Raw genomic sequence first — 72,089 nt, forward strand, 5'->3', positions numbered from 1 at the left:
GTAAAGAAACACTGATAATTTTAGAAGTTTGCGATGTGATGTCGTATATAAAAAAAATCTGTAGTATATTTAGTATCAGTATTGCACCCGTGCGAAGCCGGGGTGGGTAGCTAGTTGATTATAATATTCGACTACGATAATTACATAAACATAACCAAATTACGGAAGGTGCCTCAAATATCCAAATAACCTATAAATAAAAGATTCGACCGAGTATCGCTAACGTGCTCCTCAGAATTGCTCCGTTCCCTTCCGTTCCGTTACTTTGTCATGGATCCTGTGCTCAGAACCTTACCGAACTTTCACCAAATTACCCTTGAAGTATATATTTTATAATAAAAAATAATTATCAAAATTAGTTAACGTGATTTTCAGTTATTCACCTATTTGTCGCGCATATACATAACGCAAATTTAAGACTTATGTCGTTTTCACATGGATACCATCATCGGAAAAAAAAATAAAAAAAATGGGACCCAACGGGAAGCACTACCTTTCAAATAAAAAAAAAATTATCAAAATCGGTCCACCCAGTGAAAAGTTATGAGGTAACAAACATAAAAAAAAAAATACAGACGAATTGATAACCTCCTCCTTTTGGAAGTCGGTTGAAAAAAACAAAGTCGCTTTCTCTGTCCCTATATCTTTAAATCTACGCAACGGATTTCGATGCGGTTTTTTTTAAAAGATAGTGTGATTCAAGGGGAAGGTTTGTGTATATAATACATGAACAATATAGTAAAGAAACACTGATAATTTTAGAAGTTTGCGACGTGATGTCGTATATAAACAAATTCTGTAGTATATTTAGTATCAGTATTGCACCCGTGCGAAGCCGGGGTGGGTAGCTAGTTGATTATAATATTCGACTATGATAATTACATAAACATAACCACATTACGGAAGGTGACTCAAATATCCAAATAACCTATAAATAAAAGATTCGACCGAGTATCGCTAACGTGCTCCTCAGAATTGTTCCGTTCCCTTCCGTTCCGTTACTTTGTCATGGATCATGTGCTCAGAACCTTACCAAGCTTTCACCAAATTACCCTTGAAGTATATATTTTATAATAAAAAAAGAATTATCAAAATTGGTTAACGTGATTTTCAGTTATTCACCTATTTGTCGCGCATATGCATAATGCAAATTTAAGACTTATGTCGTTTTCACATGGATACCATCATCGGAAAAAAAAATAAAAAAAATGGGACCCCACGGGAAGCACTACCTTTCAAACAAAAAAAAAAATTTATCAAAATCGGTCCACCCAGTGAAAAGTTATGAGGTAACAAACATAAAAAAAAAAAAAAAAAATACAGACGAATTGATAACCTCCTCCTTTTGGAAGTCGGTTGAAAATATTTCATGTACATAATTGACTTTCCTACAGATTTATTATAAGTATAGATATCTTTCATATTACTTACTCTGGTGGGATAAAACTTTGTTGTACCAGGTCACAGGTCTTCATCAGTTGATTATTTGAGCTACATTTACATTTTAGTGTTGTGATACATATATTAACATTCAACTATAATATTATTATTATAGAGTATGCTTATAACTTAAGCTATTTCAAAGAAAAGAACAATACAAAATAGATATATTATATATTACTTCTTATACTAAAACAAAAATAATAGAAAAATTTCAACCAAATAATAAAAATAATATAAATAAGAACCAAATTATATGTATAAATTAAATATCCTGACAATGTCTCTCTAAATAGTCATTTATGTACATTTTATTTATAATAAGCCAAGTTCTTATTTTGTTTTAAAAATGGGGACGAGGTTAGCTTTTAATATTTTCTGGCAAATTATTATAAGGCAATGTTACCATGTAATAAACTTTTCTTTTACATATTATTACACTTCGGAATTTCCAATTTATTTAGACATCGTGTGGATCTCTTAATATCAGCACATATAAAGTATGGCGGATATTGCGTCATAAAAATACATCCCTTATTACATATATGGTGGGATATTTATTTTAAAAAGCTTTATAACATGTTAATGCGTCAACGTCACAAACGGCCCGCATGAATTTATTTTGGACACGAGCCGAATGTATTCGCATTAACGACAGATACGGTATCAGTTACATCAACAGCCTGTTAATTTCCCACTGCTAGGCTAATGCCTCCCCTACCTTTGAGGAGAAGGTTTTGGAACATATTCGACCACGCTGTTCCAATGCGGGTGGAATACACGTGTGGCAGATATGACACATACAGGTTTCCTGATGTTTTCCTTAACCCTCGAGCTCGAGATGAATTATAAACACAAATTAAGTACATGAATATTCACTGGTGCTTGATATAGTGTCAGTTAGTAGTTAATTAATTTTTTATTATTATTTGGTCACGTTATCAACGCAGATTCAAAGCCTTAATAATTGGACTGTAAATGATTGATTCCAGTAAAACCCGTATAAAAGATTAATTACCGAGTTTCATCTTCGTAAAATCTATCCTCGGCATCGATGGAAGGATTAAATTAAATTTAATATGGAGTAGCTATATATCGGGTGTCAGTTCCTTCCCAAAACTTTAGTATATAGCTATTTTTTTTAAAGTGTAAAGATCAAATGAAATTGTAATGTATAATGAAGGCAGCATGTTTATCGAATAAACCAATTCATCCTCATCATCATCATGTCAGCCGGAAGAGTACTAGACAAACCCATAAAAGCAAGCCCAAGGATGGATGGATTTTATGGTGGCCTATCTTGCGCTTAGCGTATCCTTACTTCCTGCAACTATTACAAGATCGTCGGTCTACCTTTCAAGGAGCCAGATATCCATACTGCGTCTTCTACTTCGTGGCTTGCGACCATCAGTTCCGCAAGCGATGTGCCCCAACGGCTAATTTATTTCGTAACTTCATATTCAACAAATAAATAATTAAAGCGGCAACTCTGAATTTAGTTGGTATTTTGAATGAAGACTATGATTTTCTCTCTCTAAAGATTGAGTTAGACTGGTGAAAAATATGTCAGTATTTTTTACAATTTAAATCCACTATTTCAACTCGCCCGAATCCATTTTTATATCAAAGAACTTTTGAAAATACAAAAAAAAAAACTATGCGAGTTCCCTATTGAAAGTGACACTATGGAAAAACTGTACTATTCGAAATAAACCGACTAAGCGCTTGACGTAATATGACTGGGATTTGTTTTAGGTTTTTAAAAAGAATAATACAAATATTTGTATATTCGTTCTATATATTTACGATATATTTATATCGATTAAACAATTAACAACTTTGTACTCGTAGTGGCATGTAAATTAATGGCCGTATTTCTCGAGGAATTCACTGAGGCTTGTGTCGAATTTGCCGTCAGGGTTGTATAATTTGTTCAGCTTCACCCACTCATCGGCCAATTTTCCCTTAATAGCGATGACCACCTTGGCTACGAGTGTCTTTTGATTCTCAGAGCACTTGCTGCAGTTGTCTTGCACAGACTGAGGGATCCAGTCTGAAAATTGAATAAAATAATAAAACAATGTTTTGATTTATTTAAAAATTGACATTTATGTACAAAGTTAGTGTAAAATTTGCTGAGATGATGCAAGAGGCTCGTAAAAAAAGCTGTGAACGTTGTATACAAAAACATTCTCTAGAATAGTATCAGCGTTGCATCTGTGCGAAGCCAGGTCAGACCACTAGTAAAAATTAACTTCATAAACTACAAATAACAACATAGACATAAACAATAAAATTAAACTGATAACTTCAACTATCATGTATCTATTATGACTACTATAATAATAATATATAAACCACGAGGTCTTAGATCCTGGTAGCTGAGGGTTAAATCTTGACACTAAAAATAATTGGTAGCATTTACGTTATCATGCGTTGAGAAACACGAAAGATATTTTTATTATTCTACATATTCGAATTCTATATTGAATAAAAATGTTCACATACTTTTGAAGTCGTTTCCTTCAGGGGTACACTTTCCATTTCCAAGGAAACATTCCGTGTAAGCCTTCAGCAGACGATCGTTATCAGTCAGCTGAGTTACATCGAAGTTCTCGTAGCGGCTGAAGTCTTCGTCGGGTCGAGCGGCGACCGCCGCCACGAACGCGATTACGAGGATGAGTTTCATCTTGAGTTCTGTGGTAAGAGATGATTATGAAGTATCTTGTTTTAATAAATTATAATAATGTCATCCTGATTGGTTTCTAGCAACTACACTGGACTATATTAGATTTCATCAGCTCAGGCTGTGGCGTGAAGGGAGGACCATGATATGAATAAATGATAATGAAATATCTTGTTTTAAAAAATATATAATTTCATTCTTACTGATTTCAGCTAAAATGGCCACCGTGCCAAGGAATACTAGCCAACTAATCTATACTTATAATAAATCTGTAGGGAAGTCAATTCTGTACATGAAATATTTTTACAAAATAACTATCAGGGGCTGATCAGGGGTCGATACTGATGGCAAAAATGCAATCAGTAAAATTTTTGTCTGTCTGTCTGTCCATATAACCGTTATAGAAACAAAAACTACTCGACGGATTTTAACGAAACTTGGTATAATTATTTTTCATACTCCTGAGCTGGTTATAGTATACTTTTCATCATGCTAAAGTCCATAGGAGCAGAGCACTGAAGGGAAATGTCTGAAAAACGGGATAGTTACCCCATATTTTGAGCTTCCGTCGCGTGTTTAGCCTTAATGGTTAAAACTACACAGAAATCATGTATTACGGAAATGTTCTCCTTAAAATTATACAAAAAATATCCCATGACAGCCTATGTCTATCTATTATGGTTGACTCACACGTGTCACTCCCAATAGCCAATTCTGATTATATTTGTCTATTCCTACGTTTATAATAATCACCCCAAATTACAAAAGTTAACAGTATTAACTATTCCATAAAAAATCATGAAATCGGTATAGAAACACCAAAGTTATACATAAAATACGCTAATAATAAAGCTATCGCACGTGAGTACTAAATCTATACTATTATATAAATCTCTAGAATCTGTCTGTACACTTATTTTTGTCGTTATTCGTCATGTGTTCTTTGACTGACTTAATTTTTACCATTTTTGAAATTTTTGTGTGTCTGTATCATTATAAAAATTGGCATACAGGAAAAACATGTACTTCCGCAAATCATTGGCTATCTATAGATACAAAGGTATATATAGAAAGCCATAAGGATGTGTTTGCATGTGTGTCATCGATAAACTCAGAAACTATTTGATCGATCATTATGAAAATAGGTATGTTTATCTATTTTTGTATGGAGAAAGTAATTATTTCATCCGTATCATTATAAATAACCAACAGATGGCCCTTACGTGTATCACGATACATTTATATTCCGATCAACCGATAATTAAAAAATATGAAATAAAAAATGAAAATCTATTCAAAAAGCATAACAACTAACTTAATTTCCGTCATATGCCAATAAACATAAAATAATCACAACAATAATAATTGTCATTTTAAAATGAGATAATTATTATAAATTACATATATGGGAAGAAGTGATTAGCTGTTTTGATTATAAGAAAGTAAACAATAATCATAATTGGTAAGTATACTCATAACTCCAATAACAATGAATCTTTAGTATAAAATGTAAACATAAGACACATAACCAAAAAAAAAAATAACTTATTTATATAAATAGAAACCACCATGCCATTGAAGAAACATAAGATCGGAATATCAAAAATATATGCGTAGCGTCATCCAAAAGAGCTACGGAAACAACATACCAACATGAAATACGTTTAGAAACAAATAGAATCCGAATTTCTACTTTAAGAGCTGCCAAAACAGTTAGTCAACGAAATGATCAAGTTCCAGATCTTCTAACGAGCATCTTTAACAAGAGATACTGATAAACCTGACAAGCTCAATTACTGGATGATGAATGTTTAAAAAAGACTAAGTCAAGAACTATAACCAATCTCAATATCAGCCTTCAATTACTACATATATGTATAGGTTATGATAACAAGATGAATCCCGATGTGATCATTGGTTCAATGAATATAGTATGCCCATATTGTCACACTAAATAAACTGCTGGTATATGCTACTCCACTGGTAAAATGTATTTACCACAACTGGTTGAACCACTAGAACCTCTTCTTACCTACGTTACGGGAACTATTAAGGAGTCTAAATATTTCCTTCAATATATTAGAAATTACAATTCATGCTTTTAAATGACATCTTTTGGAGTAACAAATATTGTACAATACAATAATTTCGCGTCTACGTTTAAAGTGTATCATATGATTGGTTCACTTCTTCCAGTATCTAAATAAAATCCCCAATTTCTGGACATTTATTTCACGGACAACGTAGAAAAAGATTGATCTTTGATGCATGTTCAGTACCACAACTAATCGAGAAATCATCGCTAAATTTAGGATTATGCCTAAAACTGCTCTAGATAGCGAAACAACAAATGATTCAAAGTAATTATCAATGCAGATAAAACGCAGATCATAAAAGGCGTATTAAAGCTTCCATAGCTCCTGAAGTCACAGCTGTAATTGTCGGTACAGAAATTACAAAACGAGGTATTGTTATCACTAAGCGACACAAAAACAATCAAGGTGTCGTTGAAAAATATCAATCGTATGACAATTATTACGATTATCCAATTAGATTATGCGAGCAGAAGATGGATATCATCTCGGACTGTATCAAAATAATCTCACGACTGGCTCTGTGACATCGAAGAGTTTGATTTTTATACGTATCGTATAATTAGAGATAATCAATCTAACCATATTCTGAAGTATCGTCAACTGTTTTAACAATTCATTGTTGACATGTACGCTATGGTCGAGAACGAAGGATTAAGCTACATTCGATGCAACCAATCAAAACATCGAGCCAAGTACATTTATTTACGAGATACATACAGATGACAAGGTTGTAAAAGTTATATCATCGATATTTGATAGAACCGGATAATAGAGGACGTTTTTGGTGTAATACAAACTTTTCTAGACTATAGAAATTTAATTAAAATTTTCATCGTACCAACTCTACATCGAGATTACACCAACAAAAACATTCTCATAAATCATATCTGTTTCCGGATTCAAAAAAAAGAAGATATGATCTTGATAAATAAGTTTATGGGTGTTATGACCAATCTGCAGCCTATCGAGAACATCATTGATGAATATTAAATGAAATAATTTTAAGTATTTGATTAGATCTCGCATATTTCTTGATAATTTGTACATTGTATCGGTAATTAATTACAAAATTAAAAATTAAAAAAATATTTTTCTACGACTAATGCCCAGCGAAGCGGGCGGGTATAGCTAGTGTGGTAATATTATAGTGACCAGTGTGATCGCAAGTTCAGTTGCACACTTTTTCGCTGAGTTTCATAATTCGCTGTACGTGCTTTCAGAGGTACGGAAATGGACATAGTTCTGGACTATGGGCTGCTACCGACATTTAGTTTTCGTTTGAAATATCCGCCAATTTTTTTTTGACCGTTACTCGGGCTTGAACCAAGGTCCACGAGATCTGCAGCCGTACCATATCATTTACCTATCTTACCGTGAAACGAAGTACCTACTTAGCACGTTCGAACGAGCTTCTTTATGTAAAATTAGAAAATAATAATTAGTTATTAATGTCTTCTTCACGAGACAGTCTCGTGAAAAATACATTCGTAAGTGTCGAAATATCTATTTACTTTAGTAATAATAATAACCATGTTAATTTAAAATCTTATATAGAAAATAATAGTTTTTATAAATAATACTATAATGCAAACAATGCCTTTTTATATTTTTAGAAAATATCCAATACGACCAGAATTGTCTTGAATGTATTTCAAGAGAAATTCTCAATAATGTTCTGTAAAAATATTCGTTAAGACTCCTGGTACATCTATCATGCTGTACTGTTTTTATATATTCAAAAATATATCCGATACAATAACGAGCCACTTATTAAACAGTGATGAAATAATTTCAAAAACTTCCACGCAATAATTCGATGCATAAAATATTAATTCATTCGAACGGCCTGCGAATGCATTCGGTAAAAACAAAAAAAAAAAACATTTATTTTTGTAATCCGAATCAGAGGTAACACATGACGATTGAAAAGTATTCGATTAATGATATTTTCGAATAAAATATTTTAATTCGATCAAAATTAGCGCATAAGTGGATAAAACATTTTGAAAACATCATATAAACGTTTACGTAATATTTATTAGAATTAAAATTACACAACTAGGCTTACCTTTATCGATAGAAGTGTGTTTCAATATACTATTCTGGTCGTCATACGACCTCTTTATATATTTATACTCGGATAAAGATCCTTGAACAATTACTATTATTTATTTTAATACTCGAATTATGAATTATGTGGTTTTTTTTGGTAGTTTTATGTTATTGTAAAGTGTTAGAGTAATTAATTATTTATTACAATAACATGACTAACGAACGAGAACGAAATTAATTTTTAGATATTATATAGATTTATTTAATTTTCTTATACTCTCTTATTATTCTTGGGATAAGGTATCCGTTTCTATATTAAAATTCCGCAGACATTTTTAACTTTGCCGTTTCGTAAATTCATATCGTTTATAAAAAATACATTGGTAAAAAAGGCAAATTATTCGACACAAGGTTTTATAGATGATAATAAAGCGTGGGATTAATACTTGTTGATTTGCAGGCAGGAAATCCGTACATATATAATTGCATTTAACTAATATAATTGTATTTTTTAAATGTTGAAAAAGAGTAAATACTAAGTTTTATTGCCAGTTCTTCTTGGTAGAATCTACTTTCCGAACCGGTGGTAGCTTCACTTAATTGTTAAATGACGCTTCAAAAGTTCTTGTAAAGGCCCACTTGAATAAAGTTTATTTTAATTTTGATTTATATGTTTAGTTCTGATTACTTGTTCTTGTTGACTATAATAGGCAAGTATAGTAATACTCCCTTTAAAAAGACTTTACTAAAATGAAATAAGTGACTGTATTAAATATTCCTTAAACTATTGAAGTTTCGGCTGGAATTGTCGATGTCTTACCAACGTACGTTCCCAACGATTAACAGGAATCGTAAATGCATGTTTTATTAGGGATTCTTGGAAATCAAAGGCACATTTGAGATCTAGTATCTCTTCGTTGTATCAATTTAACTATGGATCAATTAAACTAACTCTTCTTGGCTGTAACATAAAATAAGATGTTTGATTAAACAAGTCAAATAAAATTAAAATAAGAATTTTTGTGCACATGTTATGTTTTTTTAGTTAGTTTTGACACATTAAAAACTATTTAATAACGTCTTAAAAACATAATCGATGAGTTATTTACACCTACATGCTCTTTAATGGCATAGGTTGTAAACGGACTCACCTGCTGGAAATTGACTGCTACGGCCCATCGACATCTGCAACACCGAGGACTTACAGCTGCATTGTCAGCTTTTAAGAAATATGTAGGCGTTTTTCTTCAAGATTCCCAAGTCGTATTAATTCTATAAAGCTACCAAAGGTTCCAGAGTGGCATTATCTTAAAATGATTGATTGATTGCTGGACTTTTGAATGGTGCAAACTCAAACTCAACTCAAACTCAAATATCTTTATTCAAAATAGAAGCATTACACTTTCTTATTGATGGTCAATTGAAACACTACCACCGGTTCGGAAAGAAAATACCCTGACCTGAGAAGAACCGGCGAAAGAAACTCAGCGGGTTTTTTTTTTTTTGTTTGTCTTATGTATTATATAAATAAACAATTTAATATGAGATGAAATAGCCAAGAGGCGATCGTATCATTCCCAAGGTGTGCTATCGATCATAAACTCATTAATTGTATAATAACCATTTGCACACAAGCGTTCCTTAATATTTTTTTTTTAAATTTGGCAACAGAGGCATTTTGAACGCTTTCTGGGATCCTGTTGTAAAACCGTATACATTGCCCCACAAAGGAGTTACTGACTCTACGCAGTCGAGTAACAGGAGTAACAAGTTTGTGTTTGTTCCTTGTACCAATGTTATGAGTATCACATTTTCTCATGAAATCATTAATATTTTTTCGTACATACATAACATTAGAGAATATATATTGAGAAGCAACAGTCAATGTCTTGATTTCTTTAAATTTATTCCTTAACGATTCTTTAGCTCCTAGGTTGTAGATTGCGCGAATAGCCCTCTTCTGTAGCACAAATATGGTATGGATAGCGGCTGCATTGCCCCACAGCACAATACCGTATGACATTATACTATGAAAGTAGCTGAAATATACTAAGCGAGCCGTATCAACATCGGTACATAATCTAATTTTTTTGACCGCGAATGCCGCAGAACTCAGTCTACTCGCCAATCTGTCAATATGGGGGCCCCATTGCAACTTGGCATCAACAGTAAGGCCAAGAAACTCAGCAGAATCAATTGGATCCATCGATTCCCCATTGATGAGTACATCGGCTTTTACATTTTGTACATTTGGCGTACTAAATTTCACAATTTTAGTTTTATTATTATTTAGTTTAAGATTATTTAGGCTAAACCAATGTACTATATCAGCTATAGCATTGTTTACGTCGTCGTACTGTACCTGTTTTCTATTAATTTTAAAAACTAAGGAGGTGTCATCAGCAAACAATACTATATCATGTTTGTTCCCAACAAGAAAGGGCAAGTCATTTATATATGTGAAAAACAGAAAAGGTCCAAGAATCGATCCCTGAGATCCCCCATACCAACTGAGACCCCAGGAGACCTTTTTCCTTTAACGTCAACCCTCTGAATTCTATTGTTAAGATAGGAAGTCAGAAGGTCGAGCGCACATTCTCTAATTCCATGGTGATAAAGTTTCCTGACCAGAGTCTCATGTTGAACACAATATGCAGACGAAACTTCGAATTTTGATGTCATATCCGCTGAACATTCTCCTTAAAAACGTGATTCAACATCTCTACGCAAACTAAAAAGAGCAAACAGGGCTTGATCATCGAAAATTCGAATCGATCAGCGGTTATTGGAAGAAGCTGGTACTGAGGAGCTGCCACCTAGAGGTGAATAAAAATTTACGTATTGTATAGTTTTAGGCGAAGGGCCGAAATGAAGCACCATCACAATTCACTGAGTACACCAAGTTTTCTGGATGCCAATTTTACTTTGCTAAATAAAGCTGGGACTTGCCACCGGTAGGCAAGGTACTAATGCAAACGCAAACCCCAGTTTCAAGAATTATTCATAGCTTTATATTTGAAGGAAAGTATTTAACATTAGCAAAATCGCTTAAACAAAAGAAGTTAGTGGTAGAGCCATCCCAAAAGTACTATACGTGTTAATTGGCTATTTTCAATAAGTTTTATTAAGTTTATTATTGATAACTTAATGAAAGTACTGACGTAAATATACAAATTGGACTGCATGTTACTACTCCTAATAAGCTCAAAAGGTATCGCACAAAGGTTTCACTACATGAATAGAGATTTATTAGCCAAATTTGAACATAAGTCTACGGATGCTGCGTCTGTTGACTTGTTCTATCATGACATATAAACACTATTCATAGAGTTCAGGTTTAATACCATTCGAAGTAGTTTTCGGTCATACTGATTCTATTAATATACTAGCTGCGCCCGCGAACTTGTACACATTGGAATTTAACAAAAAATATGTTATTGTAGCTTAATTTACTCCTTATTATATCAGTTATATGCCAGCGAAAGTTCTGTTAAAATCGGTCCCGCCGTTCCAGAGCCATTAGCCGTAACAAAATACATATGCAATAAGTAAAAAAGGACTATGTTAATATTACAAACAGACACTCCAATTTTATTACATGAATAGATTTGATGACGATTTTCAAGACTTATTTACAACAATAACTTGAAGATCATGTAAAACACACGAAATACTTTTACAGATATATTCCCCATAAGCTTTACGAAAGTAAAGTTTAAGAAAGGAAAAGAAGAGGTGGTGTGCAGGAAATAGATTTAATTTAATATAAATAATAAGGATAAGCCCCCTTATCAAAAGGCAAATGTTAGCGGTAGAGGTAGCGGGGAAGCTTTTCTTAACATCTCGTTTAAATATATAAAAAGACCTTTACAGGTTATGCATAATGTCACTGACGATGGTGTAGAATACCCAATCCCTTCGATTTCAAAAAAAATGAGGTAACCGGGGTGGGTTTTTTTTCCCGTCAAACAAGAATTATTCTCTCTAATTCCTGCTTCCCCTTTCCTTCACAGATCCACGCGTGCTGGCTCGCGATGTCATCGCCTAACTGTGACATCTATCCCTGCGCGCACAAAGGAATTTGGCAACTCTTTCCTTTGTCGCACCTTCCCGCACGCACTTTCCACTCCTCTTATAACCTGGGTGCCATCAAACGAGGCGTGAAGAGGCATCTTGCGTGCCGGCATGGCGAAGGTGACTAGTGCAGCTCATTCTTGCTGTGCGTACTAGTCTTCTTCGCGTTTGGATTCCATTTCCACTTACCATCAGGTGGAGTGGAGTCATATGCCTAACTGGATATTATAAAAAAAACAGGGTCATGTATATAAACAGGTTTACAGATTTATTCTGATTTGATATTATTTCTGATCTAAATAACATCAATTTATAAGGTATATAATAGAATTGTATTACATATTTATTTCTATAAAAATGTATAAAAATGTGCCCTGTAATAGAAAGTAATCTGATTAAAATAGAACGAGCATTGTCTGTTAAAACGCATGCAAAAGGAAACCAGATAACATTTATTATGGAAGTGCCTCTTACAGATACTAAAATATATCATTCTTATTATATATTTTGGATCAAGTTAACAATGTTTTATTTATAATTATTTCTGAATATCGCTATCCTATCCTTATGGTGAAATGTTCAAAATACATAGATGCGTCTCTGTGTCAAGAAATTCTATGCGTGTTCAAACATAATGGACTGAGAGCCAGTGATCGGTAGACGTACGGTACAGTAGCAAGCTCCATATTACTGCCAGGTATACTGCTTCGTCTACTGTTGGGGAAGGAGGTTCACTATTCCCATCGAGGGTTCCTTTAAGTGTGCCATGGAGTCGAAAGGCATAAAAATTGGCTTTTAAAACGTGATCGCACCAAATCTGCCGTTTTGATATTGTAAATATATAAAAATTTTGATCATTGAACTTTTCTATATATTATAGATAAATTCAATGACAGACACTCCGGTTCCTTAGTGTTTCAGCATAGAAACAGAATAAAAAATTTCTCCGGTCCGATCCGATCGGCGTCGAAGGAATCAAATTAGATGATATAAAATACGTTTCTGCTGCTTTCAAGATCTGTCAGTCAAGTAAAAAAGAAACTGTTATAAAGGCGAATAGTGTCAGTATTGGGTTTGACGGTTTTAAATTTGAGGGGGGATAATTCGCACAACGTTTGAATATAAAAGATAAGTTATTGAGTCATTTCAACTTATGTACGATCGTGACAATTTTAATTGTAATTGATTATTTTAATTTCTTTTAAACTTGGTATTTCTCGTGTAAACTTGTTTAGTCCCCTTATTATTTATTTATTTATATAAGAATTACTATCGATATGTTCACAATAGGAAATAAATTAAGACTACAGTAGGCTAAGTACAGTGTGAATTGTCATACACCCTTTTAGACATTTACAAATATAACATTAAATGACATTACATTAATAGTGAAAGAAGTACAATCATTATCAAACTAAACTCAACTTAAGTAGGAAATAATACAAATACAAATAAAAGGATATATAACAATAAAAATTAAAAAATAAATAAATCTTGAACACTCCTATACTTGGAACTCCAAGGCAGATAATTTGGTATATTAGTTGCGATGAATCGATTTTGCTATGGATTGAGTACATTTATTATTGTTACTTTGTTATAGGGCTTTATGCAAGCTCCTTTGGGTATATACCATCCACTGATCAGATATTCTTCCGACAAACAATAATATTTAGTACTGTCGTGTTTAGATGAGTGAGTCAATGTAACTCATAGGAGACATGACATAGGTGGTACATTATTTATGTAAGGAATAGTTAATATTTCTTACAGCGACAACGAAAGTGTCTAATTTTACTTATTAAGTAGTCTGCACTTGACAAAGCACGTTCAATATTTTAATCACATAAACGAGTAAATAAATATGTTCAAAACAAAATAAGGCAACATTAGGAAAGTGAGCCTTTGCAATGAAGGCATACGAGATGACATCTTAGTGATAATTATTCACAGAATTTAACAGAATATGATCACCAGACACGTACTAGCAAGTATTTCTGCTCGTGTGCGTTTCTACAATGAACGAACAAACTGATTACAAATAATTCACTTAAGCATCACTTTTTGTTTTGTTTTTTGTTGTAAGAAATTTAAAAGCATATTCACGGGCTTACAAAATTGGACTGTAAATAATTGATTCCAGTAAAATGTGTAAAAGAATAATTATTGAGGTTCGTATTCGCAGAATCTACAATCCACATCGGTGGATGTTGTAAATTCAACTCAATCTTGTAAATTCAATCTGTCTGTAAAAACGTACCTACTTCTGTATATTTTTAAATTTTTTTATAAAATAAATACAGTTTAACAGAAATACTTACATAATAAACAATTCTGTACAATAAAAGGAAAAAAATCAATTATCAGATGTCAAATGTAAATGACAGATCTGATGATGATAATGTTTGAACCAAAATATAAATCATAAAGCCAAAAGAAAAAGTTTTTTGTTGAAGAGCTCGCGTATCAAGGTTAACAGGTTTTTTTCGTAATTTTTATTGATCGGTATCTTAATAGGAACGGCGATCTAGGTTTACTCTTCATGGAACTTTCCTACAGTATAAGTCCTTTTTGTTTGCGATACAGACAAGTTTTAAAATTTAAAATATATTTTATCGAAGTAACTCGACTACTTGTGAGGATATCCTCAACTAAGTACTAAGGGGATTCAGTATTCCAACTATTATTAAGCGACTTCAAAAAAAGGAGTGTTCTCAATTTGACCGGTATATTTTTTTTACGTTTGTTCGCCGATTACTTCGCCATTTAGGAACCGACTTTGATGATTTTTTTTTAGTTAGAAAGAAGATACTCTTGGAATGGTACCATGATGAGGATATCGGTGTCTGATGATGGAATCCTGGAGAAAACGAGTGGAACTCTCAAATTTTATAGGCACATGTACCGCGTTTTACATATTTTCTGAAGTTATATTGGCATTTTCTTCTGGCAATCATAATGTTATACTGCCGAGCTGATGATGGAAGGTGTAAGTCCTTAATTACTAGTAGGTAGGAAATAGTTCTTTCAACATTAATATTTGAATTTATACTCCTCTTCGTAGCTTTTATGAAGAGAAGTACAGGGTAACTAAACATTTCTTTTGTTATGTTATTGTTTGGTATATCATGCTCCAGAAGTGGTCCCATATAAGTTTTATCGAAATATGTTCAGCGCTTTTTGAAAAAATCAACAAATAACCATTTGTTACATAAGGACTTTTAATTTCTCTTATTCGAGAAAATAACACTAAAAATAGAAAAATTAAATTATTTTTTCTAAAAAATAACACCGACTTCAAAGTGATCACCAAAAAGAAATAAAATAATTTGATTTAAACCCTTATTATTGAAGTCGGACGATTTTGGGTGAAAAACAAAATGTATAATATTTACATACGATCGCCCGATTTTTGGTGATCACTTTGAAGTCTGTGTTATTTTTGAAAACTGGTTTATACAACCAAATACTCATTTTGTTATAAAAGAAAACTAGCGGCCGCCTGCGGCTTCGCTTGCGTATTAGTATATAAAAGATAAAATATAAAAGATAGCGATATGGTATCGCGGACTTTTTTGTAGAAATAATTAAGACGAACCAGGTAGCGTTACATTGTTTTTAATTTTAAGCAACTGTTTAGCCAGCGCATGCAAATAATTCTGTTTTATGAGATATTTTTTTCCGACTTGCTAGACAAAAGTTGTGATAGCTCGGTTAATATAAATGTTGTAGAAACAATTTATAGTTTATAGCACTCAGGAATAATGTAGCTTTCTTTCAGTTAAAAAAAAAAATAGAATTGGATAATGAGTTCCAGAGATACCCCCTACATACAAACTTACAAATTTTACCTCTTAATAATATTAGTATTAAAAGAAAATAATTTATTGTCCTCATTGTCATGTCCGTTGAAAGACTAGCCGCATCCTACACCTGCCACGCCGTTACAAGATCGTCCGTCCACGTTGAGTCTTCCAGTTTGTGGTCACCACTCGAGAAACTTTTGCTCACAGCGACCGATATACCCCTCGAATATATGGTTTATTTGAGCGCTTGTGTGGTAATATGAGCTTTTGATCTAGATAGGTACTTTAAAGAAAATAAATAAGACATGTTTGTATATTCGTTATATTTATTTTACTGATGCATTATTACGCTTGTAAGTATCGTTTTAATGATAAGAACGTTGTGTTCTCATAGCAGTATGTACATCAATGGCCGTATTTCTCGAGGAATTCGTTGAGGCTTGTGTCGAATTTGCCGTCAGGGTTGTATAATTTGTTCAGCTTCACCCACTCATCGGCCAATTTTCCCTTAATAGCGATGACCACCTTGGCTACGAGTGTCTTTTGTTTCTCAGAGCACTTGCTGCAGTTGTCTTGAACGGATTCAGGGATCCATCCTAAATATTAAAAAAACAACGCATTAGAGGGTATACATTATGTTTTCACTTTTTTTTTAAATTGTCGTTTATGTATAAAGTAATTAAAAAAAAGATAACCCGATATGTCTAGTATTAAAGTTTTAAGGCTGAACATTCTGCTGGCTTAAACTTCTTGAATGTAAAAAAAGTTGGCAACATTTAAATGATCGTGCTTAGAAAAACACGCAAGTTATTTTGGTTATTCTACATATTGGAATTTTATATTTAATAAAAATGTTCACTTACTTTTGAAGTCGTTTCCTTCAGGGGTACACTTTCCATTTCCAAGGAAACATTCCGTGTAAGCCTTCAGCAGACGATCGTTATCAGTCAGCTGAGTTACATCGAAGTTCTCGTAGCGGCTGAAGTCTTCGTCGGGTCGAGCGGCGACCACCGCCACGAACGCGAGCACGAGGATGAGTTTCATCTTGAGTTCTGTGGTAAGAGATGATTATGAAGTATCTTGTTTTAATAAATTATAATAATTCCATCCTGTCTGATTTATAGCAATTACACTGGCCACATTTCATCATCCCGATTGGGGCTCGATGCGAAGCCCTCGAAGTTAAATAAATAATGACAGCATTATTCTATCACACACACTAACAGTACCTATTCATCGGGTGATGATGTTAATAAACAGCATTAACAATTTTCAATTTTATCGAAAAAAAAATTATTATTAATTATTAAAATATAGAATAGTGTCCACTTCAACTTACATTTTAATTTTTTTTTAAGTTAAAGCTGTCTGATGTATTTTTTTAAATAATAGATAATTCGATTTAAACAGGCTCGTTTATATAAAATTATGTAATAATAGTTCAATAATTATGTCGTGTTTTAGGGTCTGAATGCTATTTCAATTTATGCTAATGCTATTCTATGTTAATTTTAATATTTTATACAAAATACCCAATACAAGTCAAGCACCACTTCTTGAAGGTATTTCAGAATATTTTAAGAAAGTTTACAACAATTATTACCGTCACTTTCACACTCAAAAACTTTCACGTATGTATCAACGACAATTATTAATATATCTATAAATAAAATTTTAACAAAAAGAAAAACCGACTTCAAACAAAACACTATTTTAAAACAAATGAATATGCACGAAAAAGTAATAAAAATTATTGCGTATTCAACATATTTTTTAGAGTCTTCCTAAGTTAAATGAAATGAAAAATATTAGACTACTTAAAAGTCGATTAACGATTATATCATGTAGTTATAGTTATTGGTATATTTGGAGCCGGTGTCAGCCACGGTGCCCTTGCCCCAACAATCAAAAGAAAGAAGCGATACGAGCCCCTTGATTGATCCAGTATATTATTGTGTAAAAGGTAATTTGTAAAAAACATATTTGTTAAAGTATTCTCGTATTGTTTTTTTGATAGATATACTGTAGGGTTTTATTGGCTGACACCGACTCCAAATATAACAATAATTATAACTACATGATATAATCGTTAATCGACTTTTAAGTAGTCTAATATTTTTCATTTCATTTAACTTAGGAAGACTCTAAAAAATATGTTGAATACGCAATTATTTTTATTACTTTTTCGTGCATATTCATTTGTATTAAAATAGTGTTTTGTTTGAAGTCGGTTTTTCTTTTTGTTAAAATTTTATTTATTTTTTGATTTTAAGTGAAGCTGATGTTGACTAATTTTTTTTAATATGGATAGATTAAGCGTTCCGTTTATATGAGTCAGAAACTACTTCGAGGACAATTTCAAAGGAAACTTGCGAATAAAGCAAAAATAGACTTTCGAAAATGCGGATTTAATACGTCACGCGGCGTAAACTACAAGGATCCCTCGAAATAGCTGTAATCGAACTCAGCAAAAAAAACTTTGAAAAAGACCAACTATATTTCGTACATCATATGACATCACATCATATACACAAAATTTGATTAAAGATAGTAAGAAATTCTGCCCCATATCGCACCCTAACTGCGAGCCGTATAGGAGTTCCATCACTACATAGTATAAAACAAAGTCGCTTTCTCTGTTCCTATATCTTTAAATCTACGCAACGGATTTTGATGCGGTTTTTTTAATAGATAGTGTGATTCAAGGGGAAGGTTTGTGTATATAATACATGAACAATATAGTAAAGAAACACTGATAATTTTAGAAGTTTGCGATGTGATGTCGTAAATAAACAAATTCTGTAGTATATTTAGTATCAGTATTGCACCCGTGCGAAGCCGGGGTGGGTAGCTAGTTGATTTTAATATTCGACAATGATAATTACATTAACCTAACCACATTACGGAAGGTGACTCAAATATCCAAATAACCTATAAATAAAAAATTCGACTGAATATCGCTAACGTGCTCCTCAGAATTGTTCCGTTCCCTTCCGTTCCGCTACTTTGTCATGGATCCTTTCACCAAATTACCCTTGAAGTATATATTTTATAATAAAAAAAGAATTATCAAAATTGGTTAACGTGATTTTCAGTTATTCACCTATTTGTCGCGCATATACATAATGCAAATTTAAGACTTATGTCGTTTTCACATGGATACCATCGTCGGAAAAAAAAATAAAAAAAATGGGACCCCACGGGAAGCACTACCTTTCAAACAAAAAAAAAATTATCAAAATCGGTCCACCCAGTGAAAAGTTATGAGGTAACAAACATAAAAAAAAAAAAAAAAAAAAAAAAAAAATACAGACGAATTGATAACCTCCTCCTTTTGGAAGTCGGTTGAAAACAAAATATCCGATACAAGTAACGCGCCACTCATTAAACGGTGATGTTATTAATCCAAAAATGATTACGCAAGATTTTATTGCACTGCACACAATTTAAATTCTGTCGAATATATTCCGAATACATTTGGAAAAAAAACAATAATTTAATTCGAATCTGTACTATCAAGAGTACTAGTACAATTATGTTTGAATAATTTTTTTATCGATTTTTTTTAAGAATATTTATGTTCAACACAGATCGTTAAACATTTTAAAACACTATGTATATATCAATATTATACATTGTTTCTAAGAATTTTATTTATAAATATAAAAAAATATGTATTAGGCAACGAGCTTACCTTTATCGATTGAAGTTTGATTCAATATACTATTCTGTTCATAGATCGACTCCTTTATATACTTGTACTCGGATAAAGATCCTTGAACAATTAATAGTATATATTTTAAATTATGTGGGGTTTCTTTAATGGTTGTTTTATATTATTCGAATGTATTCGAAGTAATTGTTTTATTTATTCATTTTGTATTGTACTTTTTTATCTATCCGCCGACTTTTTTAAATATTCGAAGAAATCGAAGAATAATTGTATGTTTGTTATTAATTATAAAACAAAAAAAAAGTTTATATATATATCTAATCATAAATTTTAAATCTGGCCTCTTGGTATTGTCGGAATTATTGTCTTTGATTCTTACATTAAAAAACCTTAGTGTTACATATCCACTACAGTCGGATCTCAATACATAGAATTATATTTAATACTAGCTGTGCCCGTGACCTTATACGCGTTTAAATTTAACAAAAAAAAAATCATTATTGTAGCCTAAGTTACTCCCTATTATATCAGTTATCTGCCAGTGAAAGTCCCGGCAAAATCGGTCCAGCTGTTCCAAAGATTAGCCGGAATAAACATACAGACAGACAAACAAAAATTGTAAAATATGTTATTTTGGTACATATAGCGTGTATGCATTGAGTGAAAAGGGCTATTTCAATATTACAAAGAGATACTCCAATTTTATTATGTGTATAGATAACACTATTACATTGCACTACTAATATTCAATTTATTTTTACTTCCAATGTTGTGGAACAAAACAAAATTCACCGACATTCAAAACGAAATTTTTCCACGCATCATGATATCTTTGTACCGTACATTATTATTTTTGAACTCGACCAATGATTTCACGCCAATTTAATATAAAAGTTGTTTATTTGTATGCGATCTGCCTGTCATTGGATGATAAACATTTATTATTTTCACGAGTTGTTGCTTCCCGTTGCCTAAGAAACAGCTTGTAAATAATTGAAATAATGCAAGGGTTCATTAATTCTTCAATGTCCTATTAATCCAAATTCAATCTCATTTTTTTAAGCACATATATATATTGGTGCTTTGAACCCGCAATCATCGGTTAAGTTGCAAGTTCAAGTTTGCTTCACGCCAAATTTTATAAAATTCGGTACAATGGTTTGGTCGTAAAAGAGCGACAGATAGACAAACAGAGTTACTTTTACATTTATAATATTAATGTAGATTAAGTACCGATTAAATGTTACTTATTTTCATTGAATGTGTAAGTTATGTGAGTGTTAATTAATTGTATTTTAAATAAACGTTCAAATAATTATTTAGTGATTGTGAATTTATATGATGTCTAAGTAATGTAATAAAGCTTTTTTATCGTGATAATGAGCGATGGAATTATGACATTATTGATTGAAGTTTTTCTGATAAGAATTTTAGAAATAAAAATAAATAAACGACGATTAAAATACAGTTTGACAGATAACGTCAAACCAAACCAGAACCAAACAAAAAATCCTTAAAATGTCTCTCAGCTGGATTTAGGCTTCCCTCTTTTTGAGAGAAATTTTCGGAAGATGGTAGAACACGCAAATAAGTTAAAACACACGAGATAGATTTTTTTATTCAAAACACTGTTAAGCATAATGAACTATGAACATAAATAAATCACAAATTTTGCAGTAGTGTTTTTCGATTAAGAGTTTTTTGACCTCTGCAACAATTTTGTAACTTTTAAGAATTAATGATTGTATTTATCATATTCACTTGTTCTTATATTTATTATATTACGGAATTATACGCATATTAACTAAAAAAAATAGAAAATAAATTACGTATGTAGCACGCCAGTAGCACAGTGATATCTCACTGTCTAAAATGACTTATCAGTCATTTTAGGCATTTATAACAATAGAATTATACGTCACTAATAATAATAAAAGAAGTACAATTATAATAATACTACACTCATCTTTAAAATACAATTGAATTCTAATAGTACTTGTTCAGTGATTTCATTAAAAGTTTCTTAAAACTATTGAGGTTTTGTCTCGAAATATCGATGTCATAAGAATGTCATTGCAGACTCTTATGGAACGGTTTACATGAATTTTCCAGAATTTTTATAATATTTAGAGATCGTAAATTCTTTTTGAGAATATCTTGGAAAACTTAGATTCGATGTAGTAATTCCGTTGAATCAATTCTAGTCATCATCACCATCATTATCATCAGCCAGTTTTTGTCAACAGTTTTTGGACATAGGCCTATTCAAGTGCACGCCATTGTGGTCTTTCTCCGGCTACTCGCATCCAGCTCCTGCTTGCCGCCTTGCGTAAATCGTCTATTCTAGTATGGATTAATTAAACTAACTCTTGTTACTTGGTTATACGGGGTTCTGAAGCCTTTTTGGGTAGGGATTATTCACACACTTTTTTTGTACCAAAAAGCCATACTCAGTATTGTTGTGTTCTTGTTTTTAGAGTTTGTAACGCAGTGTAACTATAAACAAAAATGACTTTATATATTTCCATTGTTGTTGGTGTATTGGTGATGTGGGGTGGTGGTGATCACTTGCTATCGGGCCGTTCAATCCGTCTTCTAAATTTTAGCACAAAAAACATAGCTGATTAAAGTGATAATACTTTAAGATCTTGATTATAATCTGATGTTACATTGCGAGGCGAGTGTTGGAGGTTTTTTATAACTTACGTGGAGGTTCTTAACCTTGTACAATAAAATGCCAAAAAAATAAATAGACTTATCGTTATTGTTGTCAATTGTTGGTTTTAAAGCAATTCCAGTTCTCCCCCGGTTTCAAGGAATTTGTGCACAATTCGGCATATGCTCAGTATCACAAGATTCTGCGTGTTCATATAAAGAAAATGTGGAAGATTTAGAGATTTTAAAGACATGCATTTGTAAGAGTATAATGCCAGTTATTGTATGAATTATTGGGATCATATAACTTCCTGCAACTGCCACATATGTGAAAGCACTTCTCTTAGTTTTGTGTTTAGTAAGTTTTTTATTTATGATGCTTTGCAGTTGTTTTTGTTAGGTATGGAAAGATATATTAAAAAGTTGTTATGTTCGGTCTATTGTAGCGAACTGTTATATTTGTAAGTTATTATCATTATTATAGTATATTAATAATACAATTTATTTTATATCTTGTTCAATATTACATCATATTGGTTTAAGAAGTAATTGACGTATATTTAGACGTTTTCAAATTTCAAATTATGTAATGATTAAAACCTTTTAATTTATTTATATAATTAAAAGGTCCACTTTTATTATTTAATTAAAAGGCCTTACGTTGTTTCGGATTTTAAACGCCAATTTTCGTCTTCTAACTAAATTCTAATTATGTTTTTACATTAATTTGTTTCCAATACGTTGTGTTTGCTGTGAGAAACATTCGCATTACTCTGGTACCTGTTTTAATTTATTTCCATATATTATCTTAGTAATCTTTATATATATGTCGCAGCGTTAAAAAGTTTAATTACGATTTATTTCTTTTTTTATCGTTCATACTGGTGACGTCAGTAACGATGAATTATTTTATATAAATAAAGATGAATGTGAACTACTAGACTTATGTTATGTATATCATCATATCTGATAACGAGCTGACGCCTATCTTATGTACGTGTGTATGTTACTTAACTTCTTCTAAATGGTTGTAACAATTTTGATTATATTTTTATGTTTATTTGGTAGGTGTCGCACGGTAGTTGGCGCTGCGATCGATAAGTATATAATTTTTTTATTTCACAAGACCGAGACAGTCTGCTACTTCTTGTCTCTCTGGCTAAGCTAATTAAATAAATGAATACATCATAGTTTTCGTCCTTTTCTTTATTTTCCGTAAATATATCTGCATTAATTTCCATTGCAGTTTTTGCTTTTGTTCATGTTTAATTTTTTAAAATTATTTATAGCGCTTGTTACCGTTATCATTTTAAAAGCAACTTTACATAAGTAAATATAACATTCCGAAGTCAAGCTCTGTTCATATAACATCAGTGACGCTTTTGTAAATATAGTTTAAAGTTGAAGCCTGAAATGTTCCAAATTTAGTCATTTCCGAGAATATTAGGGCTGATTACACCATGCCACCCCTATTTGGATACACATGATTTTTGTAACATGAAACATGTAGAGTTGCCCACAGTGATAAGCGTCACCGCAGAGTTAAGATGAATTTTAAAAAAATAACTTTTTCTAAAAAATTAAACCGACTTCATATGTATCAACACAAAAAAAATATCTTCAAATTGGTTTATAATCGGCGGAGATATTGCGGCGTAGATATAAAAAAATTCATCACCAATTTTCCACCCTTGGGGGTGGTTTTTTTATTATTAAATTTAAATGGGACCACCCTTGCGGTATTAAGAAGATTTGTTCAAATCTGTTCATAATTAGTTTAATTTATTACTATTTACTGTGTTTTTTATTTACTTTATTATTAGTGATACGTTATTAATGTGATAAATTACTGCACTTGTTATTAAATAATTTATTGATGGGAAATTTTAAATTAACTTTCATTTTCATAAAAAAATGTTGTTAATTTGTAGGTATTTATGTATAATTACATTTTTTGTTTGAAATAAAGACATTTGCATTAATATATATATATATATATATATATATATATTTATCCCGCAAACAATTGGCCGTCCACTGAAGGCGAAAATGCATTTAAACTGGCGTCCACCTGCTTTTGGCGTCCGTATACCGGACGCCACTTTTTTAGCCGGTGGCATTGAGGTCCTATTCATCCTAGCTAGCCGTAGTACAAAAATCGACGGAAGTTAAAAATCGCTCTAAATAGTTGCAATAAAATATTGAAAAGTTCCCGAAGAAATCACCGCGCAGGTGAGGCGCTGCCGCAGCGCGTATATCGCACACTGTATATCGAGGGGAATTCCTGACTACGGATTCGCTTATTTGGCGTCCAAAATTGCGACGTTGCCATCTCGCTCATTACTTACGCGTTACATAATACCTATTCGGTGCTTGATTATTGTTTGTTTTACATCAGTCATTTAATGTTTATAAAATATATTAATAATGAATATATGAATTCCCGAGGATTTCGTGGAAGTTTTTTTTAAATATATTACAATAATTAATATTTATATTAATTATTCATAATAATAATAGTCTGTCTGTTATCTTTACACGCTTAAGCTGCTGAACCGATTTAGATGAAATTTAGTATGGGGACATTGTAGAGAAGAACATAGGATAATTTTGTCTAAAAAAAATATACCCTTTTTTTTTTTTTTTTTTTTTTTCTCGCTGGAAAAACGCATTACGCGCTTCCCCCACTTGATGGAAAGTGGGGGGGTGTGTGGGACTCCTCGGAGCCCTGGACGCCGAGTGCGCCCAAGTACGCCGGGTTTACCCACTAAAAAACCAGCGGTACCCTCTGCGTCTTTCGATGGACGCCACGGGATCGCTTACGCATGCTACCGTGACGCCCTGACGGTCGGCCCACCTATGCGGGCCTCTTACACCTAGGGGTGATTCCCGGGGTACTGGGACCCCCCTAGTCCCTGCGGCGCCTATTGAGGCGGTGGGAGAAGGTGCGCGTAGCGCCTTTTCCTCCTCCCCGGTCGTCTTCTGCGGAGCGAGTCAGCGGCGGCACTCTCTTCCCGCTCCCGCTCCGCGGCTTCCTTCTGCGACATGACATTTTCGCAGAAGGAGCGCATCTCCGACCAGCACATCTCGCTACCGAGCATGGCGTTGATGATGCTCGGCAGCGAAAGGTCTCCGCCCATAGTTGCCGCAAGGGTGTGCCTCTGGGGCCCCCACGCAGCACACTCGTACAGGGTGTGGTACGCCGTATCCACTGGCGCACCACACTCGTGGCAGGAGGGTGTCTCCTCCCGCCGCGCTATCCCGTGCAGGTACTTACCGAAGCATCCGTGTCCAGTAAGTACCTGCGTCATTCTGTACGACAGTGTGCCGTGTTTCCTCTCGACCCAGCGACTCAAGTGGGGACGGATCGCCTCCACTGTCGCTAGGCCTGCCGTGGGTGACCCCAGATCTTCCTGCCATCGGACGATCAGGGCTTGCTGGGCTAGAGCCCTGATCCGCCCGATCTCCGCCGACCCTGGACGTTCGCCGCGGTCCCTCGCCTCGGCCCGGAACCGGTACACTTCCGCGAGCACCTCAGCCTGGAGCTCCCAGGGCGGATCGCCCGCGAGAAGTGTCGCCGCAGTCCACGACACCGTACGGTACCCTCTGATGCCTCTCACCGCTATGACCCTCTGCGGCTTGCGCAGCAGGGCCCGATTTTTAGTGGTGAGGGCATCTATCCAGATCGGGGCACCATACAGCGCCATCGACCTCACTACGCCGGAATAGAGACGCCGGCATAGTGACCCCGGCCCCCCCACATTCGGAAGGAGGCGACCAAGAGCGGCGGCGGCGTTGATGAGCCTCGGGCCGAGATGGATAAAATGCTGCCCGAAGCTCCATCGACCGTCCAGGATCAGGCCCAGATACTTCATCTGGGCCTGCACCTTGATCACCGTCCCGTGGACGGTGATACTCGAACCTCGTGGGGGTCCTTTCCGTGGACCGTGGAAGAGGAGGGCCTCCGTTTTGGATATGGAGACCCTCAAGCCCAGCATTTCCATGCGGTCCACGGTGAGAGCCGTTCCGACTTCGGCGAGGCGAGCCGCCTCCCGGAAGTCCCGCCCAATCGCCGTGACGAGGGTGTCGTCAGCGTAACACAACACCCCCATCCCGGGAAGAACGGGAGCCCGCAGGAGCCAGTCGAAACCGACATTCCACAGAATTGGGCCGAGAACCGACCCCTGTGGAACGCCGCAGCTCACTCGATGCCGGATGAGCCTCCCATCGACCCCCGCCCAGAGGATCTCCCTGTCCTGGAGGTACGCCTCCAACAGCCTCCTGAGATAGGACGGCACCTCATGATATCGAAGTGCCTCCCGTATAGTCTCAAAGGGGAGACTGTTGAAGGCGTTAGCCACGTCGAGCGAAACCGCCAAGACGACTTGCCCCTGGGCCACCGCTTCCGTCGTCCGAGTCTTCAGGGCGTCCAAGGCGTCGACCGTCGACCGGCCTGCCCTGAACCCGTACTGAGCCGGCGAGAGACCCGGACCGACCTCCTCGAGGTGCTGAACGAGACGGGCTGCGAGGATCTTCTCGAAGAGTTTTCCAGTCTCGTTCAGCAGCACGATAGGCCTGTATGCCGAAGGGGAATCTAACGGCCGACCTTCCTTCGGCAACAGGACCAATTTCCCTTCTTTCCAAGGCTTCGGAAACTGCCCACTGCACAGACACTCGTCGAACAGCTCCCGAAGCCTTGCACCTAGGTATTCCAGGGCGTCGCATAGAACACGCCCAGGAACCCCGTCCGGACCCGGCGCCGTCTTCTTGGCCTTCAAGCGACCGAGGGCCATCTCCATTTCCCGCTCCGTGATCAATGGTAAAGCCACTGCGTCTTCGGTCACGGAGCTGGGGGCCATCTGTGGAGGGACATGCTCGCCTGGGTGGGGAAAGAGTTCCCCGACCAGGCGCAGAAGGAGTTCCGGCGGCAGCGTCTCGGTGAGAGGGGCGCCTTGGGTGCGGAACTTCCCGCGCACACCGCGGTACGGACGCCCCCACGGGTCTCGATTGAGACCCGCCAGAAGCTCCTCCCTGGCCTCCTCTTTAGCCTTCCTTATCGCCAGCTGCAGATCTTTTTTCAACTGGCGATAAATGTCTAGCAACTGTCCCTCCAGATCCGTGTCGAGGCCGTTGCGCCTTCGACAGCGGACATAGGCCCTCCGCGCCCGGCAGCATGTCGCCCGAAGGTCGGCGATTTCGGGCGACCACCAATAGACCTGCCGGCGCTTTACTCTGCGCCGGGTCCGAGGCATGGCCGCATCACAGATCTTCTTGAGTGAACTGCGCATGCGGCCCGCCAGCTCCTCTGCGTTTGCGCCCTCCCTCCTCCCTGCGGAACCCCACCGCTGCACGATGGCGGCCTCCTTGACCAGCTCTCGATCGACCTGGCCGAGAGACCATCTCGGCAGCGTGGTCGGCACCCTCTGGGGTTCCGCCGGCCTGCGAGAGGTGGAGATCTCGAATCGGATGTAGCGGTGATCCGATAGAGTCTCCGCCTCCTCCTCTACTCTCCAGTTCCGCACTATGCGAGCCACCACAGGGGTGGCGAACGATACGTCCACCACGGAACCCCCCTGTTGGCGAACGCAGGTGTGAACCTGCCCCCTGTTGAGAAGGGACAGGTTGGAGAGCAGGGCCCACACTTGAACGGCCCTCCCTCGCGGATTCGTAGCGGGGTTGCCCCAGGCACGCGACTTCGCGTTTAAGTCACCGAGAACCAGTGTCGGTTTCGGCGACTGCCTGGCCACCGCAGCTCTGACAAAGCCGAGATATGTCTCGAACTCAGCCAGGCTGCGGTTAGGGGAGAAGTACGTACCGACGATGGCGTACTTCCCCCACCCCACCACTACGTAGCCCGAGCCCCTCTCGATGAGTGAGAGGGGGAGCCCCGTTCCACTCCTCGCGAGGACCGCCACGGTGCTGTCCACGTCCCCTACCCAATGAGTTAAGGGAGGAACGTAATAGGGCTCGCAGGCCACAGCCAGGTCAATCCCCCACTCCGCCATGGACTGCAGCAGTAGATCCTGAGCCCCGGCGCAGTGGTTGAGATTAGTCTGAAGGAAGCTGAAGTCGGCACTCATGTTGACATTGCAGCTTCCTCCTCGGCCTGGCGCCGTCCGACGTTGTTGGTGGTCTGGGTAGCGAGGACCACCTTACCTTTCGTGATGGGGGGGTTACATTCTTTCGACCCCATCACGTGCCCGGAGGGCTTCCCGGCTTCTGCGCACACCGCGCAGCGCAGCTTCCCGGTGCATTCAGCCGATTTATGACCTTCAACGCCGCACCGGAAGCAAAGGTTCCCTCGATCCGCATTGAATGGGCATAATATCCTAGTATGGCCAAGGCCCATGCACTTGTAGCAGCGCAAAGGGCGCTGCTCTAGCACGCATACCCTGGCCGAGCTCCACCCAACCAAGAGACGACCGGCGTCAGACAGTTTCTTTGCCGCAGCTATTGGACATGCCACGCGGACCATACCCATGTAACCGGGCCCACGTGCAATCTCTCCACATCTTAGGTCTTCAGGGGCACAATTCCCCTCGCGGGCGACTGCGGCGATAATCTTATCTTTGGTGACGGAGTCATCTAGCCCCGTCACCTTAATGTCCACTTTTTTTACGGGATGAACGACGCTGGCCACCCCATCCAACACTGTACGGAGCTTATCGGCTAGTTTTTCGGCCTGGTCCGACTGTGCTCTCGGCAGCTCCAGCACCCTGGCTCCCGTCGCGGAGCGTCGTACTTTTAACCCTCCATTGATGCCGAGTTCTTGCAGTTTAATGCCTTGCTCAGCGCGCTCCAAGATCTGAGCATATGTGACACCTTTCTGCTCCGCTTCTGGCTGCAGCGTAACCACTACTGCAGCTGTACGAGGAGCAGTCAGCTTAGGCTTGGCCGCTTGAGGTGTCTTAAGCACCGTGTTCGCCACCGTGGCATTTGTTCCAGCCGGAGAGTGAGCCTGTTTCCCCTTCTTCCCCTTTTTAACTACAGTGGACCAGGACATTTCCTGGACCACCTGAGGTGGAATTGTCTCCGACACGAGCGAGGCGCTTGAACAGCCAGCAACAGGTGCCGGTGGGGCAGCTGATGGAACCCGCTTAGGTAGGGGTGCAGAAGTCAGCGGTGGAGCCGAATTGACTGCCTGCGCTCGGGACACAGCAATTTGCTGTGCTGATTCCCGCCTCTTATCAGCAGCTAATGGTGGGCGCTGTATTTTAGCCGGAGGAAGGCGTTCCTCCAATTCGGCAAATCGGGCGTTGATCATAACGCCTATCGACGATATAATTGAGGCTTTTATATTATCCACCGCCCGAGCATCGTGTGCAGAGCTGGTGGATGCCTCATTGACCACAGCGACCTTGGACCGCATCTCCGCAAAATCGCGACGGTGAGCCTTCACCTCGGCCTTGAGGCTGTCTACCTCTTTGCGCAGGCGTCCGTTATCAGCGCGGAGCTTTCGAGTCTCCTCGGCTTCCGTCCGAGACGCTAAGGCATCTACAATGGCCTGTAGTGCAGCCGCCGACTCCCTCAGCTTTTTGCCAAATCCTCCTTTTAAATTGGAGGACTTTTGTGCCACCTCCAAAATGAGGGCTGCGCTTCGACCAGCCTGTGCGCGAAGTTCCTCGGCGCCCATTTTTGTGGGATCCTTGGTGTGGACATCCGAGGAAGAAGATTCCTCGGAGTCCAAAACAGCCTGAGGAGGTTCCTTTCGAAACGCTCGACTACGAAGCGATCGTTCGAAGGCCTCCTCTCTAGCCTCATTGGCCTTGGCCTTCAGCTCAGCCTTAGCCCGAGCAAGACCACTTCCACGACCTTTAGTAGTTTTGCCGCGAATAGCAGGCTTGCTTTTTGCAGCCATCCTCATCTCCGTCTCCGTATCGGAATCGGAGTTAAAAATAACGAGGCCCTCATATGGCCTTTTTCGGCGAATTAGGGCATCGGACGATAATTCAGTATCGACTTCCATCGCCAAGAACAAACAACATAAAAAACAACGAAACAAACAATATATGTATTTATATCAATATAAATGCATAAATCTGTAACAATAAATATGATCTAAAAAGACCACTTAACAACAACAAAACCAATCCGTAAGCAAAACAAGTGTCCGATAAACAAAGCAAATAGTCGAGATGTGACGTCAGAGATAACGAAAACCAGTTTTCAAGCCAGATGTCGTTTAAATTCCTCAAGTCGTAATATTTAATCGCAATATTCAACACAACCTCCGTCTAAGACGTCCGAACGTTGAATCAAAAAAAAAAAAAAAAAAAAAAAAAAAAAAAAAAAAAAAAAAAAAAAAAAAAAAAAAAAAAAAAAAAATATACCCTAACGAGATAAAAAAGGAAAGTAGAAGTTTGTACCGGGAATCTATATCCGATAAACTATTTTTAAATTAAATTTGGTATGAAGATAGGATAGTTTACATCCACGAAATCATCCTCTAAGGGGATAAAAGGGGGTGAAAGTTTGTACAACATCTATATCAATCGTGATTGGTATCTGTACTGTTAAATCTTCTGTTGTCTGTGATTGGTAGTTTTTATAATTCGGTGTAAACAAACCGGCAAACAAATAGCTGTATACGGACGCCCAATAGCTGTATACGGACGCCCAATAGCTGTATACGGACGCCCAATAGCTGTATACGGACGCCCAATAGCTGTATACGGACGCCCAATAGCTGTATACGGACGCCCAATAGCTGTATACGGACGCCTAATAGCTGTATACGGACGCCCAATAGCTTTATACGGACGCCCAATAGCTGCATACGGACGGCTCCATAAAAAAAAAAAACAGAAATCAAAATAAAATTTATTCAAGTAGGCTTTAACAAGCACTTTTGAATCATCATTTTACAATTAAGTGAAGCTAGCTTCGGAAAGTAGATTCTACCGAGAAGAACTGGCAAAAAACTCAGTAGTTACTCTTTTTCAACACTTAAAAAATACAAAGTCATGTTAATTAAATACAATTATTTAAATTAATATATTCAGCTTGGAAGTCAACTGATACCTCTACGCTTTTTTATCATCTATAAAATCTTGTTTCGAATAATATGCTTTTTTTACCAATTTTTACAAACGATTTGAATTTACGAAATGGCAAAGTTAAAAATTTCTGCCGAATTTTATTATAGAATCGGATACCTTGCCCCAAGAAGGATTTATTGACTTTGCGGAGTCGGAAACTTGGTGTTATAAGCTTATCCTTACTTCTAGTACACAAACAATGATGATCACTGATTTTATCAAAGTGATCAATGTTACTGTGAATATACATAATATTGTTGTAAATATACTGAGACGCAACAGTGAGTATTCCTACTTTTTTAAAAACATCCCGAAGAGAGTATCTAGCTCCAAGATTATAAATAAACCGGATTGCTCTCTTTTGTAAAATAAAGACACATTCAATACCTGCAGCGTTACCTCAAAGTAATATGCCATATGACAAATACTGTGAAAAAAACAAAATATACTAGACGAGCGGGATCAACCTCAGTTGTCATTTAATTTAACTCATAGAGTTAATGAACCGACGCGAATAACCGACGGCACTTCTACGTGTATTGATAATGTGTTCTGTGACTGTGAAATATATGAAGTATCAATTATAAATAATTTAACTTCTGACCATTGTGGTCAGAAGTTTTCATTAGAACACAAAGAAATAAATCATTTAAAAAAAATAACATACAGGCCAATAACGGCTAACAAATTACATTGTTTTAAAGATATTGTGGCGTATAAATTGTCTAATCTAGATCTTACGACACAGGATCCAAATGAGCTTTATAATTCATTTTTTGAAGTAATACTAAAAGAATTTAACAATATATTTAAAATGAAATCATGTTATAGTAACACAAAATTAAAGTTTAGTGACTGGGCTACTGTTGGTATTTATAAAAGTAGAAATAAATTATACGACTTATATGATATGAGGCGGTGGAATCGAAGCGTAGCCTTTTTAGAATACGTCATTAAATATTCCAAAATTTTTAAAACAGTATGCATTTCTGCTAAGTCCTTATATTTAAAGAAAAAAATCCTGGATTCTGATAATAGAATTAAAGCCACATGGGATGTTATTAGTAGTGTTAGTGGAAAACCCAAAAAGGAAATGATACCAATAGAATTAAACACAGGTAGTAGATACACGAGTTCTGAATTAGAGGTTGCTAATTTATTTGAATCATTTTTTGATAAAGTACCCCATAAAATAACATTTCATTTAAAATCATCTACATCAAATGCAGCTAGGTTATTAAATAATAGTGTTTCTAAATGCGTTATTGATTTTTCATTTGAAACGGTTTCTGCAATAGATGTCATAAAAGTATTTAAAACTATAAATATTAAAAAAACTAACGACATATGGGGCATTTCGGTAATTTTTTTTAATAAAATCATATACGATATTGCTCCGTATATAGCAGTAATTTTTAACAAGAGTTTGGACACGGGTTCATTTCCTAACTTGTTAAAATGTAGTAAAGTTTTACCACTTTTTAAAACTGGAAACAGAAGCGATCCCGGTAATTACAGGCCTATTTCAATACTCCCATCCTTAAGTAAAATTTTCGAAAAAATTATTTTAAATCAACTTCTCGTCCATTTCGGTACAAATGCTATTTTTCATGGTGAGCAATTCGGTTTTAGAAGAGGCCGCTCGACAACTGATGCGGGAATTGCGCTTCTCAAACATATTTACGATGCTTGGGAGAAATCACAGAACGCTATTGGAGTATTCTGTGATTTATCTAAAGCATTCGATTGTGTAGAACACGAAACGCTTCTTTATAAGCTCAAATATTACGGTGTTAAAGGTAAAGCTCTTGATCTCATCGCTTCATATTTAAGTCAAAGAATCCAGCAAGTTTTCATTAATGGAATAAAGTCTTCTGGATCTACGTTAAAAATGGGAGTTCCACAAGGTTCAATTTTGGGTCCCTTTCTATTCCTAGTATATATAAATGATCTTCCTTTCTATGTTAAGGGTATTTGTGATATAGTGTTGTTTGCTGACGATACTTCGCTGATTTTTAAGGTTGACAGGAAAAAAAATGACTATGACGATGTGAACGGTGCATTATCACAGATACACAATTGGTTTACAGTAAATAATTTAGTTTTGAATGCTCAAAAAACAAAATGTGTAGTTTTTACCGTACCTAATGTTAGCAAGCAAAATTATAATATATCTTTAAATGGTGACCGTCTTGAAGTAGCTGATACTACGGTGTTTTTAGGAATAGAATTGGATTCCAGACTTCAGTGGACTTCTCATTTATCATCCCTAACAGGAAGACTCAGCTCCGCAACATACGCGGTTAGAAAAGTTAGACAACTAACTGATATTGATACCGCTCGTTTAGTTTATTTTGGTTATTTTCACAGTATTATGTCATATGGCATATTACTTTGGGGTAACGCTGCAGATATTGAATCTGTCTTTATTTTACAAAAGAGAGCAATTCGGTTTATTTATAATCTTGGAGCTAGAGACTCTCTTCGGGATGTTTTTAACAGAGTAGGAATACTTACTGTTGCGTCGCAATATATTTACAACAATATCATGTATATTCACAGTAACATTGATCACTTTGATAAAATCAGTGATAATCATTGTATATGCACTAGAAGTAAGGATAAACTTATAACGCCAAGTTTCCGACTCCGCAAAGTCAATGGATCCTTCTTGGGGCAAGGTATCCGTTTCTATAATAAAATTCCGCAGAAATTTTTAACTTTGCCGTTTAGTAAATTCAAATCGTTTGTTAAAAATACATTGGTAGAAAAAGCATACTATTCGATACAAGATTTTGTAGATGATAAAAAAGCGTGGAGTTAATACCTGTTGACTTCCAAGCAGGATACATTAATTGAAATAATTGTATTTAATTAACATGACGCTGTATTTTTTAAATGTTAAAAAAGAGTAACTACTGAGTTTCTTGCCGGTTCTTCTCGGTAGAATCTACTTTCCGAACCGGTGGTAGCTTCACTTAATTGTAAAATGACGATTCAAAAGTGCTTATAAAAGCCTACTTGAATAAAGTTTATTTTGATTTTGATTGATTTTGATTTTGGTTAGTTGTCTAATTTTTCTAAACGCACGTATGTTGCAGAGCTGAGTCTTCCTGTTAGGGATGATAAATGAGGACTCCACTGAAGTTTGGAATCCAATTCTATTCCTGAGAACACCGTAGTATCGGCTACATCAAGACCGTCACCATTTAAAGATATCTTATAATTATGCTTTCTAAAATTGGGTGGGGTAAAAACTACAAATTTTGTTTTTTGAGCAATCAAAACTAAATTATTTACTGTAAACCAATTGTGTATCTGTGATAATGCACCGTTCACATCGTCATAGTAAGTTTTTTCTTGTCAACCCTAAAAATCAGTGAAGTATCGTCAGCAAACAACACTATATCACAAATACCTTTAAAATAAAAAGAAAGATCATTTATATATATCAGAAATAGAAAGGGACCCAAAATTGAACCTTGTACAATAGCCGAGCGATCGTGATCTTGAAGCATACTATTTTAGGTGGTACTATGAGGCTGTATGCTACCAAGTATAAAATGAAAGCACTGTTCCCAGTAATTTCATTTTATTATAAATACTATCATTTTATTATCGTAAATATGAAATTTGGTAGGTAGATTTTTATGACATACAGGAAAAATAAAACACAGGAGATAACAAATGCAACAACAAAGTAATATGATAGAGAAGTCATAATTATTCCGATGAAGTTTTATGGGCAGAGCCACTTGTACTAAGAGTGAAAATGAGAGACACAATCATATTTGCGCAAACCAAATATGAATCTAATATAAAAAAAATTTAAATCGCTCAAGTTTTTCGCTGATCCTCCGTGAGATCTGGATAACAGTCGTCGGCGTAATCATGGGTAGGAAGCAAAAGATTCGTATTTACACATTATAACATATCGGACATCCGTATATAAGCCTTACGAATATTGGAACAAATTAAACGTTTAACTGTTTGTACAGAACAGCGATAGGAAAAGAAAGAGACAACAAACCTAAAGCTGGCAACGTCGCACTTCCAAATACAGTCCATCCTGTGAGGACGCTAAATAATCGATGCCATAGGCAAATTATGATCAATATATCTAGGATGCCTTAAATGTATCATCATGGTTAGGGGTTCAAAAGTATTTGGGCATGACTGAAAGACGAATATCGTGGAATTTTTTTTTATCGGAAAACAAAGTATCCCAAGGACCTAGAAATCAAAAAATTAAGCAGTATTCATTAAGACATGTTAAGTAAAGTAAGAGGAACTTGGGGACGTCGTAATGATGCACCACGTGCATGACGCCAAAAAGGTTGTAGGATGTATATATATATATATATATATATATATATATATATATATATATAAATATATATTTTAAATTAATTTGTATGTGCGAATGGGTGCTGAAGGTTAATGTCACAGAAATGATTGTTTTCGCTTTATTACAAAATATATTTGTGAAAATAAATGTGTCTCTCCTATTCATTAAAACTTTGCTTGGAAAATTCTATATTTTTGTTAGTATTTCATAAAATAGCATTATTTTCCAAGCACATTCCAAGAATTTTGAAGCAGGATTATTTTTTGTTTATTCATTGATAACACGAAAACAGACAAACCGCTTTGTCTAATTTATACTTAATTTGATCAAAGATAGTACCCACCCAATTTTAGATATATATAGCTTGTAAATGTAGTTCTTTTTTAACGCGCCACATACATGCATACCTGAATATTTCGGCATGAATTTTATATCAATATATTCAGAGTGTGTTTAGAAAACGTTTTTGGCTAAACATAATCATGCAATATAATTCAACGTAACGTAGCCACAGAAACGCGTGGTCGGGTCTGCTAGTACATATATATTACCTTTACTTGAAAATTAGATTTCAAATAATTAAACTGGCCGTATATATATAGAATTTAGGGTTGAATAAATATTATAATCCATTTTGCTTTACTGGTATCCTAGTTAAATAAATAATCCAACTTATATTAACGCTTACATTCTCTTATTCGACTAATTCCTATCATTATTGTTATCACAATAAATAATTAATCGTATAAATTCATTTAAATATTTTACATAAAAAAATACATTACAAATAAAAATGAATATCACATGATTTTTACATACATTTTGATCGTTGTAACCATTTACTAATCTTAGTTCATTGTAGTAATTCTTTTAGATTGGGAAAAGTATTCATCATCATCATGTCAGCCGAAGAACAATGCAATATTATGGTGATTGTCTTATTTTTTACGCTGGTTTATCGTAATTGATACGTGCAAATTGTGAGCCATCCATCTATGCCCTAATTCATCCATCATTCGCCTAATAAGTCAGAGTGGGACGTGACATTGCGTTGAATGGACCCATGACACACTTCGTACCGGAAACTGGGATTTTGAGGTTTCCGCGCGGCATATTTAATGGTCAACCTCTTAGGCTCCCCAATTTTATCATATAACTTAAACAGCAGTCATTCTTTGATTAATCTATTTTTTGACTTACTTCAAATATTCTCTAAAATATAGATTGAATTAAATTGTGTATCATATTATTTCTAAGGTAATTTACAGCTCCTTTATTAGGAAGTATAATCTAAGACACTATAGTAAGATATTAATCACACAGTTGTAAAAAAAAAGTGGCAGAAAGGAAAGATACCCAAATAGTAAAATAATAAAATTGCCAGGCACATAACATGCCTATTACGACTGGAAACATTATTCAGAACGCGAAATTTAATGAACAGTACATTTGAGTACTTTGACCATTACCAAGTTAATTATTTATTATTAAATTATAATACTCTACACAATTTTATACGATAGGGGTTCATTGTCCTCAGAATATATCAACACCGATAACTTTAAAACCGTATTACCATTTTATTATTCAACTTAAAATAGAGGTTACGTCCTTAAAGTATTCTAAGGCTTTATATTGTTAGATTTTATTGCTTGCAAATCTGTGACTAAGTGATATATAGTTCTTTCAAAGATGTGAGAATAATAAGATACCATCAAAAGTAACAATGTAACTATTAAGTAGGTACAGACGCGAGCGAATGAATCGACTGACGATCAAAGTCCAAGGTAGCATCTTTTGTGGAAAAAAGCTGTATCTAATTCTGACGTAATAATATAACAAAATCATCGTTAACTCTTTCCGATGCATTAGCATTTTGATTCGCAAAGATAACTTGGCAGGGTCAGTATTAGCGTCATCGTTCAGCTAATCAAAGGATGGTTATACTTCAAAGTGTTTAGTTTTTAGTGTTATTTGAATATTTAAAATATTTTTTGATGATTTATAATTTTTCATATTATTACACTTTTATTTAGTAACTTGTCTCAAAGGTACTAAGAATACATGCTTAGTAGAAATTATTTATATATTATATTTAGAAATTCTGTGAAAATAATGAAGATAAAGAAAAGTCTTTACAACAAAATGGAAGCAAATTATTTTTAAAAAGGTGCTTATTTGATATAATTTTTCAAATAAAAGAAGCTAAAAATAAAATATATTTTCTTTAAAATTGTGGTTAATATAAACATCTATTTTGTAGAAATTCTATGTCATTCAAATGTTAGATTGTATTATTGCCATTAATATCAGAATGGTGTTCCATATTTAGTTTTGATATTTGATTAGAGTAACAAATAAAATTTGATACTACAGCTATAAACGATATTGAACTGACATCAATGGTATAATAACACACTATATTATATTAACAGATGGATACATTTAATAATTATGGATAAAAGCAATGTACACTATACTATGTCAATTATCATCGCAGAGATAAATTAAGCTTCAATTCAAAAGTTCCGATGTCTTTTAAAAAAACATTTAACATCTGATGAGCCCATATTGAGTCATCTTATGTAAAAGATTTATAAATTGGAAATAGTTTTGTAAATGGTGTGATACACCACCACAGGCGCTTACATAATAATAGTTTAAAAAAAAAAAAACAATACACTACACTCCTTTATTCAATTTTTTTTAAAACTATTGCTGTTATGTCTATAAATATCAACGTCATGAGAAGCGATATCATTGTAAATACTCATGTATCGGAACACAGGCGAAAACTTCCCTACATTTGTACGGATTCTAGGGATAGCGAAGGTGTTTTGAATTGGGTGACGTGCAATCGTTTTTTGGACATTAATATAAATTTGAAAAAGTAACTTTTTCGAGTCTATTGAACCACGCAGATGCAGAAATATTGTCATGGTTGGACCTACGCTTGTGTGTGCCAATGTGGCAAGTTTGAAGTGTTTCAGTCGTGTATCAGACTGCGCGATATGAACAGATTCTATCTTTATACGCCAAAAACTTCGTAAATCCTTTTTGAATACTTTCTAGACGAGTAACGTGAATTTTATAAGTCGGATTCCATGCAGGTGATGCATATTCAATAATACAGCTTAGTGAAGACTATAAAGTTGAAACGGCATTTATGTTTTTAAAATCGTGACTTGTTCTTTTAATAAAACCAATCATTTTCAAGATTTTAACTATTCTGTATACATATATACATGTCTATAATATCTCCAAAGTCTCGTTCTTTCAACTTCGGATTCGGATCTTTTTAACTTCGGATAATAATCGATTATCTGTGTATGGTATGGTATAAACTTATAATTTTATTTATATTTATTAATATTTAGTATCATTTTATTATGATTACACCAAGTTTATACAGAACTCAAATCTCGCTGAAGCAGTACTGCTTTCGATTTTCTTCAATTATATGAAGCGGGGAATTGTGACTTTGAATAATGATGTATCCATGTGCACCAAACGCGGCTATGTATATTATGTTTACAAAGTCACTTTTGTTATTAGATAGACAAAATACCGCTTGTGTTTGTAATTAATAACAGTGATTATTAAGGTTTCGTTTCATATCCAAAAAACTAGTCAGCATTTCGATGACCATTATATTAAACGAGTTCGAGGTTTGACGGCTGAAGATATCAGAATAAAAAAAAATATATTTTGCTATAAACGAAAATATCAATGATTTTAAAAAATAATTCTATATTCGGGTGAGTGTTGAATTTTTATGATTTTGAAATCAAACACGTGATCGGAATCTAAAAAAAAATGAAATGTGGATTTTTCTGGTGTCAATTTTATTTCCGTACAAAGTAATTTCAAAAAAATAAAATAACAAAACTAAAATAACTTTCATGCTCAAAAAACCTTCAGGATTTGTTTTTAACACACATTGACCGGTTGTAAATTAAGCATAATTCCATATTGGTAATACTTAAGTAAACGTACATTATTTTCAGAGTTTTAACTGCAGAAATTTACGTAAGACAATAATAAGTGGACTTTGCATCTATCTCGCCTAACCGGTTTATTATTAAAATTGACAAAGTCAATAAACTCTAGACATAAACGAATCTTAGCTGAACTCAGGCAGTTTCTTATGCAAAAATACTGGTCTCACAACTTTTTATTAAGAATGATAATTATTTGAAATCAACTAGTCGAATCGGTGTTTCTTTAAGCTTCTATTATATGTGGATAACATTTTAAGGAAGGATTATTTTATTACGAATAATAATTCTTATCTTGGTATTATACATACATATTTATTATTAATAAATAACGATACCTGAAGTATCGATGATGAGTCCAACAAATAGCAGTACTAGAAGAAATGGGATTATGTGAAAATCAGTGTCCGTATTTTTCAATGAATGCATTGAGGCTCGTATCGTATTTTCCTCCAGGGTTGTATAACTCGTTGAGTTTAAGCCATCCATCGTTGTATTCCTCTTTAATGGCAAGGATCACCTTCGCTACGAGGATCTTTTGTTTTTCAGAACATTTGCTGCAGCTATCTTCCATGGACTGAGGAATCCATTCTGAATAATAAACCAACATGTTACTATTTACATATACGATTTATTAACGACATAAATATAAAACATGTGACAAAGGTTCTCTTTAATTATATGTACGAGGGTTCGCACCCGAAACATCGCGTTCATTCAACGGATTTTTTCAAGTTTCGAAACCTATGAAAGCTTTTGTTTTGATTGAATGTCATTATAAACTGACGTCGTCTGTTAACACGAATTACGTTTGTTTTTTATACAGTCATAGAATCGCTCTCTACGCGGACAGTAATTTTTTTCAATTTAATTGTAATAAGAAAAAAGAATTTATATGCACTTGCTGAACTTTTCCAAATTTGGTATACTTCCAATCTTCATTTTGACAATTCAAATAACTTAATACAGATAGACAACTTACTTTTAAAATCGTTGCCTTCAGGCGTACACTTTCCGGTTTCAATGAAGCAATCCATGTATGCCTTCAGGAGACGTTTGTTATTAATCACCTCGTCGATATCGAAGTTATCGTAGCGGCTCAAGTCATCCTCGGGTCGAGCGGCGACCACCGCCACGATTGCGAGTACGAGGATCAGTTTCATCTTGAGTTCTGCTGTATAAGAAATATAAAATTAAAGTAACTGTAAATATTCCTTTGTCGAGCCAAAGGCCTTATGAGGGAGAATTATCGAGGATTCCGCCACGCTGGTCCAATACCAATGCGGATTGGTGACAGATATCCATCCGACAAATGCACATACCATGACAAAGATTACCTAACTTCAATTTTTAAAAATATCGTAAATTTATAGAATGTTAAAAACAAAAACTTTTTTTTTTTTTAAAAAAAAGTATCCGTTGCACTTTTTTTCGGAATAAGACTTCAAAATATCGTACGATCATAATATTCACAGACCACTTTAGATTATTTGAAAGAAGTTTCTATGTACTATGTATAAATAAAGAAAGTTTCACAAAAATAATTCGATAAATAAGTTTTTGAAAAATAAAGAAAATTACTATATTGCAAAATTATTTATGATTACTTGTAAGGGGAGGCTCACCTTTACTGATTGAAGTTCAATTGAATGTAATATAATACCTTATTAAGACCCCTTTATATACTCGAATTTGCAAAATCCTTGAATCACTCGTTGTTGACGTAAGATGTCACGCTGTGGTGAAGCTACCGTGTAAAGTCAAATTTGTACAAGTATTTCATATAAATCGATATTTTTTTATTGCTGTCATATAAAAAGCATGTTACAACAACAACAACAGCCTGTAAATTCCCACTGCTGGGCTAAAGGCCTCCTCTCCCTTTAAGGGGAAGGTTTGGAACATATTCCACCACACTATTCCAATGCGAGTTGGTGGAATACAAATGCAGCAGAATTTCTGTGAAATTTGTCACATGCAGATTTCCTCACGATGTTTTCCTACACCGCTGAGCACGAGATGAATTATAAAGACAAATTAAGCACATAGTGTTGCTTGCCTGGGTTTGAACCCGCAATCATCGGTTAAGATGCACGCGTTCTAACCACTGGGCCATCTCTGCTCTTAAAAGCATGTTAAGATATGTCCTATAATGACAAATTTAAAAGAATCACTAGACATATATCCATCCAGTGTTGGAAGGGTTTACTGAAAATGATAGTATAATAATAATCGAAAATAGAGTTCAAATTAATTCGTTATAATCTTTGTTTGTTAGTCTATTTTTTAAGGTTAATTTTAAAAACAATACTAAGCAGATTCATTAACGTTCTGACGTCAATGGTTGTTGAATTTTGTTGTGTTTTATAAGACAAAAACGAAATTTGAATTAAAATAATAAAACGTTTGTTTCTATGACATACTTATCTATTACTAAGCGTTATTCAAACATCTATCTTTAACTTTTATATTCTTATAATATGATTGTTAATGTATATTAGTATGAGTAATATAATAATTAAGTTAATTTCCTAAATTTCTTCAGACTAAGAAATAATCTTTAAAATTTTATTTATTTCCATATTTAGAAGTTTCCAGAATTTTATTTATTTTCATCTAAATTATTACTATTTTTAAAAGAGGTCCTTTTCATTCATGCTAAGACATTGATATAGTAAAAGTCTTTCAAACAAGCGCTGTTCACATTATTATTTTCCACTTGAAAAACCTATTACGAGTTTTCCCCACATGAAGTTACGGGCATGTGGGATTCGTTGGTGCCTAAGAACTAGTCAAAATATCTAAAGATGTTCTATCCCACGTGTACGTAATTATAATATATAGTAAAGTAACAGCCTGTAAATTTCCCACTGCTGGACTAATGGCCTCGTCTCCCATTAAGGAGAGGGCTTGGAACATATTCCACCACGCTGGTCCAATACGGGTTGTTGGAATGCACATGTGAATGAATTTCGATGAAATTTGTCACATGCAGGTTTCCTCACTATGTTTTCCTTCACCGCCGAGCACGAGATGAATTATAAACACAAATTAAACACATATATATTGGTGCTTGCCTGGGTTTGAACCCGCAATCATCGGTCAAGGTGCACGCGTTCTAACCACTGGGCCATCTCAGCTCTCAAAGAAAGATACCAGTACAAATTTTTCTATTTGATTGTATAGGCTGCAGCGCAGGAACTTCCTTATTTATTAACAACGATAAAACAAAAAGTCTCGTAAACAATTGTTTTACATAACTGTACGATTATATATTTTTATTGCTCTTTGAACATTATATCTTGATAGTTCTGCTCAATATATTAGAAGACTCGCTGTCTGTAGTTTTGGTTCACTTTGTCAAGTATTTCTGTGTTGATTTCATTATCAATTGTCAGATAATTGTTGGCTATTGTTAATGTTGATATATCAAGTATTTAATATATTTCATAATAAAATTATATAATAATACATGATGCTATAACTGGCGAGCTTGCTGGTCACTCTAAATCACTTCAAAAGCTAGCACGTTCAGGTTTTTCAGTCATAAATCTTGACGAAACCATAAATCCCCTACAAACACTGCTTTAAGGTCAGAAAGAAAAACATATTTCTCGTTTTTGATATAATTCTGAGCAGTGACTGTAATCTCCTTTTATCTTTTCCGTTTGTAGATACCGCGCCTCGACTGATTGGTATGGTCCATTCCAGAAGCCTACAAGCGCTACCAATAGACTTAAAAAATACTAAATATAGAGCAAGTTTTTATCAATACCTGGAAAATATAAAACGTCTAAATTATATTGAAGTTCAATTGTTTTGAAACTCGAAATTTAAATATTTCGAATTGATCCGAATTCGTACTAAATTGAATGATTTGTTGTGTGTTTCGAGTATCTACTTATTTCATTCCATATTGAGGAAACAGATATAAAGGGTAACATAAATTAGAAATAAAAAAAAAAACATTTTTTAAGACATAATTTCATTAGATGTATTTGGCATATCAATGGCAAAAGTCATTTCTGATCAACGTCACAAAAATAGAACAGCAAAATTTTCAGATGTCGAATCAGTTTTTTTTTGTTGAATCTCGTTATATGTAGCGACATCTATTATTTTAGAAGGATAACTTAATTGTACAATATATAATATGCATAGCAGTTATAATTATGAAGCATTAATTACAATATTATCTTACGTATTACAGTTAGATAGACACTGACTATGTCTCGGGCCAAGCGCACCGTTATTGCATTAACAATTAATTTAATTGACAGCGCTGTCAGTGTGGTCATACGGTGAAAAATAAATCATAATAATATAACCTTTGAAATATTAGAAGCTGAGTTTTTTTTAAAGAACTTCAGCAAATGAGGTTACGTATATACGACATAATGATAAATGTATCTTATAAATTTTATAAGTATTATAGGCAATCGCGTTGCACATGTGACAGTTCACGTTTGTTCTGTGGTAAGTTTTGAGTTTATTCCTACAAGATACCACTACCGTTCTTGTAAGTCAGTGAGTGCAATTTAAAGTACAAGAAAATAATCTTTAACAAAGAGAGAAGATAAGGGGTTCCGTATCTGTGAAGGAAAAAAAGAACCCTCATAAGATCACATCGTTCTCAGTCTGTTCGCCAAGACCCTTTGTAATGTAAAATTTTGAAGGGGGGCCAATTGTAATATATAATTGGCTAAAAATAAATTTAAATTTAAAAAATGTTAATTTTCTTCGAGGCAAACTAAAAATTCGGTAGAGCTGGACAAGGTTTTTAAATTAAACAAATCCTCGAAAGAAAGTGCTCCGGAAGTCAGTTAAATAACCCTTCAACATTACAAGTAGATTTACAAAAAAAAGGCAAATCTATGTTATAAATTAATTTATTCACGAGAATAGAATATAAAAAAAATAATTTTAACAATTGTAAAATCTTAAATTTAAAATGTAACAAAATCGGGCGCCTGGATGTTTACATCCATTTAAAATACATAAAATTTAATTAAATATTATAAATTGTAAATTTTTCAAAGTTAACAAAAAATATCTTAAAGTTAGACTAAGTTATGTTATTAAAAGTTTCTCCAAAAAAAATTATTCAAATATAAATTATTAGATATAGGTGTAAATAAAGTGACAACAATGTATAAATATTATTTTAAAAAAAAAGTTTGAATGCCAAATTTTCATAAGATTATAAAATGTATACTAAATCCCACGAAGTTCCAAAATTGCGGTAAAAATAAATATGTAAAAATTACATACCGAAATCCAGAAGTTAAATAAATGTTATAAAGTTTTCACTTCCTTTACGGTTTCTAAAATTCAATCTCCAGGAAAGCTTCTGTCCAAAACTTCAAAATATTCAAAGAAATTAAGTTCAAATGTTCTTCGAAAAGCGTTGACAATAATCCACTCGAAGATACAGCCAAAGAAGATAATTCAAGGAATAATCCACGATAATACAGTTGTAGAAAATAACTGTAGAAAATAAATTTCGAAAATAATTGAAGAAAATAATTGTTGAAAATAACCATTGAAAATAATTGTCGAAAATAATGGTTGAAAATAACTGCAAAAGAGAAACAATTCTAATTAGAACCTAACACGAATTTAGAAAATCTATAGTTTCACTTTAATAATTCAACCAACTTACCCGGTCAATCCCGGTTATTTTCCAAAAATAACAAAATGCATCATGGGAAATATTCTAAAGATTCCCTGTAAAGAACCACAATCGTTGTTACGAAACCGAACAATTGGAATTAATTCAAATTTCGAAGAAAGTTTTTCGACTTACCACGAGGCGACGAATATCCATATTTATTTTTGTAATCCGACATGGATTTACTTCCAATCGTTTAAATTAAGACATATCGTGCCTTAAAACTTCAATTTTCAACAATATTCAATAGTTTAAACCAAATAAAAGTTACAAAAACTTTGAAAATAATTTAGCGTCACATTTCGACTTAAAAGGCGGAAGGAAAGTGAGGTCTTAGACAAATGTCAAAGATCATCTCAAAGATAATATAAAGATAATAAATCACAATTAGGTCAGGAACGCATAATGCATAAAAAGTGCATTTTTATTTTAAATGTCAAATTTAGCGGTATTTTTAAATTACGCATAAACATAGCCTTAGAAATGGTTGTCAAAGTCAAATGACAGATGACATCCGATAACCTATGTTAGAAATTTAATATTTTTTTGTTGAAATTATTTAAAAATGGATGAAACATGTAACGTGCGCCACAATTACGTTACATTACCCCCCAACCAAAAAATAAAAGAGGAGCTCAACCTGAGAGACTCTTTTATTCGACTCTACAAAAGAGGTAGAGAACGACTCTATCAATCAAAATATTAGAGTGACATAACAAATAGTAACTATACAAAAGTTAGAAAAATATGGAAAACAACAAACCATCTAAACAAAAGTAATCGTTAAACAGTACCCTAGAGATGAGAACTCTAATATAGTCTTACTCGAAAGCAAAAAGTTGTCTAACTTAACTCTATTCAGCAAATGTGATAAGTAAAAGTAATTATCAAACACCTCAACCTTGGAGATGAGGACTCAATATAGCCTCACTCGAAAGCAATGAGCTGTCTAATAAAACTTGTTTCATTTAGAGTAGGAAATTATAAAGTATTACCTTACTCGAAAGATGGAAAATATTTTTTTTTTTTATAAAATGTTGGGTCTACGGAATATACACTAATTGGCATACCAAGAACACCAACCTCAAAATGGTTTCAATTAAAAACAAAAGATATGACTAACGTGGCCGACGCAACTCAATACGACTTTCCGAACACGAGAGCATACAAAAAATAGTTCTAACTGTGACCGACTCTACACCATCAGCTTTTCGAACACAGTTAAACAAAACTTCCAAAAAATGGGTGTCTGTGACCGGCTCAACCCCACCAGTTTCCCGAGCACAGAACAAAGTCTCCAAAAAATATGTCTGTGACCGGCTCAACTCCACCAGCTTTCCGAGCACAGAACAAAACAACAAACAATTGTTCCAAAAAAATGTTATTGGAAAATTCACAAAATCGGAATATCCAAAACAAAACCAAGCTGGACTAAAGTCATAGGCAATAATCCAATATGAAGGATTATTTCTATAAAACTTCAACCAAAAATAACTTATTACTAAAATATGCAATAAGGTTCTACACAACTAGCAAAAATGTTATGTACAAAACACACAAACAAAATAATACAAAAGTATAAACACAAAAATATTGTAAAAACAATATTCAAAAAATATTACAAAAAAATGTATAAGATCTTATGAGTCAAAAGAAATATTCGGAATTACTTTTATATGGAATCCAAAATGTCCTAAGTTAAATTTAGCAAAAATACACTTGTAGAAAAGATATTCAAATTGGAATCCTATCACTCAATCTACTCACAAGTCATGGCTAACTCTATCATACTTTTCGCTCATTCCTCTCTAACAAAGCCATGGTTATTCCAAATCCAAATATAAATCTACAAAATATTTTAGAATGAATCCAAAACTATATTTTAATAATATCTTTAATATGATAACGACCAACAGTACCTTTCTCTAAATCTTTTAATATATAAACATTATTAGAAATCTTCTCTACTATTTGAGATTTTATAAACTTAGGAGCAAGTTTAGCCGAAAAATATTGAGAAGCATTAGACAAGATGAAATTTCTTCTCCAAACTATATCACCTGACTCATAGGAAATGACTTTCCTTCCTTTATTATAATATAAAGCATTCTTTTTATAAGCTTTAAATAAAGATTTGGTTACTAAATCAAAAATTGAACTTAAGGAATCTAAACTTTGTGCATAAGTTCGACGATTACCAAATTCGAGTTCATTTAAATTTGTAAATGAATTACTGAAACGATGTAATGAAGCATCAATTATAACTTCACGACCAAACATAAGAAAATTGGGAGTAAATTCAGTAGCTAAATTAATACTGCTATTCAAAGCTAATTGAACATGACATAAAAATTTTGACCAAGTTTTATGATCATCATGAACAAAACATGCTATGCAAGTTTCTAACGTTTTATGATAACGTTCAACTGGATTATTCTGAGGTGTATATAAAGTATTATAAAATATTTTATTAATATTAAAGCTTTTCAAAAATTGTACAAAATGCTTAGAAGTAAATTGAGTACCATTGTCACAAATTATGATTTTTGGACAACCAAATTTGAGAAAAATATCCTTTTCTAAAAATCTACATATGGATTTTGTGGTAGCATTATTTAATGGATTTAACCAACAATACTTTGAAAATACATCTAATACTGTGCAAATATATCTGTGTCTAGAATATGATTTTGGCAATGGACCAACTATATCAATGGATAGCATAACCATAGGTTGAGAAACAATCTTTTGATTTGTCATAATACCAAAAGGTGGAGCATTTGAGTGCTTATAAGCTTTACAAGTTTCACAATTTGAAATATAATCTTTTACATCTTTAAACATATTAGGCCAATAATAATGGATTTTTAACTTATTTAAAGTTTTATGAATACCTAAGTGACTTGAATCTAATGAATCATGATTATTACGAATAGTATCTAATACATTTTCTTTTGGAATAACAATTTTCCATGCTAAATTACTTTGCAATTGAAATTTGGGTTTACAAAATCTATAAAGAACTTTGTTTTCAACTCTATAATTTTTATATCTTAAGGGAAATTTTTGACAACCTATAAATATATTTTTGTACCAAGGATCTTCAATTTCTTCATCAGGATGGGTTATCTCTGATGGAATATCAATAGCATTAATTTGAATACGAGATAAAGTATCAGGTACAACATGTAAATTACCTTTTTTATGAATTATATTAAAAGTAAATTGAGATATACGAGCAGCCCAACGCGCTAAGCGTCCGCTTGGATTATTTAAGCGTAATAACCACTTTAAACTAGCATGATCTGTTATCACAGTAAATTCCATACCTTCAATATACGGTCTAAAATGTTCTATAGAATCTAATATAGCAAGAAGTTCTTTTTCAGTAGTACTATAATTAATTTCACATTTATTAAATGTTCTAGAATAAAATGCAACAGGATGTTGATTATCTTCATCATCTTTTTGACATAAAACACTACCAATAGCATAAGAGCTAGCATCACAATGCAGGAAAAATGATTTGTTAAAATCTGGACAAATTAATACAGGAGCAGTTAATAATGCTTGTTTAAGTTTTACAAAAGAGTTTTCGCAATCTGAATTCCATTCTACGGCACGCTTACTATTTCGACTACCGCGAGTTAGATTAGTTAACGGAGTAGCAATATCAGCAAATTTTTCTATGAATCTACGATAATAAGAACACATACCAAGAAAACTACGTACTTGTTTTACAGTTGTAGGACGAGGAAAATTTTCTATTACAGACAACTTAGAAGGATCTGTATGTAAACCATTGCTATCGACAACGTAGCCTAAATAACATAGACGTTCTTTACAAAATTCACATTTTTTCAAATTAATAGTTAAACCAGCATCTTTTAATTTATGATAAATTTTACTTAAAAGAGTTAAATGAGTTTGAAAATCACTAGAGATTGCTATTAAATCATCTAAATATACAAATACATTAGAATCGAATTCTACACCAAAAAGTTTGTCTACTAATCTTTGTAGTTCAGCGGGAGCATTAGTTAAACCGAAGGGCATACGAACGAATTCGAATAATCCCTTTCCAGGAATTACGAAAGCAGTCTTCTCTCTGGAAGTTTCTTCCAAAGGAATTTGCAAAAAAGCTTTAGACAAATCGATTGCTGTGATATACTTAGCACCACGCAAATTATCCAAAATCCGCGACGTGTAAGGTAAAGGATATGCATCTTTAATAGTGACAGAATTTAATTTTCTAGAATCTAAACATAGTCTTATACCACCATCTTTTTTTGTGACAGCTAATACTGGGGAGCACCAAGGAGATTTAGAAGGTTGAATAATACCATCACTAAGCAAAACTTGAACTTCATCATAAAGTTCTTTTTGTTTAGCAGGACTAATAGGCCAATAACGTTGTTTAATAGGTTCACCAACAGTTATAATTTTATGCTTAGTTAAATGTGTTAAACCTAAACCTTTCTTTTCATAAGAAATTTCTTCAAAAAGTTTTATAATTTTATTTAATTGTTCTTTTTCAGAAGAAGAAAGTTGAACTACAGAAGTTACAGAATTTACAATTATTGAATTCTTATTTTCAAATGTTATGTTTTTAAATAATTCATGAGCTAAATTAAATGCGAGCCAAAAATCGAATCCTAGAATTATATCTGGATTTAGTGAGGGAACTACCATGAATTCTACAATGCGAGTTACATTGTCACAAGTAATTGGAATATCTATAGTACCTAAAACGTCTTGTGAACTACCGTCAGCAGTACAAGCTTTATAACTACTAGTCTTAAGTTTGAATCCTAAATTGAGGAATTGCAAGTGACTATTACAACCTAGTACGCTTTTATTAGCACCACTATCCAATAAACCTGCAAATGATTTACCACAAACATGAAATTTTAAAAATGGACGTGTGTCACTATTTTTAGTAAACAAAATGGGAGCAAATTTATTCATTGAGAAAAATAGTTTTAAATAATTACACCAATTAGAAAAGTCTTCACGAATTTCAGAAGCATTGGGTCTAGAAATTTTAGTATTTGTCAGATCAACTGATTCTTTATTAAGAACCTGAGCCTGACAAAATCTTACTCGTTTTTTGGAAGGGTACAATTATTGCAAAATTTAGTGATAACATTTAATTTACCACATTTAAAACATAAAGTGCCTGGAATCTTTTTACACTTTTTATAAGTATGTCCAATTTCTTTACATTTTAAACAAGTTAATGTTTGAACTGAATTAATATGCTTAGTCTTGAAATCTGCGTTATTATAACTATGTTTATTATTTAATATTCGAAATTCATCAATCTGTTTTGAAAGTTTTACTAAATCATCAATATAATTTATTGAACGACCTACCAAATGAATAGAGTAGCTAGGCAGCATGTTATGTTTCAATATTTCCAATAAAGTATGCTCAGATAAAGGATAAGTTAGTCTATTTGACATATCTACAATTTCAATAATAAAATCTGATAAAGTTTCATTTTGTTTCTGTTTTCTAATTCTTAAATTATATTCAAGTTGATAATCAAAATCTAGTTTGTCAAAACGCTTTAGTAATTCTATTTTAAGATGTTTCCAAGAATTAAGTGAACTGCGAATAGATCTAAACCACTTGAGAGCAATGTCAGTTACTACATCAGTAAAGCATGGCAATATTTGGTCATCACTAATATCTCGACTCACACAGTATTCTTCAAATGTTAACAAAAATTCACGTACGCATGTTTTACCATTAAATTTATATTTAAACTTAGACAAATCTACTCGTTTATAGTATTGAGGTTGTTTATTATTCATAGATAAAGTGTTGCTAAAAAATTGTGGCAAGTCTGCCGACAAGTCTACTAAATCATTAGAAGCAGAAGGCTTCGCCTGAGAAATATTTGTCTCTAACATCTGAGAATGTTCTAAATTAACAATATTAGGGGTTAAATTTTTGTCACCACTATCATCAATAGATGGTTTAAGAGTTAATTCATCTCTGTCAGTCATGGTTATGTCCTAGATTAGAATTGACAATGGAACGAAAAGCTTTACTTCAAACATAAAAAAGTTATAAACTTGGCATTCAAATTACATAAATACTTAACATTAGTATTTAGTACAAAATGATTCTAACAAAATTTATACATATGTAAATACATAGTACTTATTCAATACTAGACAAGAGCAGTACTTGTAATTCAGGTCCCTGGCTGAGGGCGCCAATTGTAATGTAAAATTTTGAAGGGGGGCCAATTGTAATATATAATTGGCTAAAAATAAATTTAAATTTAAAAAATGTTAATTTTCTTCGAGGCAAACTAAAAATTCGGTAGAGCTGGACAAGGTTTTTAAATTAAACAAATCCTCGAAAGAAAGTGCTCCGGAAGTCAGTTAAATAACCCTTCAACATTACAAGTAGATTTACAAAAAAAAGGCAAATCTATGTTATAAATTAATTTATTCACGAGAATAGAATATAAAAAAAATAATTTTAACAATTGTAAAATCTTAAATTTAAAATGTAACAAAATCGGGCGCCTGGATGTTTACATCCATTTAAAATACATAAAATTTAATTAAATATTATAAATTGTAAATTTTTCAAAGTTAACAAAAAATATCTTAAAGTTAGACTAAGTTATGTTATTAAAAGTTTCTCCAAAAAAAATTATTCAAATATAAATTATTAGATATAGGTGTAAATAAAGTGACAACAATGTATAAATATTATTTTAAAAAAAAAGTTTGAATGCCAAATTTTCATAAGATTATAAAATGTATACTAAATCCCACGAAGTTCCAAAATTGCGGTAAAAATAAATATGTAAAAATTACATACCGAAATCCAGAAGTTAAATAAATGTTATAAAGTTTTCACTTCCTTTACGGTTTCTAAAATTCAATCTCCAGGAAAGCTTCTGTCCAAAACTTCAAAATATTCAAAGAAATTAAGTTCAAATGTTCTTCGAAAAGCGTTGACAATAATCCACTCGAAGATACAGCCAAAGAAGATAATTCAAGGAATAATCCACGATAATACAGTTGTAGAAAATAACTGTAGAAAATAAATTTCGAAAATAATTGAAGAAAATAATTGTTGAAAATAACCATTGAAAATAATTGTCGAAAATAATGGTTGAAAATAACTGCAAAAGAGAAACAATTCTAATTAGAACCTAACACGAATTTAGAAAATCTATAGTTTCACTTTAATAATTCAACCAACTTACCCGGTCAATCCCGGTTATTTTCCAAAAATAACAAAATGCATCATGGGAAATATTCTAAAGATTCCCTGTAAAGAACCACAATCGTTGTTACGAAACCGAACAATTGGAATTAATTCAAATTTCGAAGAAAGTTTTTCGACTTACCACGAGGCGACGAATATCCATATTTATTTTTGTAATCCGACATGGATTTACTTCCAATCGTTTAAATTAAGACATATCGTGCCTTAAAACTTCAATTTTCAACAATATTCAATAGTTTAAACCAAATAAAAGTTACAAAAACTTTGAAAATAATTTAGCGTCACATTTCGACTTAAAAGGCGGAAGGAAAGTGAGGTCTTAGACAAATGTCAAAGATCATCTCAAAGATAATATAAAGATAATAAATCACAATTAGGTCAGGAACGCATAATGCATAAAAAGTGCATTTTTATTTTAAATGTCAAATTTAGCGGTATTTTTAAATTACGCATAAACATAGCCTTAGAAATGGTTGTCAAAGTCAAATGACAGATGACATCCGATAACCTATGTTAGAAATTTAATATTTTTTTGTTGAAATTATTTAAAAATGGATGAAACATGTAACGTGCGCCACAATTACGTTACACCTTATTCCCTGGAAGGCGTAATGGTATAAATTTGATACTAATACCATATACTAAGTTCTGCGGTCACTTAATTCTGTAAAATATCATGCAATACAAAGATATATTTCGAATTCCCATTATATTCGCAAAGGGATTCAAAATCTATGGAATACTCGTGCACCTAGAATCTAGAATCATGAAATTTGACAAAACGACATCAGTATCTGTTTGTACGGAACCTCCTGTGGATGGTACGGAACCCCGAGTGCTATTCACACATGCTCGGTTTTTTATTGTTATTTGTATATACATAAGTATATTTGTACTATCTGTTATTAGATCGGATTGTAATCATCTAGTCAGACCACAGACGACTGTTACCTGATCTCCGTTTTTTTTTATTCGATCGATTGTAGTTCAATGTTCTTTGTATGTCTTGTATATCTAAAGAAATGTATATAAAAGGAATATGACTATCATCCTTTTTCATACTGTACCATTTTTAATAATGTGGTGTTTTTTTTTATAATATAGGTGGATAGGAAAATGTACCACTTAATCATTAGTGGACAGTGGATACCAACTTACGTAAACAAACCTTTTTTTTATAAACTCTTTAGACATTATATCATCTATAATTAAATATTTTATAAGTTATTTATATGTGTAATAAAACAATTCACTTAACAATAATTTAAGTCATTATATTAATTTACCAATCGATATATATTATTTATACGCTTATTTTATATTAAATAAATCCCTTTACCGCCCAACCTCGAATCCCGTTCACTTCCTAGTTCAAAATCCACCGCCTTTTGTTGTTCACGAGAGGAAGTGACGGGAGTCCTAGTATACGGTGTCGATAACTGAATCAATAATCATACTAATAAATGTTATTTCAATTAAGAAAACGTATTTAAAAATCAAAACCGTACTAAATATTATTATTTCAATTAAAATTATATGAGTATATTTAAAATCATGACATATGATTGTTATTCCTCACATATCAACATTAATTTTCTGATTTACTCGTATATTTATTATGAACTAGCTTTACCCGCCCGCTTCGCTGGGCATTACATTAACGTTACATTAACAGCCTGTAAAATTGCCACTGCTGGGCTAAGGCCTCTACTGCCTTTGAGGAGAAGGTTTTGGATTTGGAGCATATTCCATTACGTTGCGGGTTAGTAGATACACATCATGTAGCCGAATTTCATTGAAATTAGACACATAGGTTTCCGCGCGATGTTTTCCATCACCGTCGAGCTCGAGATAAATTATAAACACAAATTAAACAGTTACTTGCCTGGGCTTTGAACCCGTAATCATCGGTTAAGATGCATGCGTTCTATCCATTGGGCGGCCATCTCAGTTCATTTGGTCGCTGGGCCTTAGTCACAGCAAAATACATTTTTTAATTTTCACAATGTACAAATAATTAACGAACAAATCAAGAAACATGCGAGATCTTAAATTAATCTTAAAAAATATTTCATATAATATTTGTCATCTATTTCATCTTCTTCGATGATTTTCTCGATAGGCTGCAAATTGTGCATGGCACCTATAAACTTATTTGTCAAGATCACATCTCCTTTTTCTTGAATCCGGAAACATGATCATATTTATAATGAGAATATTTTCGTTGGTATAATTTAGATTTAAATTTGATTATTTACATTTCTATAGTCCAACACGTCCAAACTTGCGAATATACGTCAAAGCATCCTGATCACATTCGTGCATATGTCTTGGACTTCCAGTATACAAAGATTGAAGTATTGTTCTGTGTTTGTTTCAATCTAAACAGCTACATCATTCCAAACTTTGGCTCGAAGTTAGGATTGGTTGTATCGAATGTAGTTTAATCGTTCGTTCCCTTAGTTTATTCATATTAACAAGGATATTTTGAAACAGTTTACGACACTTCAGAATATGGTTTTATTTATTTATTTATTTATTTATTTATTTATTTATTTATTTATTTATTTATTTATTTATTTAGAACTACCAACAAAAGATATAATAATTCGTGTACAGCAGTAATTTTTTGTTATACATTTCAATTGTTCTTTTACTTACAGGTAATAATTACAGCATGCAACGTGTTATAGGCAATCATCGACTAACAGAGTTACATTAATAAAAATAATAGATATTCAATTGCGTAAAAAAACATGTTTACAAAAAACAGGATTTTTCTTAATTTATGTAAAAAATAAAAATTGTAAAAAGGAAAAAAGCTACTAAAACTAAATAAGAATTCCATTGAATAATCAAAGTAACAAAGTAATGGAGTCAAAGAATTGCTCACAAGTATTTAAAAAAAATTCACGATGTAAAAAAATACATATAAAAAAAACACAGAAAAAGCAGATAACTTAATATCATAACTATTTATTTATATTCTATGCAAAGATTTTTAGATGTGAGGCAATTTTATTTTTAAAGGAGTTGTTACTATCATGCAAGATGTCTAGTTCATTGATACCAGTCGATAACTCGTAATTTTTTCCTAAGTTTGTTTTTTTGTTTAGTCGTTACAAAAAACGGTGACTTGTATCTAGGTATTCTGAAAGGCACAACAAACAAATCATAGAGAGAATTTGTGGACAATCAATTTTATTATTTAATAATTTGTGTAGAAACGTTAGATCTAAAAGTTATCTTCGACAATTCAAGGACAGTAAGTGGTAGGTATTAAGTCGGTCCTGTTACTGTTCGCCACTCAAGTTATTAAATCTATAATGTAAAAATTTTAAAAACTTCTTTTGCACTCTCTCGATTGTATTAATATGAATTTTATATTGAGGGCTCCAGACAACAGAACAGTATTCCAGTTTAATTCTAACCAAGGAGTTGTAAAGAGTTATGATTGTATATAACTTATATAGCTCCTTAGAGTTTCTCAAAATGAATCCCAAAGACTTGAATGCGGATGTTGTAATGTATTCGACGTGAGTATTAAATTGAAGCTTCGAGTCCAAAATAACTCCTAAATCTCGAATAGTTTGCACCTTGTTTATAGTAATACCAGATATATTGTACGCACTTTCTATAGTATTTCTTTTTCGTGTAATCTGAATATGTTAGCACTTCTTGATGTTTAATTTCATTTTATGTAAGTTGCACTAGTTTTTAAGGTGATCAATATCTTCCTGTACTATTGTCACGTCATTGTGAGTTTTAATAGTCTTTGTTATTTTTAAATCATCAGCATACAAGTAGGCTCTAACGTGTTTAAATATTAAGGGTAATTCGTTTATGAATATATTAAAAAATATTGGACCTAGATTTGATCCCAGTGGTACTCCTGATTGTGCAATGTATGGAACTGACTGATATTCATCAATAACTACTGTAGATGGGCGTGCGTTGATATAGGAGGTGCACCACTTTAGTAAGGTGTCAGTTATACGGAACGATCTCAATCTCTCCAATAATATAGAATGACTAACCGTATCAAAAGCCTTCGAAAAATCTGTACAAATTGCATCAATTTGTTCACCCTCATCAACAGTTTCTGTAACAAAGGTAAACTTTAGTTTGATTATCTCTAATTATTATACGATACGCATAGAAAATTATACAACTAACTCTCTTCGATGTCTCAGAGCGTGTCGTGACATCTTCTGCACTCAGAAACAGAATTGGATAATCTTAATAATCGTCATACGATCGATGTATTTCAACAACACCTTGCTTGGTTTTGTGTCGCTTAGTGATAACAATATCTAGTATTAAATACGCCAGTTATAGAAAGTATAGTATTTATTTAGTGTTGGTTTTATTTTTATATTATTGCCCTGAAGTTTACAAACCGAAACTTTTACAATAATTTTTAAATGTCGTTCCATGCGCGACTTTCTGTTGTGTTTTTTTATAATCCGTTTTCGCGCGAAAACATCTTGTATTATTTTATACAGCCGTACCAATGACGTTCTAAAATCGATTACACTTTTACGAAAACGGATACACTAAAAAAATATGAGTTTATTAAATATATCATTATAATATAAATGTATTAGCATAAAGAAATATTTCTAACACTAGTTTGTAATGTCTGTTCCGAAAATTACAGCTGTGACTTCAGGAGTCATGGGAGCATTAAAGCGCCTTTCATGCTATTCAATGGCGTTCTATAAGCATTAATACTGACTTTAAAATCATTTGTTGTTTCTCTTTCAGGGCAATTTTAAAATGTCTAAATAAACCATGATTTTCATGAAGCATGATCCTCATTTAAACGACGATTAGTACTGTTATGAAAATGTGTCGGTGTGGCGTTTCAGTATCTTTTTTAGTTGTATGACGCTGCGCGTTTCTCTTCGATGTTCCAATAGTTTGTTTCTTCGGTGCCATTGTAAATAATGTGAAAAGTGTAGCTCTAGTTTTCTATCTAAATAAATTAATTGTTATTGAAGTTATGACTATACTCACCAATTATGATTTTTGTTACTTTTTTAAAATCAAAATAGCTAAACACTGCTCGTTTACGATAAACGATACTTATAATTGTTGTTATTACTTTATGTTTATTGACAAATGACGGAAATTACTTTAGATGGCTTGCCTTTTGAAAAGATTTTCATTTTTTTAATTTTTTTTTATACTTATCGGTTGATCGGTATAGAAGTGCATAGTGATACATGAAAGGGCGATCTGTTGGTGAGTTTTAATGATACGGATGGAATAATCACTTTCTCCATTAAAAATACTTGTACGTACTAATTTTCATAACAATTGGTTGAACGATGTAAAAGGCGGCGGTGGAGGCTAGTTACGGCGATGGAGGAAGCATACAAACTTTCTCCGTGAAAAAATACATACCAAATTTCATAATGATCGGTCTAAAAGTTCCTGAGTATCTAGACGGCAAACATAAAAACACATTTTATATACATATTAATAGCCTATCAATTGCGCAAGCACATGTTTTTCCTGCAACCCAATTTTTATAAAGTTTGTTTCATCCGTTCTCGAGTTATAGCGATATAGATAGACAAAAAATTCAAAAGTGGTAAAACTGATGTCATTCAGTCATAATAAATAACAATACAGACGAAAGCCCCGAAAAGCATTTTGAATTTTAATTTGATTGTTTAAATTAAATGTGTTTTTGCTCGTATAAAATTATTGTATTATAAACAATTTAGATTTTTTTTATGTATACGTCAAGCATAAAAAGTTTAATTAGGATTTATTATTTTTTTTTATCGTACATGCTGGCAATGTCAGTATGACATCCAAGAACACGTGACACCTGAAAAGCGGCACATTTTATGGAATATCGAAAAAAGAGAATATTACGAATGTGAAAGACTAAACTGATATTCCAAATATCAACATTTCTGATAATGTGTTGATGCCTAACCCGATGTTATATAAATTTGTTACACTAATGAACCGAATAACATGCACTTATAATTTTGAATTTATTGTATATTGTATATGTTTAAGTAAAGTGAGTCGAGATGGCCCCGTGGTTAGAACACGTGCATCTTAACCGATGATTGCGGGTTCAAACCCAGGCAAGCACCGCTGATTCATGTACTTAATTTGTCTTTACAATTCATCTCGTGCTCAACGGTGAAGGAAAACATCGTAAGGAAACCTGCATGTGACAAATTTCATAGAAATTCTGTAACATATGTTCCAAACATTCTCCTCAAAGGGAGAGGAGGCCTTTAGCCCAGCAGTGGGAGTTTGCAGGCTGTTGTTGTTGTTGTAAGTAAGGTTGAACATCTGCGGTTTTTAATGTCATATCCATAAGCGTGAATATCGTTTAGCGCGCACCACTTATGTATTACAAAGAAGCAAGCGAGTATTAATTACTAGTGTAATTGATTAATAGTAATTGAGACACATAATTAGAAATATATTACATGATCTGTAATACGAATGTACCCAAGCCAATATCAGATTGCCAATATCGTATACTCATTATTGAACAGACGCAAGTCTCTTAAATAAACATCAATATATAAAAAAGTGTGTCTGTAACGACACGTCCATCAGATGTATAAAAATATTTTTAATTCCATATAAATGAATATAAGATTTATATTTTTTACAAATATGTATTGTCTGTGGAATTATGCATTTGTTATCGCGAGTGACACATATCGCAAAGCGCGGGTAAAAACGGTGTGTGTGCACCCCGGCTTTTATTTAAATATAATATCTATTTAATCTATTTGGTAAATCAACCTTGCATGTGAACTTTACAGTTATATATTCCTATTTCATGCACTTCAAAATGATTAAACCAACCTATAGGATAACCTATAAGAAGTATCATGTTTCAAAGTACTGTTTAGATTTCCATGAATTTTGAAATACGGTTACATTTTGTGCCAGAATTGCTTCTTATTTATTTCTAAATGAAAATTGTATGAGCACAAGATATATTTTATTTGACTCGAAATTTATTGTTATTTAATTAATTTATAATGAAATGTATCTATTTATATTTTTCTGTAATTCATACTGATAGTTATGAACTGGGAAGAGCAGGAGGCAAACTGTTTCTTCTTAATACAGATTGCACGGAAATATAGCTCGGAGATACTCAACCCAAGAATATTATTTTCATTTATAAGCAAATGTACTTCTTATTCTTATATACTAGTTGAATCTACGGTATTTACCCGCGTGAAATATAAGATTTTTTGATAGCAAAACAAATCGTCACTTTGTCATCCATTCGAGGGATGAATTTATCTATATACCAAGTCTAATCTAAATTAGTTCAGCTGTTGAAACTCCTAAGTATACTGTCATGACGGCTAAGTTACGGATAAAAGAAAGTCGTGCGGGTTGCCGCCACGGCATATGAGTCTTACCTCCAAAGCGCGCCAAAAGAAATTTAACGGCCATAAATTTTAATATAAATATATGTCGGCGCGAAACCACGAACTTAAGAAGAACACGTGTCCAGCAACGATTATTTTAATAATTTAAAACTGTTTGATTGTTAAATTAATAATAGGTTGGGGAAAAAGTTTCTTCGTATTTTATATGAAAATTTAAAAAGTTTTTTTTTATAGTTTATTTACATTTGACTAAAGTATGTAGGTGCCATTTTGTTCCATAACTTTTTGCCAACTTGTTGGTAGTGACATGATCCCATTGCTGTAAAAATTTTGGGGCTTCTGATCGAAAAACTGCGACAAGTGGTTTTGGCAGTCATCTCGTGATGTTAACCTGACACTGCCTAAGGAATTCTGCAGAGACCGAAACAGATGAAAATCTGAAGGTGCAAGGTCAGGACTATACGGCGGATGCATTAATACCTCCCAGCCAAACTCTCGTAATTTTTGTTGAGTGGCTAAAGATGTGTGAGGTCTAGCGTTGTCATGGTGAAAAACCACACTCCTTCTGTTGATCAATTCTGGCCGCTTTCTCTCAATTTCTTGCTTTAATCTCATCAATTGTTCGCAATATAGTTCTGAATCGATGGTCCTGCCGGGCAGTAACAGCTCATAATGAATGATGCCCTTCCAATCCCACCATACACACAGCATTACCTTGTTGCGAGTTAATCCGGGTTTTGCCACAGTCTGTGAAGCTTGACCGGCCTTTGACCACGATCTTTTTCGCACGTTCTTGTCGTATGTGATCCACTTTTCATCACCAGTTATCAGCTTCTTCAAAAATGGTTCGGTTTCATTACGTCGTAATAAAGAATCACAAATGAGTACACGGTTCATTAGGTTTCTTTCAGTGAGTTCATGAGTCACCCATATATCGAGCTTTTTTGTGTACCCAGCTTTATTCAAATGAGTCAAAACCGTTTTGTGGTCAATTGCCAGTTCTTCAGCTACATCGTAACTACTAATATGCCAATCTTGCTCCACTTTTTCAAAAATGGCATCATTTTTGTCCGTAACAGGGCGACCAGAGCGAGATGCATCTTTGATATCAAAATTTCCGGCTTGAAAACGCTTAAACCCAACTTGCGCTACTCTCACAGATACTGCATTAGGTCCATAAACATCACAATTTTTTTTCGCGGCTTAAGTTGCATTTTTACCTTTTTTATAGTAAAATTTTAAAATGTATCGAATTTCTTCTTTAGATTCACTCATTTTAACAACAACAAAAACAAATGAAAATCACACAAATTCCTAATTTGAATTTGGAAGTGCTTTCTTTAAAATTAAAACTTTTTAATGATACCAAAACCAGCCAGATACAAATGGTATAGCCAAAGATATTTTATTACAAGTTCATACATACTATATGCGAAAAGACTTTTTCCCCAACCTAATATTTTCTATATAATGACGAACTAACGACTTTACGTTTTAAGATTACGACTAGACTAAACTAGATTAATTAAAAAGGCGCATTAAGAAATGCATTTTGAATTTCGTTCGGAAAGATTACAATCCTCGTTCATTCATTAAAAAAATCGCAAACGTTCTTTCAATGGCATAGCAAAATACTGCTAGTTTATTAAAATTTTATAAAGTTCTTTAAAATATGTAGACATTTATAATAGATATTTATATTCAGTTACGTTCAAAAACTGTCTTTGTGTTATACGAATACAATACAAAGGAGCGGACACACTTATTTGGCTTGAAGGAATCTTTTGTATATTTTACAAAACATTTTCTGTCCCCATCCTGGGTAAAAGTGAAAAATCTATTGGGAGGTTTGAAGGGCTCGGGGCGTGCCTTAAGTATCACGGTCATGATCTTGGAAAGTTCTTAACGAAGTCGACTCAAGTATTGGAGATCAGGTATTGAATGTAGCAGCATTTTTGTTGGAATATTATTAGCAAGGACTAGGGTTCCGTATGGAAATAAGAAACACATTTTTATATAAGTTTTAACTTTCTTTTTTTGCTTTTATTTAATTAAATATGTACATAATGAACACGATTATTAATTGAAATTAAATAACTTACGTATACATGATTAATAATACGTAAGCACTTACATTCAGTTAATCAATGATGACTATGTTAGGTATTTATGAATGTATTATACCTAAGCTAAAATTGCGATAGATAGATAGATAGTTTCAAATATTTATTGTATGAAAACGGACACATAAAACATTGTTAAAATTAGCTCCGACAAGACTAAGTCTGATCAATAGACTTATAATTTGATACGATTACGCCCAGTTTCAGAAGTTCCCATTCAATAAAGTTATGCATAAATTTACCGTCGGTTAACTGTTCCTACCTAAGTCCATTCACAGATATTAGGAACTTGTAGAACATACATTCACTATATTAAAATGAATGAAGGGATTGAACGCAGAATGAATCTACATTCTAGATTCATTCTGCGTCATACCGTCACTTCAAAACTGAATACGGTAAAATGTACTGCCTAGTAGCATCCTCCTATCCTCCGATCCTAAATTCCTGCGTTCACAGCTTACGTCGTGTCGGTTGTTATTGGTTCTTTCGAAATATTCTCAGTAACAGCCCGTAGTCTGAAAGTTGGACCACTTGTATTCGCACCTGTCTTCGCGTATGCACTTGTACACAATGTGACACTATTTGTCACTTCGCTTACGTAGTGGACTGGTCTCCTTAGAAATTGGCGATTGGTCTCTGTGACAATGATTGATTAGTCAGATGTGGGGTCTAATACTGGGAGATCGGGTTAAAAATTTTCCTGTTAAAGATGATGTTCTGATCCATATCCCCAGAAACTCCCTTAGGTATTGAAGGCCTATATTGGCGGGCGAATCGATGAGCCACCATAGTAGCATGCCCAAGAGATTGTGTTAACACTTTCTTCATATGGAGTAACGAGTCTTGCCCAGAGATATAAAAAAAAGTTTTGATTCAAACCATTAGAATTTAACCTTAAAATATCTCAAGACCAGATTGTAAAAAACCTGTTACATAAGTTTTAAGCACTAGTCATATCAACATGTTCCTTCTTAACCCACAATTTTATCGCCCACCAAAAATTTTTATTACAGAGGATAGTTAGGCATCTCCTCAAAACCTAAATATTAATAATTACGAAAAAGAAGTGGTGTTCTGTCATATGATATACTTATGCCTTAAAAATATGTACGATTCCTTGTAATGGCATTTCAAAAGTAGAAACTAACACGTGGTCACGTCATAAAATAAAACCTTAATTTTTGCTGGCAGAGCGTTTAAGTCCATCGAAATTTAACGTCACTTAAAGTTTTCAGGGTAAACGTGAAAGAAATTTTTGAGCAATAACATCGTAGTTTAAAGCGTGAGCATTAACGAGAAGTAAGTGAGGACTGTTGAGTTAAGGGATCCCTCGTCTTGAAGGGAAGGCTAAAAGATTATGCCAAACCTGGCTGTCCACTGGTTCCTTAACATTTTTTCTTTAAGCTTCAAGAATATGAAAACGCAGTGTTACTTGCTTGTTGTAGTTGGAGATAGTTGAAACAATGTGTGGTGGATGTAAAAGTAACGATAGACTGATACAAATTAAATTGATCATGGACGACATGAAACTGAATTTCGAAAGGGTGTATGCACCATGGTTATTCTGTAAGGAGAGCGTGACACAGAATAATTGTAGAAGAACTATGTCTAATGATGAATCTTCAAGATAGCGAGGAAGTCTACGTGGGTGTTAAATTCAAAGGGCATGTAGGAAGAGAGTTTTGTGGATATGAGAGAGTGCATCGTGGGTGGGCATTCGAAACCGCAACGCTGATGACAAGGCACTATCACATGATGTCTGTGCATTCGACATGTCTTTAAAAAACACAAAATCCAGGAATATTTGATTCTTACAACTGGTCATATTTTATACTATAAAGTATAACTTTATAAAGTTATAATTAATCTTCCTTGAATAAAGATCATAAATCAGTTATAGATTCGCAAACCTAGACTATGACAAGTTAGACAGTTTGTTAGGTTTTATGGATAATTAAATAATAAAGAAGTAATTTAATAATTAATTGAATTTAATAAAAAGAAAACCATCAAAATTTAAATTTAGTTTATTATTTTTTTTAATATAATATTTATTTCGCGTTACATATATTGTATTATAACGTAACGCTATTAGACATTCACGATCGAATTTCGTAAAATTAATTACAGTAGTGGACTTTGATTGAATTTGATGAAAAAAAATGAAATTGAATTCAATTGAAACAATCTTGACAGGCATCTACTACTTTTCATGTCTAGCACCTGACGTTCAAAGCTAAAACACGAGCGAAACTGAGTGCTAGAACTAGTGTTTATAATACTGTCACAATAAACCTAAACTCACTTAACCTTTCTGTAGACACACACTCTTCAGCTAAATATAGTATTAGGTCAATAGATACTAAAAAAATATAAAATATTTTATTTTTTAGTCTTGTCTTTTTATACACGTGGGATGGCCTGATGTAAAATACATTGGTTCCGTTTTCTTAAAAACATATGTTAACCATATATATAAACATATGATTAAGATGAATTTCCTGCTCTTCTAGAAACAATTAGAAATAATAATAATTACATTTACGCAACCTATTCTCTGAATTTGTTCTTATTAGCTTTTTTTCCTAAGTTATCTATAATTTTTTTTTAATTTGCTTTGAAATATCAAGCAACATAGTAATAAAGAAACCTTCGACTAAGTTTTGCAGAATATGGTAAAAAGTTGAGATATAATTCTTATTAATCCTTTGATCGATAAATACATAACACAGGATATGTGAAGTTATCACGTGGCATGTTTATCGGTACCTAATCAAATAAGGTTAACAATGTATACATCTCTTAAGGGTGCATGCATTAGTGCTATTACAGGCCAACTATTTGCAAGCAGCAATCATGTTAGGAAATTATGAGATTAAATACTAACAGAAATAAGACTCGTTTGAATTTAATATTCAATTGAAAAAAAGAGAACATTTAAACTAACAGGACATTTTAACTATTTTTTAATGGGAAAGGAACTAAAAGAACTTTAAACAAGATATTAAAGGTTACTTTTTATATATTTATTTGCACGTTCAGAAAGTATGTTAGGATTTTAGTAATGGTGACAATATGAAAAAAGAAATCACTTTATTCATGTTTTTCTATTGTATTTTATCGCAGTATATTTTATGAAAAAAGGTTTTTAGTAGAAGCTTCTAGAGTTTAAAATAGTATAACTGCATAACTAAGGTTCGTTTATTATGGAAACAATTCCACCTATTGATTTTAATATAATGTACGTAATTCTCGTATTCCATTTTTTAATGGGTTCAGTTTGAACTTTAATTGCTAATTGTGAGTAGCGGATTCTTCCCAACAACAACTTATCATCACAAAGGCTGCCTCATACAGAATTAATTAGAGTAAAATTGCGAACCAAATTTTTTTTTTTTGCTTGAAAACGTGGTCACTGCTAATGACTAATATCATTGATAATATCAAACGACATTATCAACTTACAATAACGACTTTTGATAGCAAGATGGTTAATGTTTATTTTATTTGTGATTTAGTATAGGATTCTGAGCAACTGAATTATTTAATGGCTCGCTATACCTGTATGTGAGATGGCGATGCGAGTTGCAAAGACCGAGAATATAAACCACGAGAATCTTAACTGAATATTGCGATTAAACGAAGAGAAAAACACTAACTTTCATGTGCTTTATTTTTCTTTATATAGATAGAGTTCACTCTATCCCAAAAATAATAGACAAAGGTTTTCACTAAGAAGCACACTTTTTCAATAATATTCACTAACAATTAATTCTTCCAAAATAATTCAATAAATTTTATTCGAATAGAATATGAACTCATTACACTAACTAAGTCACACATAAAAACCTATCGTGATCAAATCAAAGAGAAAAATGCTGAACTATTCTCATACTTTTTATCCCGTCAAATGAAATAATTAAATATCACTCAGTAATTTCTCTTCTATCGTTAGCATTTTTGTAACAAATTTTAATTACAGCTCTTTTACTAAATGTCAAGCTCTGTTTTCTCTTTAATTAGCTCGTTTATATCAGGAAGCTTAGATTACAATTCAGTTATATACTTTGTAGTATTCATACTCGATTATCCAAACTGGATTTAATGCAAAATTTTGATTTTTTTTTTAAATCGTGAAACGCTTATGTGAAGATGGAAAAACTGTCAACTACCAAAGCGTTTAGTACTCATAATTAAAATAATTTAGGTACATATTCTTCGAAAATATTGGTTAAATATGAATAACAAGCAAAATATGTTTACAAGGTTGTAGAATCGTTTTATAGGTTCTTAAGGATTTAAATCTAAGAATTATAGAAACAATTATATAAACGACTTTTTCAATTTGGGCCAGAGTATTTTAAAATGACTGACTCAGAGCCTAAGACGGTTGGTATAAGAGGATGGCATCTTGCACAGGAATTCCTAATGGAAAGTAGGTTAGTACTAAGGAAGGATTTCCAAAGGTCATCTGATAAAGTGGTTAAAGAATAAAAATTTGCATAGAAATCTTGATATTAGAAGTATGGAATCGGCATTTATACTTCCTATTTTAATGACTTTAAGTTATTTGTAATTTAAATAAAAACACCCAATCGCTAAATAGTACCAAACAAAGTTGCTTTCTCTGTATCCCTATGTATTCTTAAATCTTTAAAAGTTCGTAATGTGATGTCATAAATAAATAAAATCTGCCGTATTCTGCCGTATATTTAGTATTAGTATTACATCCGTGCGAAGCTGGGGCGGGTCGCTAGTTGTTCATTAAAAAGTATTACATTCAGAGGAATGAAATGCTTAAAAAAGTTAGTCGCTTGTGCTAGGAGTGGGGACTGTGGGTCGGAGATGCGATTTCTGCGAAAACGTGATGTCGCAGAAGGAAGCCGCGGAGCGGGAGCGAGAAGAGGACGCCGTTGCAGACCCTCTCCCTCGAAGACGATTGGGGAGAAAGAAGAAGCGTTACTCGCACCTTCTCCCCCCGCCTTAATAAGGGCCGCAGGGGCTAGGGGGGTCTCAGTACCCGGGGATCCGCCCCGTCAGGGCGTCACGGTAGCATGAGTAAGCGATCCCGTGGCGCCCACCGAAAGACGGAGAGGGTACTGCTGGTTTTTTAGTGGGTAAACTTTCCATCATATGGTGGAAACGCGTAGCGCGTTTTTCCAGCGAGAAAAAAAGGAGTGGGGACTACAATAGCCCAAAGGGCTCGAACCTGCTTTTTTCATCGTTAGGCTACCCGAAAATCATTACGTTATTGACGCTTCGATTATGTATTGACGTCACTCAATTTTGTATGTCAGAAATTTGGTATTTAGGCTTTCGTTTATTTTGCGAATGAAAGTCATCAATCAAAACTTACTAAAATTCATACCTTAAAGAGGCACAATTGGGGATTAAAATTAGCATGGAAGGTCGTTATTTTGAAGTTCATAGAAATAAAAAAGAGACCATATGGCCTAATGATCTGATCGCGTACATTTTAACCGCTGATTGTGGGTTCGAACCCAGACAAGCACCACTGAATTTTCATGTGCTTAATTTGTGTTTATAATTCATCTCGTGCTCGGCGGTGAAGGAAAACATCGTGAGGAAACCTGCATGTGTCTAATTTCAACGAAATTGTGCCACACCAACCCGCATTGGAGCAGCGGTGTGAAATATGCTCCTAACCTTCTCGTCAAAGGGAGAGAGACCTTTGTCCAGCAATGGGAATTTTACAGGCTCTTACTATTATATAATTATTTAAACATAGAAATTGGTATTTCACTTTTTGTTTATTAGTAAAATAATTTAAAAGAACTTTGCGGTGTTTCTGAGGGATTTAAATAGGATGTGTAGTCAATGGATAACTTCATTGTTTTAATATATAAATCTTAAAGATAATATTTTGATTTCAAAGTATCGTATTCGCTCATGTATTCCGGGTACGATACCATACTTGACTTTTTGATATATGCATAACGCTTTGTTGTCTAGCTATTAGCATTTAGGAAATATTGCAAAGATAAATCGAAAATAACGGTTTAAGCCATTTGTAATATAAGTGTGAAAGTAACAATGTCTGTCTTTCTATTAGTGTTTCAAGCCGAACAACTGAACCAAATAGGATGAAATCTGCTATGAATTAAGCTTGAACTCAAAAAACCTAATTATTTTTTTATTCCTAACACGTGACAAACCCCATCAAAGCGAGCGAAGCCACGTGTAAAAACTACTTATACATAATTAGCTTGAAAATGGATAATTTCTGTAATGTTCCTTCCTAGACTTCCAGTCTCGAGTTATAAGATTACAAATAGGTCGAATAGCTCTTTTGAAAATGGAATACATATTTTATGTGAAAAGTCGATATACAGTATATATGTAGGAATATACTTTAAAAACAATTTGAGTATTTCAGTTAATAATGTGTAAATGAAATTCTATCGTAGCTCTGAATCTAAACGAATTCCAATAGCGCTTGTAAAAATATGCTTTTAACATTATTGTATACAACAGTAATTCAATAGTATTTTTAGGGGGGTTAGGGGTTGAAACAACACCCCCGCCTAGTTATAAAGTATGCAATGCAGAGTATACAAAGTCTAATAAATCTTTATAATGTGAGTGGGGATTGGCCAGTTGTTAGATTCTTAATTAAAAAATTGCGAGTTCAAAGCCAGGCTAGCACATTTTCACGTGCTAATAATACATCTCGTGCTCAGTATTGAAGGAATAGATAGTGAGGAAAACTACGTAAGTCCCAAGCTTTTTTTTTCAATGTGAATCATGGTGGATTGTAGCGGAAAGGAGAAATTTTCTTCAAACCAAGCCCAGTAGTAAGATATTTATTAGCTGTTGTGTTATTAATTTTTTCACTTTACTTTAATGAAGTTGTTTTAAAGTAGAGTTATATAATATGACCGATAGTGATATGTCACATTCAGAGAGATATTGTAACCCTTTTTTGAAATAAATAAGTATTGGACAACATCACATACATTATTTACAACAAACACCCAGATAAATAATATAGACTCTGCCAGGAATCGAATCTTGGAGTGGCGTACTCATGACAACTGATATACACACAAATAGACCACGGATGTCATCAGGCTGTTACTTATCAATTTTGTTATTACCATTGACTTAATTGACATTTAAGATATGATAATTTTAATTCCGAAAATTGTATGTACAGTCAGAGTAAGAAAACCTTCGTCAATTTGCAGATTCATTCCTTTATCAAGTTTTAAACTCTTAGTACAAACTGTCATATGTCATTCTCGATCGATAAGGCAGTATAATATCGTTCATACCTAGCATACGAAAATAGACCTTAAGGTGACCAAGCTTTTCTAACGCCGGCTATACATTAATATTTTACTCTTTGCAATTGATTACTACTTAGGGTAAATTTAGAAATAAAACGAGATAAGAAGCGCGGGTGTTATACGGTGAATTAACATACGACGGATGGATAAATCGGTCAATACATGTTTCTCTCATTGTAATACTGGAAAAGTCGGAACAGTTCGATTATTTGAGAAGAGCTTCACCGAGTTGAGGAGAGGACCGCTAATTCATTAGCGGAACACAGCACTGGCTACGTATGCATTGTCCTAACACGATCCCATCATCTCACAGATAATTGCCGAAGACAGCTATCGCAGTGGTTTAGTTAGATATGTAGGAACTCTACATAGATATGTAGGAACTCTACATAGCTCCGTTGATATCCCAATGACCCTATAGTTGTCAATAATAGTCCCAATGTTGATTGTTATAATTATAATGATTACAAGAGAAATTCAAGCGAAATACCGCCGTTTTTTTAAAACGAAATCACAAAATAAACTCAAAAACCATTTCGTGGAGTTCGACGGGGTTCCATTTCAAATATAATATAATACATCGTATTTTTCCTAATAAATATCCCAAGACTTTAATGCTATAAATATTCCTGTATAACTACGAATATTAAAGATAAAACAAAAAGGAAGTTTTTTGCTAGGTGTTGATTTAATATTCGACAGCATTTGTGTATATATAATTATGCATACTCCTTCATATGCAAAATTGACCTTCATAAAATATATTATATGTTATTTAATTACTAATCCGGCTTTGGACAATTAACTCAGTATTTATATTAGGTATTTTAAATAATCTACGAATAATGAGCATCGAGTAATTAACGCATGCCAAGATGACATTGATGATAATATAGGCAGTTTTAGACTCACGTTAATATCTTTATATATATTCAACCATATAGCAATCTTACCTTATAATCATGTGACCAAAATATGGGCCCGCCTTATATATTGCAATTGCATTGAAAAATTGTAATTTACACTAAGTTAGAGTAACTTGATGTAAATTATAACTTTTGTTTTAATTATATCTTATTTAGATTTAATCTCATGGTACGTTTTTTTCTACGTAACTTTTTTTAACAACAAATTGCGAATGTAATCTTTAAAAACTAAACTCTAACGCATAATTATCCCCTGCAATCACAACAGCACGAATATGTCGTTCCCGCTCGTCATATTTATTAAAACAACATCTTAACTGTCAAAAAGACTCAAGATTTATCTGCTAGTAGCAAATACAATGGCTGTATAAAGTTTAATTTAGTATAATTGCCTCTTATCTTAATTGTTAAACATAAGGCACAATACATTCGCAGAATAAAATTTTAATAATAAAATGTAATTTATTCATGCACGCAATAGTGGTAATTACGCTATATAAAAATAAATATATTCATACGCATAAAGTGAAAAATTTTATAATTTTGTTCTTAAAAATTATAATAACTAAAATTTATTTCTCCTGTTGCATATATTTATTCACCAGTACTAGGATGGATTGTCCTTATAATCGATTCGACTGTCATTAATTAAAAAGGCTTGTGTTGGCTTTCTTACTATTATTAATGTCCTAATCTATATTAATATTACAAATGTGGGAGTAACTGTCTGTCTATCTGTCGTCCTTTCATGATCAAACGGCTCAACCGATTTTGATGAAATTTGGTATGAGGCAAACTTGAACTTCAGGAAAGAATATAGGCTACTTTTTTGCTTAACATATGACACCCTAAAACGCGAACGAATCCGCGGGTACTAGTCACAGAAGTTAACAATACCTTATACCAAGGGGAATAAATAAGCCACAATAGATTTGGAAAATTATGTTTAGTAAAAATGCTCTTCTATATAACTTGTTTTTTTTTATATGACCTGTTGCTTTAATGTTATAAATATGAGACAACATCACATACATTCATCTGATAACAATGTAAGTAGCTAAAGCACTTGTGTTATGGAAAATCAAAAGTATCGACGGTACCACAAACACCCAGACCCAAGACTGTTGTCTTGGATGAGACGATGGAGAAAACTAATGATAATCTACATCGACTCAGCCGGGAATTGAACCCAGGACCTCGGAGTGGTGTACCTAGAAAAACCGCTGTACACATCACTCGACCACGGAGATCGTCAATGGTCGTTGTCGACTTTAAATTTAATTATATATAATAAAAAATACTGTGTTTGTTTAAGTAACGTCGTAATTATTAAAAATATTTGCGTCGGAAATGAGTTAGTACTTATGATTTGCAACATGGCGCGTCTTGATGGTAAGGACAATTCGAATGCGACAGTGACCACCACCACCAACCACCTCTACGGCCTCTTCGTAGATATGTAATATTATATATCGTAGATATAAATATTATATTGTACAAGAGCTGAGAGGGCCCAGTGGTTAGAACGCGTGCATC

At 33.8% G+C, this 72,089-nt stretch overlaps 4 protein-coding genes across 4 annotated transcripts; all 4 read right to left on the reverse strand.

The window, feature by feature from the left end:
- Nucleotides 1-3,271: 3,271 nt before the first annotated feature.
- LOC124537652 (allergen Tha p 1-like) lies at nucleotides 3,272-19,861 on the reverse strand. Its single transcript, XM_047114550.1, has 3 exons — nucleotides 19,849-19,861; nucleotides 3,949-4,137; nucleotides 3,272-3,493 (listed from the first exon to the last, which is right to left on the reverse strand). Exons 2-3 carry the CDS (start codon nucleotides 4,127-4,129, stop codon nucleotides 3,303-3,305), a joined length of 372 nt encoding a protein of 123 aa, XP_046970506.1. The 5' UTR covers nucleotides 4,130-4,137; nucleotides 19,849-19,861; the 3' UTR covers nucleotides 3,272-3,302.
- LOC124537650 (allergen Tha p 1-like) lies at nucleotides 16,478-17,202 on the reverse strand. The gene is made up of 2 exons (XM_047114548.1): nucleotides 17,018-17,202; nucleotides 16,478-16,750 (listed from the first exon to the last, which is right to left on the reverse strand). Exons 1-2 carry the CDS (start codon nucleotides 17,196-17,198, stop codon nucleotides 16,560-16,562), a joined length of 372 nt encoding a protein of 123 aa, XP_046970504.1. The 5' UTR covers nucleotides 17,199-17,202; the 3' UTR covers nucleotides 16,478-16,559.
- Nucleotides 19,832-30,448, reverse strand: LOC124537567. Its single transcript, XM_047114441.1, has 3 exons — nucleotides 28,574-30,448; nucleotides 28,193-28,490; nucleotides 19,832-19,929 (listed from the first exon to the last, which is right to left on the reverse strand). Exons 1-3 carry the CDS (start codon nucleotides 30,446-30,448, stop codon nucleotides 19,832-19,834), a joined length of 2,271 nt encoding a protein of 756 aa, XP_046970397.1.
- A 9,244-nt stretch (nucleotides 30,449-39,692) lies between these two features.
- LOC124537651 (ejaculatory bulb-specific protein 3-like) lies at nucleotides 39,693-41,036 on the reverse strand. The gene is made up of 2 exons (XM_047114549.1): nucleotides 40,849-41,036; nucleotides 39,693-40,457 (listed from the first exon to the last, which is right to left on the reverse strand). The coding sequence occupies exons 1-2, from the start codon at nucleotides 41,027-41,029 to the stop codon at nucleotides 40,267-40,269; spliced, it is 372 nt and encodes a 123-aa protein (XP_046970505.1). The 5' UTR covers nucleotides 41,030-41,036; the 3' UTR covers nucleotides 39,693-40,266.
- Nucleotides 41,037-72,089: the final 31,053 nt, after the last annotated feature.

Source organism: Vanessa cardui, chromosome 18, assembly GCF_905220365.1.
Source record: "Vanessa cardui chromosome 18, ilVanCard2.1, whole genome shotgun sequence".
In the NCBI taxonomy this organism is placed as follows: Eukaryota; Metazoa; Arthropoda; class Insecta; order Lepidoptera; family Nymphalidae; genus Vanessa; species Vanessa cardui.

Excerpts from the sequence above, each read along its gene's own strand:
- LOC124537652 (XM_047114550.1), bottom strand. The coding sequence starts at position 4,129 with ATGAAACTCATCCTCGTAATCGCGTTCGTGGCGGCGGTCGCCGCTCGA. Across the intron at positions 3,494-3,948 it reads TGAAGGAAACGACTTCAAAA|ACTGGATCCCTCAGTCTGTG; the intron begins GTATGTGAACAT and ends TTCAATTTTCAG.
- LOC124537650 (XM_047114548.1), bottom strand. The coding sequence starts at position 17,198 with ATGAAACTCATCCTCGTGCTCGCGTTCGTGGCGGTGGTCGCCGCTCGA. Across the intron at positions 16,751-17,017 it reads TGAAGGAAACGACTTCAAAA|GATGGATCCCTGAATCCGTT; the intron begins GTAAGTGAACAT and ends TTTAATATTTAG.
- LOC124537567 (XM_047114441.1), bottom strand. The coding sequence starts at position 30,448 with ATGGAAGTCGATACTGAATTATCGTCCGATGCCCTAATTCGCCGAAAA. Across the intron at positions 28,491-28,573 it reads GCCAGGCCGAGGAGGAAGCT|TCCATGGCGGAGTGGGGGAT; the intron begins GCAATGTCAACA and ends CTACTGCTGCAG. Across the intron at positions 19,930-28,192 it reads GAAACCGACACTGGTTCTCG|GATCTTTATCCGAGTACAAG; the intron begins GTGACTTAAACG and ends TAATTGTTCAAG.
- LOC124537651 (XM_047114549.1), bottom strand. The coding sequence starts at position 41,029 with ATGAAACTGATCCTCGTACTCGCAATCGTGGCGGTGGTCGCCGCTCGA. Across the intron at positions 40,458-40,848 it reads TGAAGGCAACGATTTTAAAA|AATGGATTCCTCAGTCCATG; the intron begins GTAAGTTGTCTA and ends TTTATTATTCAG.